At 42.8% G+C, this 53,232-nt stretch overlaps 6 protein-coding genes across 8 annotated transcripts in view; 3 read left to right on the top strand and 3 right to left on the bottom strand.

Annotated features, from left to right (window-relative positions):
* Positions 1–2,607, bottom strand: part of ptprq (protein tyrosine phosphatase receptor type Q) — a 95,241-nt gene extending 92,634 nt beyond the window's left edge. The window contains exons 1-4 of the mRNA XM_063197867.1: positions 2,436–2,607; positions 1,793–1,915; positions 1,305–1,476; positions 1–58 (exon numbers count right to left, since the gene is read on the bottom strand). The exon at positions 1–58 is cut by the window's left edge and continues 209 nt beyond it. Of these exons, the coding sequence (XP_063053937.1) occupies positions 1–58; positions 1,305–1,476; positions 1,793–1,915; positions 2,436–2,480 (398 nt within the window). The 5' untranslated portion in view covers positions 2,481–2,607. The remainder of the gene's footprint in view (positions 59–1,304; positions 1,477–1,792; positions 1,916–2,435) is intronic.
* Positions 2,608–6,062: 3,455 nt separating this feature from the next.
* LOC134446949 (DNA ligase 1-like) lies at positions 6,063–8,935 on the top strand. 2 transcript variants are annotated; one of them, XM_063196242.1, is made up of 2 exons: positions 6,063–8,274; positions 8,386–8,935. In XM_063196242.1, the coding sequence occupies exons 1-2, from the start codon at positions 7,286–7,288 to the stop codon at positions 8,453–8,455; spliced, it is 1,059 nt and encodes a 352-aa protein (XP_063052312.1). In that variant the 5' UTR covers positions 6,063–7,285; the 3' UTR covers positions 8,456–8,935. The 2 variants fall into 2 exon arrangements, with proteins under 2 accessions (XP_063052312.1, XP_063052314.1); XM_063196244.1 differs by having other exon boundaries at positions 6,063–8,270; positions 8,386–8,931.
* A 9,570-nt stretch (positions 8,936–18,505) lies between these two features.
* On the top strand, positions 18,506–32,842 carry asb13b (ankyrin repeat and SOCS box containing 13b). Its single transcript, XM_063197630.1, has 6 exons — positions 18,506–18,664; positions 20,902–21,101; positions 26,534–26,684; positions 28,165–28,299; positions 28,864–29,055; positions 31,019–32,842. Exons 1-6 carry the CDS (start codon positions 18,622–18,624, stop codon positions 31,189–31,191), a joined length of 894 nt encoding a protein of 297 aa, XP_063053700.1. The 5' UTR covers positions 18,506–18,621; the 3' UTR covers positions 31,192–32,842.
* Positions 32,843–33,497: 655 nt separating this feature from the next.
* Positions 33,498–41,862, bottom strand: chchd3b (coiled-coil-helix-coiled-coil-helix domain containing 3b). 2 transcript variants are annotated; one of them, XM_063197623.1, is made up of 9 exons: positions 41,658–41,862; positions 39,183–41,049; positions 38,712–38,805; positions 37,806–37,986; positions 36,941–36,955; positions 35,945–36,028; positions 35,587–35,657; positions 35,100–35,235; positions 33,498–34,754 (listed from the first exon to the last, which is right to left on the bottom strand). In XM_063197623.1, the coding sequence occupies exons 1-9, from the start codon at positions 41,727–41,729 to the stop codon at positions 34,728–34,730; spliced, it is 2,547 nt and encodes an 848-aa protein (XP_063053693.1). In that variant the 5' UTR covers positions 41,730–41,862; the 3' UTR covers positions 33,498–34,727. The 2 variants fall into 2 exon arrangements, with proteins under 2 accessions (XP_063053693.1, XP_063053694.1); XM_063197624.1 differs by lacking the exon at positions 36,941–36,955.
* Positions 41,863–42,756: 894 nt separating this feature from the next.
* Positions 42,757–47,373, bottom strand: slc35b4 (solute carrier family 35 member B4). Its single transcript, XM_063196241.1, has 10 exons — positions 47,179–47,373; positions 46,848–46,961; positions 46,630–46,732; positions 46,464–46,513; positions 46,270–46,351; positions 46,082–46,142; positions 45,388–45,497; positions 44,903–44,978; positions 44,721–44,796; positions 42,757–44,010 (listed from the first exon to the last, which is right to left on the bottom strand). The coding sequence occupies exons 1-10, from the start codon at positions 47,253–47,255 to the stop codon at positions 43,779–43,781; spliced, it is 981 nt and encodes a 326-aa protein (XP_063052311.1). The 5' UTR covers positions 47,256–47,373; the 3' UTR covers positions 42,757–43,778.
* A 420-nt stretch (positions 47,374–47,793) lies between these two features.
* golt1bb (golgi transport 1Bb) lies at positions 47,794–53,010 on the top strand. The gene is made up of 5 exons (XM_063197622.1): positions 47,794–47,943; positions 48,614–48,705; positions 48,983–49,161; positions 51,642–51,723; positions 52,339–53,010. The coding sequence occupies exons 1-5, from the start codon at positions 47,919–47,921 to the stop codon at positions 52,375–52,377; spliced, it is 417 nt and encodes a 138-aa protein (XP_063053692.1). The 5' UTR covers positions 47,794–47,918; the 3' UTR covers positions 52,378–53,010.
* The last annotated feature ends 222 nt before the right edge of the window (positions 53,011–53,232 follow it).

Here is a 53,232-nt window from a genome sequence, read left to right as displayed (position 1 = left end):
GTGAGGACAGCACCTGTGGACGAGGTGGATCCCTTCAACATGGAACTGTTTATGAGGCCTGTAGAAAAGAAGAGAAGAGAAGAGAAGAGAAGAGAAGAGAAGAGAAGAGAAGAGAAGAGAAGAGAAGAGAAGAGAGAAGAATAGAAAAGAGAGAAGAGAAGAGAAGAGAAGAGAAGAGAAGAGAAGAGAAGAGAGAAGAATAGAAAAGAGAGAAGAGAAGAGAAGAGAAGAGAAGAGAAGAGAAGAGAAGACGAGAAGAGAAGAGAAGAGAAGAGAAGAGAAGAGAAGAGAAGAGAAGAGAAGAGAAGAGAAGAGAAGAGAAGAGAAAAGAGAGACGAGAAGAGAAGAGAAGAGAAGAGAAGAGAAGAGAAGAGAAGAGAAGAGAACATGCTGATTCCACAATCAGACCATCAGGTAGACATTATTCCACAATCAGACCATCAGGTAGACATTATTCCACAGGTAACACATTCAGGTGGATATTCAACCATGATTGCACTGGACACCCGGCTAAAGATTGGCATACTCGCTCTCAAAGCTGCACAATTCCACAAGTAGACATGACATATGTAACGGAGGCTAACTAGCACAGAGTTGGCGTGGAACGTTGGTAAACCTCCCTCCGATAGCCTCATACAGTCTCGTGCCGTTGGGCCGAGAGACTAGTCTCTCGGCCCAGCGGTATCGTACTGTGTCTCCCATTGCCGGACCGTTGTAGTTGACGAGATCGCACGTTCGATCCCCGAGGGGGGTGAACAGGTGCAAGATTAGCTCCATCACACATAAGCAGTGACATCAAAGATGTTCAATACGGTAACTAAGATAAATTATACCACATGTCACCAATGCAACAGAGTGGCATCAAGTCCAGTCACGCTGCCATGGCTACCATAGGATTGCAGCTTAGAACCTTACGTCACATGGATGCTGGAAGAAAATCCTTTTTCAACCACCACTACCTTATCAATCGTCTCTGGTAACATATCAAAGCGTAGATATGGGGTGCATTTGTAAAATGGTGACTAGGGATTTACTCTGTAAAATAATTTAAATCTGCGGTGGGCACGATTTATTGCACTGTTTGTTAACTACAATACAATCGCACACAGTTACACAGACGGAGAACGGAACCTTCTGATGGTGAAGACCCTGACTTTTGACAAATCACGCATTCTATACAGATAGAGAAGGGAGCTGTTTACCGATGGTGAAGACCTTGTTTGTTGGTTTGTTTGTCTGTCTGTTTGTTTGTTTTGATGAATCACACATTATGACATAGATGAAGAAGGGATCTGTTTATTTACTGATGGAGAAGGCCGTGGTGGTGTGGAGCAGCTGCGTCTGAGTGAAGGCCTGGAGCTCCAGAGGGATGGGGGGCGGATGAGGAGGAGGAGCCACGGCCACCGCAGACTCCTGCATGGTCGTCCGCAGCACACACGCACGCACACAGGAGGACGCCTCAACACTGGCAAGCTCCTGACACAGCAGAGGGGAGGAAGGGAGAGAGAGGGATGACAGAGGAGAGGATGACAGGATGGATAGATGGATGGATGGATGGATGGATGGATGGATGGATGGATGGATGGATGGATGGATAGATGGATGGATGGAGGAAGAGGAGGGCGGTGGATGGTGGAGGGAGGGAGGAAAAAGAAACAAAGAGATGATGAGTAAAAGGTGAGTTAAAAAAAATGCTATTGGCATGCCAAGGCATGTAGGAGTACAGTGTGTGTGTGTGTGTGTGTGTGTGTGTGTGTGTGTGTGTGTGTGTGTGTGTGTGTTGGAGACTTACCATGCCTTCCCGTTTGAGTGTGTATCGGCTGGCTTTCGGGCTCAAGGGGAAAAGTCCGAACTCCACCTGCACCTGAACTGGAACAGAGAGAACTCCTGGTCTTCCACAGAGAACACTGGCAACCTGGGAGAGAGAGAGAGAGAGAGAGAGAGAGAGAGAGAGAGAGTGTAAAATATGGGATATGATGCAGAGAGGGGCAGAGAGCTAGAGGGATAGAGATCCAGTGTGATTCTGGTGGTGTGCCATGTATCTTTTTCATCATGAAAGATGCAGAGACTAAAGCAAAAAGTCCACATTCAACTGCCAAGATGTAGATTTTTTTTTCTATTTTATTTTCCATAATTCCAGTATTTTATATAAATTGGTGTAATCTCACTTGGCATATTGTATGATAACTTACGCTGTTTTCCTTTTTTCTCTTTCAGAATCAATATAGACTAGCTGGCACAAATGCACGTTCCTTATAATGGCATCGATATGCTCCACATCTTAAGAGTCTTTTCGAATTCCCATGGTAAATATAACGTAGCCTACAATAAACAGTTAAATTAATCTCTTGTCAAATGTATCAAACAGGTCAAAACTAAGACAAACAAACATGTAACTACCAGCATTAATTATTATAATTCAGCCTACTACTTACCGAGATAAGAAACGCAACGGAGAGTGTCCTGTCCATGAAGTCCATCGATGTAACTTCCTCCAGAGACGAGCTGCAAAAACATCACACACCCGCTGCATCCTCCACATAATAGGCCTCCACACCCCCGACACAGAAGCAGCCGACTGTTGGTGCTGAGCACGTGCGGCGCGCAATGTTGTGCTTTAACTTCTGAAGAGGCTGGAGATTCGCGAGGCCCGCCCTGCGCAAACTGTCAGACAGGAACATATTTGCGATCTACTGCCCACCACCGCACCTGCCCATAATGGCAAAACAATCACAATCCGATTCCACGCCAAATACACAGCCTAAACTGCAGATTACAGAACCGATTTGTTGGCGTGTTCTTTCCAGAGGAACGTTTCCAAACTTGCGCTTGATTTCTCGAAGATTCAAGAGTCTTTCATAACATCTCATATGACTGCTATATAAGAGAGATCACATATCTATTTTTATTGTTATGCCTCCAGATTTGCGGTGAAATCAGATTCTCACCCTCCCCATCTTTTGTTATCCGGGGAGATATAATTCCACGAGCCAAGCAGCGAGTGCACGCGTGGACAGTTTCCCAGGTTTACTGATGGCAAACGGGCAAGAGGACTGTAAGTGCGCCACATTAGTTAATAGACTGCTTGGTAGCCTAAACTGTTTATTCAGTTCATGATTCATTTTACGTCATGCTTCATAAGGTTGCTGACACAAGTGACGGGACTTTTTTTCTTGTAATGGCCCGTTTATGGTTTGTTCAGGGGGTTTGGTAGTGGTTATTGACTTGTGTATTGAGTATTATTCCCAACGCGGTATTGTTATTGACTTGAGTAGGCTATTGAGTATTATTCCCAACGCAGTAAACACGATTCTCATGTCGTCTTGAATGACGCTACCATGGTAGAATCTATGACATGGTAGACTAGCCAGTGGTTCTTAACCTTTTTTTTCTTAAAGCACCTCCTTACTTGTGCCCAAGACAAGCCGTGCACCCCCAACCCAAACTTCGTGTATAGGCCTACGCACTAAAAAATGATTTAAGTGATTAATTGCGATGATTGTTGCTCGAGACATTAATCAATACCTTAATGTCTTCAAAAGGACACCAAAGTATGTTTTAATTTGGCCCAATTGTAATGATCCCCAGCTAATTTTCAGTCACAACCTCAACACAAACAAAATTCTGTGCACCCCCTGGAATCTCTGGCGCACCCCCAGGGGGTGCCTGCACCCCAGGTTAAGAACCACTGGACTACGGTCTCTTGGTACTAGTGCCTATAAGAACTAAGGTGCCGTTTCCACGTAGCTGGATATTTTTATATGTGGATATTTTTTTCTCCTGCTTGTATTGGTTTTGCATTGGTTTTGGCCTTCCGTTTCCACGTAGCAGATATTTAAAAATCCAGGGGCAGGAGAAAAAAATAGCAGGAGAAAAAAATATCCTGTTTAGGGGTCTGAAACGCATTTGTTACAATGGAGGATTTTTTTTATCCACATGTTGCGTTTCCACCTAACAGGAGAAAAAATACCCTGCTAAAAAATATCCTGCTACGTGGAAACAGCACCTAAGAACATCTTTGGTAGAATCTTGGTTGCCTGTGATGATGTCACAAAGCAATGGAATGTCAATAGGTCTGTGTGTCAAACCATGCCACAAACCGCTGTTACCATGGCAGTATAATGACGCTAATATCAAATGCAAGACAGAGGGACATTTCTTATTGCAGATAAAACGCAGAGAAGACTACAGTATACGGGTGAGTAACGTATGGTCGTTGGTTTTAATAATTTGTTTCATGTAAAAAAAACAAATTGAGAAATGTATTAAAAAAAAAAAAAAAGCTTGACTTCATTATGTAAAATATAACCAGCTCTGGTCTCAGCAGGATTATAAAGACATATATATATATCAAATCCAATGAGGTAGCCCAATAATAATGTGTGCCCTAAAGATTTATTCAGTTTACTGAAACAGTTCAGAGCCTGGTCAGCCTGTCATGGCTTTATGGGTAGCCTATACTTGCATCATAACCACATTTCTGAATATTTAGACTTTCTTCAGGTGATGGACATGGATGAAACAGCCTCATCAACACCAATACAAGTTCTCAACAGTCAAAACAATCAAAATTGTTGACAGGCACCACGAGAGAGGAAGAACCAGGGGATTCAGAAAAAAAATCGGGGAAGGACAAAAGAATCTGCCTCATCACCTACAAACCAACATGGAACGCCTCGGCCTCACATACCCAGACACTAATGATGCGGACACCATTCAAATTACTTTGAGGACCCAGAGGACACACTCGGAAGAAACAGAAACAGTAGGCTAGATGCTCTGTTAAGGCAATTTGAAATAGAAAAGGTACTGGAAGAAGGACAGAAAATGCATGAAGAGTTGGTAAGATTTGATGAGCAAGAGAGAATGTTGACCACCATCGAGAAAAGACTTCTAGAAGAGGCCAGACTACTGAAAGATGTGCAGGAGCGCATGATGAAAGCAAATAAAAGAAACAAAGTCAGGAGGGTTGAAGAGGAGGTGACACAGACGGGCTATGAGCCCCCTGACAATGTTCTTCCCAGCGGCAGCTGTGCTGGAATGGATGGAGACACGGCGCTGCCAAAACTAGACGGTCAAAATTATGACATGAAGGGAAAAGGAAATGTGAATGATGAGATGACACTGCTGAAGAGTCAGCAGAAAAGATCAAATGAGAATGAGGGGAGCCACATGGACTCTTATAGTTGGAGGATTTCAGAAATGGATGCACAAAAGCAAATGGCCAAAGACATGGTGCTAAGACAGCGGGCGAAAACATTGAATAAGATGAAACGTAGTGCTGCAGAACGTACGACACTGAAGAGAACGATGAAGAAGGACAAAATAAATGAAGTGATGAGTGCGCTGAGGAAGTGGTCCGAGAACTCTGACAGCGACTCAGACAGCCAAACAGATACTGAGGATGCTTGGATGCAAAAGACTTCGGAAAAGAAAGCACAAAAGAAAAGGGCTGAAGCAATAAGACATCTGAGAGTGCAGGAGAGAACATTGAACAGAAGGAAACATAGAGCTGCAGAATATGTGACATCAAAGAAGACAACTACTGAAAAAATAACGAAAGAGAAAAAAATAGATAATTTAATAAGGACAACAGAGCAGCTAGTAAAGAAGTGGCCTCGGCCGTCATACAGTGACACTGAGAGTCAAACGGACTCTGATGACGCTTGTATGGAAAAGAAAACGGTTGACAAGATGACACTTTTCAGGCAGCAGGAGAGAAAACTGAATGAAAGGAAACGTAGAGCTGCAGAATATGTAATATCGAAGAAGGCAACTGAGGAAAACATAACAAAAGAGAAAAACATAGATGGACTTCTGAGGACAGCAAAGCAGCTGGTAAAGAAGTGGCCTGGGCCGTCATACAGTGACACTGACGGTCAAACAGACTCTGAGGATGACACCGTTCTGCAGAAGAGAACACTGAATGAGATGAACTATTGAGTTGCAGAATATGTGACATCGAAGAGGATGAATGCTGAAAAAATAATGAGAGAGAAAAACATAAATGGACTTAGGAGGACAGCAGAGCAGCTGGTAAAGAAGTGGCCTGGGCCGTCATACAGTGACACTGATGGTCAAACAGACTCTGAGGATGACACCGTTCTGCAGAAGAGAACACTGAATGAGATGAACAATGGAGTTGCAGAATATGTGACATCGAAGAGGACGAATGCTGAAAAAATAACGAGAGAGAAAAGCATAAATGGACTTATGAGGACAGCAGAGCAGCTGGTAAAGAAGTGGCCTGGGCCGTCATACAGTGACACTGAGAGTCAAACAGACTCTGGGGACAGGATGGACACAATTTTGCAAATAGTAAAAGCTGACAGGACAAGGCCAGAAGAGAGAGAACTGCTGAAAAAGCAGGCGAGATCACTGATGAAAAATAGAGCTGCAGAAGATGTGAACACAAAGAGGATGATGGAAGAGAAAATGAAGGAGAAGAAAATAGATGAGTTGATGAATACTGCTGGAAAGCTGGTGAAGAAGTGGCCTGGGCCCTCGTACAGTGACACAGACAGCCAATCAGATCCCGTGGACAATTGGATGGAAAATATGTTGGAAATGAAAGCACGGAGGAGAATGACAGATGAAATGGTGCTGCAGGAGAGAACACTGAATGAGATGAACTATAGAACTGCGGAATATGTGACATCGAAGAGGGCAACGGATGAAAAAATAATAAAGAAAGAGAAAAAAATAGATGGACTGATAAGGAGTGCAGAGCAGCTGGTGAAGAAGTGGACTGGGCCGTCATACAGTGACACAGACAGTCAAACGGACTCTGGTGACGACTGGAAGGAAAAGATTTCGGAAATGAATGCACAAAAGAAAATAATGAACTGGACAATGAAGGAGGGGAATGTGACAAAATACATAGATAAACTGATGAAGGATGCAGAGCATCTCATGCAAAAGTGGCCTGGGTCTTCAAACCCAGACATAGACAGACAAATGGATTCTGGTGACTCCTGGATGGATGACGTCCATGACAATACGCTACAGGACAAACCGGTATGTGAGACTGACAAACATGACAAAGATGACGAAACAATGGAGGACAAAGGCTCAAGAGACGGAACACTAAAGAAGCCAAAACGAGACCAAACAGACAATGATTGGATGGAGAAAGAGATCGTCTTAGAAACACAGAGGAGACACTTGAAGATTGAAGAAAGGCAAAACTATTGGAAAAGAGTGCTGGATGAAGACCAGATTTTGGAAACGAAAGAACAAAGTAAAATGGCGGAAGAGATGATACCACAGAGAGATCAGCACATCAATGGAGACAGACGAAGAGAATTCCATTGATGAAAAAGTAATGGCTCAGCCAAGAACATCAATGGAGGCAGAGGAAGAGAAGTCAAGAGTGAAGAGAACAGTTGATGAAAAAGTAATGGAACTGAAAGAGACAGATGATGTCATGAAGCTTCTAGAGCAGAAGAACAGGTACGGGTCTTCGCACAGCGACACCGACACCCAAACCGACTCTGATGATGCTCTGAGAGGCCAGGAGGTTATCGAGATAAACCAGGCAGCAGCACCAAGCCGACACTTCGAGAACAATGAGCGGCAAGAAGAGCAAGAACAGCAAAGAGTTGAAAAGGTGGGTGTGCTGAGAGAGAGAATGCAACACGCGGTGGAAGATGGACGTGTAGAAGAAACAAAACTGAACAGGAGCAAAACAGTGGAAGAAATGGCGGAATGGACAGACGACGATGTAATGAAGCTTGTGCAGGTATTGAAGAAGAAGTGGTTTGACACCGAAGACAGCAGCATAGACCACCAAGCAGACTCTGATGACACTCATGTGGATGAGGTGGAGAAGATTACTATACAGGAGAAGGAGGAGGAGAAAGAGGAGGCGAAAGAGGAGGAGAGGGAGGAGGAGGAGAAAGAGGAGGAGAGAGAGGAGGAGGAGAAAGAGGAGGAGAGGGAGGAGGAGGAGAAAGAGGAGGAGAGGGAGGAGGAGGAGAAAGAGGAGGAGAGAGAGGAGGAGGAGAAAGAGGAGGAGAGGGAGGAGGAGGAGAAAGAGGAGATGGTGCAGGCATCTAAGACAGGGCAGCAGAAGAATAAACTTGTCAGAGGCATTGCATGGATTAGGAAGCGCTTGGGATTCAAGCCATCAGCCAGGCAGAAAGAGGAGGAAAAAGAAGAAGAAAATAAAGAGAAGAAGAAGAAAAGCAAACGATTGAAACTCTTCAGATGGTTTACCAAGAGGAAATTAGACAAAAAAAACCATCCCCAAAGACAAAATAATGACACAAGTATGTACGTATGTAAAACCCCCACCGTCTGTGTGCATGTGTGTGTTTATGTGTGTTTGTTATTCTGTGTGTGATCAGTAAACTCATGCATGCCTTTGTTTATCTTCTCTGACAGTGCAGTGGCTATATACACCACCATCTCCAGTTTAGGCTGCAGACCACCACCAAGGCCAAGGCCTGGCTAATGCCACCTGTCTGTATTTGTGGAAGAGGCGAGGATGACAGATTTAACAGGTTGCCGGGATCAAGTCTTGCACACAAGGAATCTGACAGAGGTGGGAGGAGGACAAAGGGAGGGGTCAGTTGTCTCGGTCTCAGACAACAGGAATCCATACAATACTGCTGTTCCTCAAAAAGAATATAGGCCCGAAATAAAGGAAGGCAATGCATTGATTAACCCATTTTTTCCTAAGCCCTTTTTGGGAAAGTGTGCACTCTACCTATTAAATCCTAAATATCTCAGCCTCCGAAGCACATACAAACATGAAATGAGTTGCGTTGAAAAGCTAGGTTCCTCGTTTTGCCTTAGAATGTGTTCATCAAGCTCTAGCTTACCCACATTTTTAATAAAACAGCTCAAATCTCAAGAACCTGAATTCAGCGTATATGTGTGTCCAGGACACAATGGGTTAAGGACCGAGAAGGCAGAAAGAGGGATAAAATCACAGAGCCTTTGGTGAAAGAGGGGAAGAGCATTATTGCTATTATTAAAACGGCTGTAACTTTACAAAACAAGTGATTGAAGCGTTCATTTTCACAGCACAAATGAACGCAAACAAATTCCCTTCGATTGAGACTTTGGAGAAATTTGGACGTGGAGGGGGGGCTGCCCATTGAAAATGTATTAGTATTATGAGTATTTGAGTATTTAAATTACTCAAAGTCCTTAATGGCACAAACATTTTTTTTTGTCTGCACAATCCGGCACAAACGTAGCACAAACAATCTGCAGTGTTATTTCAGCATTTTGGGTCGGAAGGGGGGTCAGCTTCACACAGGTGAAAAAAACAGATGGGAATGCATGCTGATCTTTACACCAATCAAAGATTTTCATCATATATTTAGTTTCTCCGAATTAAAAAAAAAAAAAACATCGGAAAAAATACAGAGGTCATGACCTCGGTGTCCTCAATTCTAGTTACGGGCCTGCACACACACACACACACACACACACACACACACACACACACACACACACAAGGCAAGGCAAGGCAAGGCAAGGCAAGTTTATTTATATAGCGCATTTCATACACAGGTGCAACTCAATGTGCTTCACAAAGTTAACAAATGTAAATGAAAGGAAACAGGGAAGAAAGAAGGAAATGAATTAGAGTCAAAAAAAACATTTAAAACATTAAGATAAAACATAAGGTAAAAATAATAATAAAGTAAAATAAAACAAATTAAATAAACATAAAAATAAAAATAATAATAATAAAAAAAGAATGATATGTAATTTAAGCTAGGGGAAAGCATCTGAGAACAGCTTTGTCTTGAGTCTAGATTTAAAGCTATCAATAGTGGGTGCATGTTTTACGTCATCTGGAAGCTGGTTCCAAAGCTTTGAAGCATAGAAGCTAAAGGCTGCCTCTCCACACTTTGTTTTGACTTTTGGAATCACCAGCAAATTCTTCTCCGTTGACCTTAGTGACCTGGTCTGTGCATACAGCTGAAACATATCCAGTAGATATGTGGGTCCCATTCCATTTAATGATTTAAACACAAGTAGCATTGCCTTAAAATCAATTCTGTAGCTTACTGGGAGCCAATGCAGCAATCTTAAAATTGGAGTAATGTGGTCGAACTTCCTTGTCTTTGTAAGAACCCTTGCAGCTGCATTTTGTACAAGTTAAAGCTGTTTAATGATCTTATTTATACTGGGGAGGCCAGTAAAAAAGACAGTTACAGTAATCAACTTTACTAGAAATGAAGGCATGTATTAGCTTCTCCAGATCATGTTTAGACATCAGGCCCCTACATTTAGAGACGTTTTTTATGTGATAAAATGCAGACTTAGTAATAGCTTTCATGTGACTGTTGAAGTTTAGGTCACTGTCAATGAGGACCCCAAGATTTTTAACTGTTTCCCTTGCTTTCAGTCCCTTCGTTTCAAGGATAGTAGCAATCTTTTGTCTCTCCTCTCTTTTCCCAAATATAATTACTTCAGTTTTATCTGTGTTCAGCTGGAGGAAATTGTGAGACATCCATTTCAGATTCAGATTCAGATTCAGATTACTTTATTAGTCCCATGAAGGGCAATTCAGTTTGCGGTCCCAGTCTCCATCAGTCAATGAATAGATGAAATACAAAACCTAAAGGAAACAAAAAATAATAAATAGGAAACAAAAACATACACATTTTAACACATACATTCAAACACCCTGTCCTGTCAGTGATGAGCAGCCCTCAGTAAATGAAATGGTCAGTAATGAACTCTACCCCTACAACCTTGTTTAATAATCTAATGGTTGTAGGGATGAAAGATCCAGAGTAACGCTTTGTTTTTGTCCTGACAGAATAATAGCGCCTCCCAGAGGGCATTAATGAAAATTCACCACTTAAAACATGGTCAGGTTGACTAGTGATACTTTTAGCCTTTTGGACTGCCTGTTTGTTAAACAGAGCACTCAGACTATTTAGCTGTGTTCCAATAATCTTTGATGACGTGTTAACAATACTGCTGAGACTGTTCTTGTCTTTGACTGAAAGGCTATTGAACCAGCATAAAAAAGAGAAAGTTAAGAGACTCTCAATAAAAGACTGATAAAAGTTACGTAAAATGGTTTTAGAGACACTGAAGGAGTTAAGCTTCCTCAGCAAATGAATTCTCTGTTGTCCCTTTTTGACAATTGTCTCAGTGTTTATATGGAACTTGAGCTCACTGTCAAATATTGTACCTAAGTACTTATAGGAGTCAACGATTTCCACGTCTCCCCCATGTATGACACTTGCTATTTGTTCAAAGTTGCCATTTGTTAATTTGGTCCATGCAATGATAGAGTGATTCAAGGGGTGTGTAGTCATTGGGGGACATAGATAAGTAGAGCTGGGTATCATCCGCATAGCTATGGTAATTCGATAATGTGTCCCAGTGGCAACATATACAGATTCAAGGATTCAAGGATTCAAGGATATTTATTTGTCATGTACATAGAGACACTTTCGTGTCACTTGTAATGAAATGCATGGCCGTTGCAAAACAAGTGTGCAGAAGAAGGGTGAAGAAGAAATAAAATAAAAATAAAAATAAAAGGTGTGTGTGTGTGTGTGTGTGTGTGTTCAATCAAAGTAATTAGGAGGAATTCAGTAAGCAAATGGCATGAGGAAAAAAGCTCTTTCTCAGTCTCTCAGTTCTAGCTCTGTGACAGCACAGTCGCCTTCCAGATCTCAGTTTTTTAAATAGTCCATATCCTGGGTGTGACTGGTCTTTGAGAATGTTATGGGCCCTAGATAGCACTCTCTTTGTGTATATGTCTTTCACGGCAGGCAGAGGTTGACGAATACAGCGCTCAGCAGAGCGCACTATCCTTTGTAGTTCTTTCTGTTCACGCACTGTGGCGTTTCCGTACCAGGTGATGATGGACCCTGTTAAGATGCTCTCCACTGCTGAGGAGTAAAAGGCTTTTGGGATGGGTTTGGAAACTTTGAACTTTTTCAACAGGCGCAGAAAGTTCAGTCCCTGCCTGGATTTCTTAATGATATTGTGTGTGTTGTTTGTCCATGTTAAGTCATTTGTGATGTGAACACCAAGGTATTTAAAGCACTCTACCCTCTCAACTGGTTGTTTGCAGATGGAAAGTGGAGTGTAGTTTCCCCTCTTTTTCCGAAAGTCCACCACCATTTCCTTAGTCTTGCTTACGTTTAGTGCCAGGTTGTTGTGCTGGCACCATTGTGAGATGTTAGAAACTTCATTTATATATGCCTGTTCATCGTTATTATTGATCAGTCCCACCACTACAGTGTCATCAGCAAACTTGATGATGGAATTCTGACTGCTGCTGGCTCTGCAGTCATAGGAGGGAGCTTAACACACAACCTTGAGGTGAGCCAGTGCTGATGGTGAGGGTGTTAGATGTTGTGCCACCCACTCTAACAACCTGCGTGCGGCTTGTGAGAAAGTTTAACACCCAGTTGCATAGAGGTAAGTCTAGCCCCAGGGACTTCATCTTCTTGACAAGAGTGAGGGGAATTATGGTGTTGAATGCTGAACTATAATCAATGAACAGCATTTTCACATAATTACCCTTTCCTCTATCTAGATGTGATAGTGTGGTATGCAACAAATTTGAGATGGCATCGTCCCTTGACCTGTTCTCTCTATAGGCAAACTGGAGAGGGTCAAATGAGCTAGGCAGGGATGTACATATGAAGGACTTCACTAGCTTCTCAAAACACTTCATCACCATTGAACAGTAGTGGTCCCAGAATGGAGCCCTGGGGGACCCCACAATTCAGAGACATCGGTGATGAGGTATGTCTTCCAATGGCGACAAAAAACTTCTTTGTTGTAAGTACGATTTTAACCAGTTGATCACTATGCCTGTAAAGCCAACCCAGTGTTCCAGTCTATGTAGTAGTATAGAATGATTAACTGTATCGAAAGCTGCGCTTAAATCGAGTAGCACCAAGACGGATGATTTGCCAGCATCAGAATTCAATCTTATGTCATTCATAACTTTAATAAGAGCTGTTTCAGTGCTGAAACAGCTCAGCGCACACACACACACCTAACATTTCAGATCAGCATGAAAGGGGGTGCTATTAAGTCTTTAGTCTTTCATAGACGTTTTTAGCAGATAGTGGCTCTCCAGATTTTGTTCAAATGCAGGAAATTGCATATAATATATACACCATTTTTCTGGGGGAGGACCCCAGGACAATAGCTTTTCCTTGTGTCACTGCTTACCCTACCATACACCTCACCCCATGCCACTGTCTCACTCTAATGACAGATTGTGGGTGGTGTACAAAGTGACCTTTTCCAACTGACATTTTTTGGTACATTGGTCAAACCAGTAAAGCAATATTTTTATTACTTAGTGCATATCCATAAAACATTCAAATTGGTGAATGGGCGGCACAGTTTGAAAATTACCTTCTAAAATGACATACTCTATGAATGACTAAGGCCTGGGGCTTACCTGAAGATAGGCAAAGAGACTGGCATAACACTGCGAATGAGTGGATTATCTGGTGCGACTGAGTGGGGAGAATAGATCTTTTTTTTCTTCAGGTGGTCTGATCTTATCTGACTTCTGCCATCTGGTATTCTTCATAGGTAGCCTATAGGTCTGATCAGCTACTGGCCCTAAATCTCCATAACCCAAAACTTGACCACACTCACTGCAGTGAAGCATAAAATGCAATTTTGTTGTGTGCAGCAGTGTTCACTTGTGTGGCTGACCCAAAGTTTGCACGGATGAGGCATAAATGCAATTTCATTGGGTGCAGTGTGCAGTTGTGTGCTGTGTCACAATGGCAATGGGAGTTGCAGTTTCCCTGTGGGCTTTCAATGAGGTTCTGAGACGCTAGCATGGCATGTTCAAGTAGGACAACGGGCCTACTACAATTCCCAGAAGTCACAGCTAAGAACGCGTACAGTGTTTGTAATGTTTCTAATCTTAATGAAGAAACTTGGGTTCTTAACTAAACTTATTTATTAGCATAACGAGTCAGGAGGATACAGGTACACCGTCAGGTTCATGTTCATCAACTGATGACTTGCAATACACAGACACACATCCGGGGAGTACATCATATCTGCGTCCACCTAGTGGCAGGAGGTAAAACTGCAACACATTTTACTTATCATCACATCCCCCTTTTTCTAAAGATGAAAACATTACACATTAACTATTTTACCAGCAATCTCATCACTAGCAATTTTATCTAGCAATCTTTATACTTCTCATAAGCAGTTTGTATCTGTGTATTATTATTTTCTTTTAGCACTCATAAATGACTATGAACTCATTTTTTTTACTTGTTCTTTTCAACTTAACATTACTTAATAAACATAAATGTGAACTCATATTTCAATGAAAAGGATACGGGTCATAGTCCTTATAGATTCAGCCTGTCAGGTGCTTTGACAGTGCGTGATGATCTTCTCAACTCTGGCAAGTCAGTCTCTACAGCTCTCTGGTGATCATCCGGCGGTGGATCATCTGATGAGGTGGAGGCGGGATCTCGCGGCGGATCTTCATCAGTCTGTTCTTGCCAGGTGTCTTGTGTTTTGAGTAGACTCCGTCGATTTCTCCTGAGGACTTGGCCATCCTCGGTTTGGACGTTGTAAGATCTTGGACTCACTTCCTCAAGAACGGTTGCTTTCTTGCTCCAGGTGTTGGAATCATGTATTCTTACTGTGTCATGCCTAGCCAGTGGTACTAAGCTTTTTGTTGACTTGTCATAATTTGCTTTTTGTCTCTTTTGCAGATGTTTTTGTTTTTGTTTCACTTCCTTTTGTTTCTGTCCAGAGGTGTATGGAAGTGTGGTGCGTAGTCTGCGTCCCATAAGGATTTCTGCAGGGGACAGGCCATGCTCAAGAGGCGAAGCACGATAACTCAGCAGTGCTAAGTATGGATCTGACTGACTTTCTTGTGCTTTCTTGAGCAGCTGCTTGACTATGTGCACACCTTTCTCTGCCTTTCCGTTCGATTGAGCGTACAGGGGACTAGAAGTCACATGACGAAAGTCATATTCCTGTGCAAAATCCTGGAACTCTTTGCAGCTATAGGACGGGCCGTTGTCACTGTACAAAACTTGGGGTATCCCATGCCTCGCAAAGATTGATTTCATGTGCTTAATCACACAGGCCGCTGACATGCTGGGAAGCAGTGCGATCTCTGGGTAGTTGGACAGGTAGTCGATTACTAGCAGGTAATTCTTTCCATCCAAGTAGAACAAATCAGTCCCAACTTTTTGCCAGGGCTCGTCAGGTATCTCTGTGATTACCATGGGCTCTTTTGGCTGCCTTGCTTGATGTTTAAGACATATATTGCATTTTGACACCATTCTGTCTATGTCAGCATTTATGCCTGGCCAGTAAATTGAGGTTCTAGCCCTTCTCTTGCACTTTTCCATGCCTAGATGTCCTTCGTGCAATCTTTTCAGCATGTTTGATCTCAGAGACTGAGGAATGACCACTCTATTCTTTCTTAACAGCAGTCCATTAACAAAACTCAGCTCTCCTCTTACATCGTAGAATGGTTGACACTCACCTCGTGGCCAATCTTTCTTCATCAGCTGGATGACTTGCTGCAGGACGACATCCTTCTTGGTTTCCTCAGCGATCAGCCTGGATTTCATGTCGGAGACGGGCAGTGTCTCTGTGATCAGATTCACGTGAAGATTCACGTCACTTTCCGTGGAACACTCGGCCTGCTCCTCTCTCTGTGTGGTTGCTCTCGACAGAGCGTCTGCTACCACTATGTGTTTTCCAGGTGTGTAAATCAGGTCGAAATCATAGCGTTGTAGCTTCATCATGAGCCTTTGAATGCGTGGTGACATTTCACTGAGATTTTTCTTTATGATGGCTATAAGCGGTTTGTGGTCTGTCTCTGCTACAAACTTTGGCAGGCCATACACATAGCCATGGAACTTCTGGAACCCGTACACCAGCCCCAAACACTCTTTTTCAATTTGTGCGTAGCGGCACTCAGCACTCGTCATCGTTCTTGATGCGTAGGCGACGGGCTTCCAGTCTTCTCCACACGCCTGTAGCAGAACAGCTCCAATGCCATCCTTTGATGAGTCTGTGGATATCTTTATCCTTTTCGACGGATCGAAAAACGTCAGCACTGGCTCTGTTGTGAGAGTTGTTTTCAGACGGGACCATTCTGCCTCATGTTCAGATGTCCACTTGAACTCACACCTGTTACGCAGTAGCTCTCTTAAGTGCACAGTCTTGGAGGACAGATTTGGAATGAATTTTCCAATGAAATTGATCATGCCTAATGCACGCAGCACACCTTTTTTGTCTTCAGGTCTAGGCATTTCCAGAATTGCTTTGATCTTGCTTTTATCTGGCTCGACACCTGCTGGTGTCAACTTGTCACCCAGAAAGGTAATTTCATTCACTCCGAACTGACACTTAGATCTGTTCAGCTTCAGCTGGTACTTCTGGACTCTCTGAAGCACTTTGATGAGCCTTTCATTGTGTTGCTCAAGTGTGGATCCCCACAAAATCAAATCATCGACATACACACGTACACCTTCGATGCCCTCTATGATGTGCTCCATCGTTCTGTGGAATACTTCTGGAGCGGAGCATATGCCAAAAGGCATTCTCTGGAAGCAGTAGCGCCCATACGGTGTATTGAAAGTACAGTACTTTGTGCTGTCCTCATGCAGTTTCAACTGCCAGAAGCCTTGAGAGGCGTCCAATTTACTGAAGTATTTGGCACCGGCCATCTCGCTTGTTATCTCATCTCGGGTAGGTATTTGATAATGTTCTCTTTTTATGTTGTTATTCAGATCTTTTGGATCCATGCACACACGTAATTCTCCATTCGATTTTCTGACACACACCATCGAATTCACCCATTCAGTGGGCTCTTCCACTTTCTTTATGACACCCAGTGACATCATTCTATCCAGTTCTTGCTTCAGCTTTTCTCGTAGGGGAGCTGGAACACGCCTGGGAGCATGGACGACAGGCTCTGCATCATCCTTCAGTTGTATCTTGTAGGTGAATGGTAAAACTCCAAACCCCTTGAAGATGTCTGGGTACTGGTTCACTATTGACTCAACGCTGGTCTGGCTATTAACATTGTTAATGCAGTAAACCCTCTTCACTAAGCCTAAATTTTCACATGCAGCGTCACCTAGTAGTGAGTCATGTCCAGCCGGAACAACTACAAACATCAGGTGGTGCTCTTTTCCTTTAACTTGCACTTTCAGTTTGCATGTGCCTTTTGTGTCAATACTATGTCCATTGTAGTCTTTGAGCTTCACTGAGCTGGGGTGGATGCGTGGCTTCACCTTCATTGCTCTGATGTCACACTCACTGATTAAATTTGCCTTGGCCCCTGTGTCTAATTTCAGAGGAATGACTGCACCGTTTATTTCCAGTGGCACAATCCACTTGTCCTTTTTAGCACAGGTTGCATTTGTGCACTGTTCAATGTCTTTTGGCTGTGCTGCTACGCTATCTTCAGCTTGCTCTACCATCCAGACAAAGAACGAATCAGCTAGCTCCGTTTCCTCCACTGTGTGGACTCGATCACTTCCACTCTGTTTCCCTTTGGAAAAGCATTGCTTCGCGAAGTGGTTCTTCCCTTTACATTTGCTACACGTTTTTCCAAATGCAGGGCATTGTTTTGGTGCATGCTGATTGCCACATCTTTTGCATGAAAAAGTCTCCGTGACATTTTGTTGTTTAATCATTTTTTTCGATTTCTGCATTTGCTTTACTGCAGCTACGGGCACCGTTGCACTCTCCTGTTCCTTCTGCGCACTGAATGTTTTTGCATGCAGCTTAGCCAGCTCGCTAGCGTTGCCAATCTTAATAGCTTCCGCCAACTTTAATTCAGGCTCTCTCAGTAACCTCTCTCTCACTTTTTTGTCGTGCACTCCGAAGACAATTTGATCACGAATCATTGAGTCTTTCAGTTCTCCAAAGTTACATGTTCTGGCTTTCAATTTCAAGTCTGTCACAAATGCATCAAAACTTTCAGTCTGCGATTGCAGGCGGGACCGAAACACATACCGTTCGAAGGTCTCGTTCTTCTTTGGTGAACAGTGGTCATCAAACTTTTCCACGACTTTATCGAACTGATCCTTGTGATCCCGTTCAGCAAACACAAACGTATTAAATACCTCCACAGCCTGAGGTCCCGCGACGGTGAGAAGCAGTGCTATTTTCCGCGCGTCTGACTTATTGTCCAGTCCCAGTGCTTGCAGGTAAAGGTTGAATCGTTGCTTGAACGTTCGCCATTCACAATCGACATTTCCAGTCCAATTCAGAGGGTCAGGCGGCTTCACACTTTCCATGACTTCTGTTGGACCACTCCTGGTACCATGTAATGTTTCTAATCTTAATGAAGAAACTTGGGTTCTTAACTAAACTTATTTATTAGCATAACGAGTCAGGAGGATACAGGTACACCGTCAGGTTCATGTTCATCAACTGATGACTTGCAATACACAGACACACATCCGGGGAGTACATCATATCTGCGTCCACCTAGTGGCAGGAGGTAAAACTGCAACACATTTTACTTATCATCACAGTGTTGATACAGAAGCCACCGACTGAAGTCGAGCATATCTAAGTAAACATGCCGTAAACCAACTGATGTGTACAATCTTCGAAGCGATTTCCTCATGATATTAAGGTTCCCGTAAATTTATGGAGATTACACGCTCCAGGCCAACGCTTTTCAGCGACATTGGTAAGTTGTTATTGATGCTAGTTGACTAGTGACATTTAAAAAGGTGTGGATGGATCTACCTGCTATCGGCTTCGGCTGCAAGGTGTGAGAGCCTAGCTAGTTTGCAAGAACTTGGACACAATCACCGCGCTGTAAACCGTCCTTTGATGGTTTCTCTACTATGCAGTCTTGGTTGTGCCTTCTGATTTAAACCTTGCTCAGCAGTTGCTAGCAATAAAGCGATCTTAAATTGGGGATGATAGCCGTTTGACTGCGACGCTTTGGTGTCATGTTGGTTTGGACGTCAACATTCAAGCAAGAACAAGACGTTGTTCAGGTCCAACAACGTCTTGTTTCCATCTATGCATGTGCCATACGACGAACGTTGTGTTATACTACTTGTAAATAAGTGGTTTGTTAAAATAGGCTTCATCGGACGTGCAATGTTTAAACTGGTGATTTCCGAGGCCTGCTCAGATTATACCGTCCTGGCGCTATACGTTGGCTCGAGTAGCCTATGCTAGTTCTCTCTACACCTGTTGTTGGTAGCTGGTTAGCGTAGTGGTTAAATTCGGGGCAGCGTAGCCTACAGACTTTGAACGCCTGTCTGTTGTACCCGTGTTTTACCAGTCATATTGCGAACACATTGCATGAGCAGTTTTGGAGTTTTGTTAGTGATCCGCTTCTCGAACCACAGCATTCTATTGTATTATTTCTATGTTCTTGAACCAGCTGGCTAGCAATGTTTGAAGAAGCTGGCCACAGAAAACCAAAGTCCACTGAATTGAATGTTCATCATAGGGTAGGCCCATGTGTGTGCATCATATTCCCCCTAGAACTGGTACACGGAATTCATTGCGATTTCATCAGATAGGCAAGTTGTTGTACTGTCGGGGTATAATTACAAGGAAGTAATGACAGTGGACAGACAACTGACATAACACTACAGTTCTTACAAGGTTGCAGTAATTTACGATATTTTATAGTGGGCCTATGCTTTCTCTGTAGATGCTGCATTTAGATTCTTGAGATTTGAGGGTTTAATAAAAAACGGGTTTTTGCTGAATGAACGCACGTGTATTGATGAGTAGGCTCCCACAGGCAGTCACAGAAGTGTAGGGCTACATAGTGTAGTGCAGTACTAATGAGCAGACGAGCTGTAGCCTGATAAACCAGCCTAAATGTGAGACCGGAGTAATTTACTCGCAGCTGAAAATTTTCGGCGTCCCAGCGGGTGGCGCTGGTTTACCAGGCTAGGTGAGCTGACCATCCCAGGTTGGAATAGGGCCAACAGGTTTTTCTCACCCAGTACAACATGTAGTCAGAAAGTCTGGGTTTTCCAACCAGAAAAGGAAAAGCATAAAACACCTCTGTCACTGTAGACAGCCGCAACACACGGCCTGTATATAGCCAGTGGCTGCCACGCAGAGTACCACCCTGCCACCAGGAGCAACTTTGGGTTAAGGATCTTGCTCAAGGACACATCGACGATGGGGTCAGGCAGAGCAGGGCTTGAACCTGCAACCTTCTGGTTGCTGAATGGCTCATCTACCACCTGAGTCACCACCACCCCTAATAGGGCTACTATTAACAATACATTGTTTGGACCACACTACAAATGAAGAGAGGTGAAAGCCTACCTGGGAAACTCCAATTTCCATTGTCATTGTGACACAGCACACACTGCACACAACAATATTGCATTTATGCTTTGTGCAAGGGTGCAGCCCCCAATGGCGCCCCTAGGGAGCAGTGAAGCGGGATGGTACCTCAGTCATGGAGGAAGATGTGAGAGAGCACTGGTTAATTACTCCCCCCACCAACCTGACGGGTCGGTTATCAAACCGGCAACCTTTGGACTACCAGTCTGACGCCCTAACAGGTTGCCCATGACTGCCCACTCAAATAGGCTACAACTTGAAGGCTTTGCAAAAAAAAGAAAAAAGACAGCCATATTTGCCATAGGTAAAAAGACGCAGGCTTCTACAAGAGGGTTTTATTCATTTAAAAAAAAGGTTTTAGGGAGGAAATGTGGATATAGCCCAACTGGGAGGAAACAAGGATATATTCCAACATTATCCCGTTATTTTCTGAATGCCTAAACTATTGTATGTTTGTTGTGCAGCACATGGGCTGGGCTTCTGGACGGACGCTCGGTCATGCACTATACAAATGTATTCCAATATCATCCTGTTTTTTCTGTGTGTGTGTGTGTGTGTGTGCGTGTGCGTGTGCGTGCGTGCGTGTGTGTTGTGCAGCACATGGGCTGGGCTTCTGGACGGACCGCTCGGCGTTACACTATGCGGCGGCCCACGGTGACGTGCCGCAGCTGCAGAAGCTCCTGAAGGAAGGGGCGGCCGTCAACATGGTGGCCATGGACTCCATCACCCCGCTGCACGAGGCCTGCATACAGGGACACAGCCAGTGCGCTCGCCTGCTGCTCGACGCTGGAGCACACGTAAGAGAGATCACTAACTTAGCCAACACATAAGGGATATGCCTGCTATGACTATTTAGCCATTAGTTAGGCCGCTGTACGAGGTATGCATACAACGACACGGACATTTTGCTCGCCTGCTGCTTGATGCTGGGGCACACAAATGAGAGAGATACCCAGGGCTTATGGTTTTCAAGCACAGTGCCTGATTTCAGGCTTGCTATTTTGTTGGAAAATATACTATGGGTCCCTAGCTGCTAGTTAGGCCACTGCACGAGGCCTGCATACAGGGACACCGCCAGTGCGCTCGCCTGCTGCTCGACGCTGGAGCACACGTAAGAGAGAGCACTAACTTAGCCTACACATAAGGGTTACTGTATGCCTGCTGGAGCACACGTAAGAGAGAGCACTAGAGATACTCCATGCCTATGACTATTCAGCTGTTACTTAGGCCGCTGTACGAGGCCTGCATACAGGGATGACATTTTTCAGGAATTCCCGCCGGTCCTGTGGGATTCCCGTGGGATGGGAGTCCAAATTTTAAAGATGAACGGGAGCGGGCAGGAGCGGGTATTAAAGATGAATGGGAACCGGCAGGAGCGGGAATAAAAATGAACGTGAGCAGGAATGCCGCTTATTTTTTCTTTAAAAAACAAACAAAAAAAGCCTCGTTTTTTTGACGAAACGGGATTGGGGTTGATTTTGAGTGGGAGTGGGCAGGATTGGGAGACATTCTTTTCAGGAGTGGACGGGATGGGACGGGATGGGATTTTTTTTCTGGGACCGGGATGGGACGGGAGTGAAAATCCACTCCCGTGTCATGCTCTAATGGACACAGCCAGTGCGCTCGCCTGCTGCTTGACGTTGGAGCACACGTAAGACTATAGATATGCCAAAGATATTCATATGCCAGAAGTCTGATAGTCTGTAATACTATAGGTCATACTGTAAGAGATCATGTATGCTCAGGGCTGATAGTCTTCAGGTTCAGTCTCTAATTTCAGACTTGGTAGTTTGTTTGCAAGAATAAAATGGCTATGGCTCTCTACAGTACATTGACCATTTCGCCGTTAGTTGCATACCTGCCGACCATTACGCATTTTGTGTAGCAGATACGGATTTTGACATCAAACTACGGCGCTGTCACTTCAAAATACGCGAAAAACCAATAGCAAAGTGTGTTCATGGGCCCTTATAAATTGCTCTGTAGACTTGCAACCAGACAGAGCCGTAGACATGGCTCTGCTTGCAATTGTCTCGCGCTGGCCTTTCCATTGGCCAGCAACGTGTGGGGGGAATATTGACCAATCAGAGCGCTAGAACTAGTTTTGATGTCTTCATTTGTTATGCTGCGCTCCTCTCGAGTCGAGGCATCAGCTGCCGACAGAAAGTTTGCTTCGAAATCTAATCACACAAGCAGAGAGACTGGTTAATGTACTCCTATAATCTCTGAAACAAGTGTCCTCCTCCTGTCATCATGTATTATTGGTACTGTCGCTGTAGTTTTAGAAGTGAGCACCGTCAAAATCACCGTTTCAAAGGTAAATGGACTTTGAGAAAGGTAGCCTGTATGAGAATAGTGAATTGCGTCCAGTTGCGTGTCGATGACCGCGCTATAAATTAGCAGATTAGCAGCAAACTAGATTCGGTTTCCCTTAGCGCCGGATCATTTTAACTCGGGAAAATAAAGCGATAGTTCTAACGGTTGTGCTCGGAGTAGGTATACATCCGTAACCTACCATGACACCGTATAGGAATACTGTTCCCCCCTGAGTCATGGCCCATTCTGTGAACAGGTGTAACAGGTCGTGCGTCATACCAAATATGCATCACTCCACGACTACTATCCGTAATCACGTATGGCAATCTATTAATAAAATCAATTCTCCTATCATCATATATGTGCCGAACAGTGAACAATAGCCAACTCATGACAGCAGGTGAGGGTAGATAGGCCTACTATTATGCAGAGAAGTGAAAAAAAGAAGCGATGCCCCTCAAAAGTTACCGTGGAAGTTCCAAGAGCATTGGCCATTAGCCCCCGTCCCTCAGTAGAGCCACTACATGACGCATTTTGTACTGAATGAATGCTGAAAGTGTGATTTTGATGTTAGCCCCCAACGTAATAATATTAACCTGATATTATCCTAGCTTAGATAACACTTGTCTTTATCTTTTTCTCTACTGCTGATGCTTCTTCACAGTAGGTGACAACATCACCATTTATTAATATTGGGGGAGATGATGTAAGAATCATTACAATTCAACTTTTTGTTCATAAAAATCACTGAAATGCCTCGGTATTTTATAATCAAATTATACATTTTCCTACATGTACCTTCTACAGCCAAAAAATAATCAGCAAATGCTTCAATTTCATACTCAATTCCAGCTCCTTAACACCCCACAAGTGACCAAATGCTCTGTTTGGCTGGTACATAGGATAACTTAATAGCCAGACTGGTGGTATGTTTGACTAGTAAGATTAACAGCCATATTGGCTGGTGATCAGTAAAGTTAATTTAGAGGCCTCCAGCACACTATATCATAGCATTTTATTGGTGTTATGGTGTGAAACAAAAAAAAAAAATCTTTCATGAAAGTTTAATAAATTATGGTAGTTCAAAGTACTGTGAAAAGCAAGATAAACTATTTGCCAGATACACGGGATGTTAGGCTAAAATGCATTAAAATGCAGGAAATTGCATCTAAGAAAAGCATTTTTTTCTGGGGGAGGACCCCCTACCTGAATGAAGTGTCTCATATCTTCCCTGTTGACATTTGGCAACCCTAGGTGTAGGGCAGACTACGCAAAACAAAGTAGCCTCTCAGATGGGCCCGCCGGCGACCCCGTTTGTTTGCCATGCCAAGTTGTTGCGCCGTGAATTGCCGCGCCGCGATAAGTTGCTACTCAATTTTGTTTTTAAAGGTTGGCAGGTATGTAGTTGAGCCCAGGATATGCTTGCTCTTTGCCTTAAATCACGAATGCAACCTCGTGCGACCACGTGCACACTGCACATACTTTCTTCAGTACAACCGGAGCACTCTGCACAATAAAGGAGGTATGATCTACGGGGGTGGGTAACCGAACGGGCCTCTCATTAATATTTGCCACCATTGCTTGACTGTACCACGGCCTCAACATGCATATCCCGGGCCTTGGGCCACTGCACGGGGCTTGTCCACAGGGACACAGCCAGTGCTGCTGGATGCGGGAGCACACGTAGTCGGGCAGTCGTGGCCTAATGGTTAGGGAGGTGGTCTTAAGATCAGAGGGTTGCAGGTTCGAATCTCACTTGTACCTCTCCCTACACCTCCATCCATGGCTGAAGCGTCCTTGAGCAAGGCACCCAGCCCCTCCATGGACTGTAACCAATACCCTGTAAATAACTATGAGTTATGAGAACTTGTTTCACACACAACGATAATAACACTGGGGTCAGAGAGTGGGGCGAACACAGATCCTTCAGCAGGCTGCAGGGGGCGGCAGGGAGACGTCCCTGTTGTTGCTCCACCTCCCTGAGATGTTCTGGGGGATAATGGAGCGAAACATCAGATGATGGGTGGCCCCCCAGCTGACGACCCTGCAGCCTGCACAATGGCACCGTCGGAGGTGCGTCAGGCAGAAATGCCAAGCAGGTGCGACCACCTGTGCTTACATCTGAGTCACTTTGGATGAAAGCGTCAGCTAAGTGTAATGTAATGATAAGCCAAGGTAAAGCGTAGCATGTTTCTTCAGTGTAACAAAGTGGGATCGAGTTCGGTCTTCTTAAATAGGCCGCACTTTCCCATTGAACTCCTTTCATTCTCCCTGTCTCCTAAAGGGGCATGGTTGCCATAGGATGGCCTCTTATATCTCTCATCTTGGTTCCAGAGGAAACTCCTTATCCATCATCTCTGCAGTATATGCCTAGTTTAGCCTACGCCAGATTGTTTTCCCTGATCAATCCAGCCTGGCCTTCATCATCTGTACGCTTCTGCTCTATAGTCACTTCCCTCGTGCAAGGTTAAGATCAAGCTATGGTTAATCTGAAATCCCTGTTTCTTTCAAGCTCAAAATGCATACAAACCCACTGACACTACACCACTGTCTGTGTATTTCTGTCCTGTGTACATGAAGCCAATTTTAGACTTCTGTATCTAAGGTGACTGCAGTAGCATTTAAAACCTTTGGCAACACTCCCTTCTGTGGACCGTCCTGTATCTGTCTCTGTTGTGTCATTAAGTTGATACTGTCCCAATTTTGGAAGTAAGCTTATTTTACACCTCTCCTTGAGTTAAATAATAGGGTTTTACCGTTCTCCTCTTACTTTCAACCGTTTTCTGGGTATGGCAGTGCACATTTTACCTCCATGCTAGCAGTTAACATTGAGTCCTATGAGACCAGCTGGCGGCTAACTGGTCTCATAGGACTCAATGTTAACTGCTAGCTTGGAGGTAAAATTTGCACTGCCATAGGCCTACCCAGAGAACGGTTGAAAGTACAAGAGAACGGCAACCCTATTATTTAACTCAAGGGGAGGTGTAAAATAAGCTAATTTCCAAAAATGGGACAGTATCACTTTAAGTTGATTTATCTGTGATGCCCATTGCCTGTGTGTGTTGTGTGTTTAGGTGGATTAGTTTATTAGTTTAGTTTAGTTTATTGCTTATTTGACAGGGACCATGTACAAGACAGAACCTAGTACCAGAGTTAGCTAGAAGCTAGTGTACATCTGTGGTCCCTGGGCAGGGAGCTAAAAACACACATTAAAAACATAGACAATACATGCACTATTGTTGCCACTACAAGTCACAAATTGGAGCAGCAACAGAATCCTACTAAAACATACAAAAACATGTACAATCACATTATCACAACAAGGCAATACACACATGATGATGCACATGCCATATGGCAGTGCTTACTGTAACAAAGCACAAGATCAGTGGTCACATTTTTGATTAGTCTTAAGCCATCTTTTTAGTGATAAATTAAACTGGTTAAAGCTTACACTGTCCCTGATAAAAACTGGAATTGCACTAACAGAAAAGGCTGATAGACCAAAGGAAGTCTTCCTGTATCCCACAACAATCGCCTCTGACAGAGGACCTTGACACTCTTAATTTATCTCTGCAGCGTGATATGCAATTGCTTAAGAGGTGGTGGTGCAAGATCATGAGTAATTTTATACATTAAACACATATCAGCAAAATAGATAAAACTAGTATTAAAGGACAGTAAGTTGTACTTTGAAATAATGCTACAGAGATGATACTTTCTTGGCCTTTTGTCCAGAACCTTCAAAGCCATTTTGTAGAGAGAAACTAATGGTTGTATGGTGGTCACATGTGAGGTGATTGGATGGATGCCTGTTTGAAACCTACCGTACCATTACTGCATGTGTGCGTTATGTGTTTGTTTAAGTGGATGCCTGTGTGAGCTCTCTTGTATGTTTGCGTGTCGTGTTCAGGTGGATGCGAGGAACATAGACGGCAGCACTCCCCTGTGTGACGCGTGTGCCGCGGGGAGCCTGGAGTGTGTTCAGCTGCTGCTGGAGAGGGGCGCCATGGTCAACCCTCCCCTCTTCACCTTCTCCCCCCTGCACGAGGCCTGCATGGGAGGTAACACAAACAAACAAACAAACAAACAAACAAACAAACAAACAAACACATTGGATTTGTACATTGTACATCAGGGGTCGGCAATTAAGTTTGAGCCGGGGCCAAAACATTTTCGGACAATGGCATTACGGGCCATGGCTTTGTTTTTCTATTAGGGATAAAAAGTTGTTCTATTTTTCTCTGTTATATTAATGGCCTACCCTTGTTGTACATGTTTGTTAGCCTGGTGAACCAGCGCCACCCGCTGGACGGCAAAATGTTTTGCCTACGGGTGGGTCTGGCCTCGCATAATGATTCAATGAAGCCAGAATGCCATGAATCTGGCAAACCAATTACAACGCAAAGATGTGTTTTGAATCAAAGTGGGCAGGGTTTTGAGGGAAGGTTGTTCTCATCAACAATCTTCGGATGTATTATGCATCGAGGCCAGACTAAATTAGACATCCACATTTAGTCTGGTTTATCAGGCTACATGTTTGTGGGTCAATGACGATAAAGTAGTAGCCCACATCAGGGTGGTGCCACCACAGCTAATGCCACTATTGTATGGATTAAATGTTGTTGTTTTTGTTTGTTTGTTTTTTGGAAGAAGCATATTCATTGCAGTACATTAATTACCAGTTACTAATAAATGTATGGGTATTAGCTGTGGTTGTACCACCTGACGCCTGAGCCCAAAAAGCGTCATCGAACCAGACAGACAAACAGACAAAAACAAACAATAGCGGCATATCATTTTATATGACTTGAGATTGTTATTCATCCAGGTTATGTTATTCAAAAGGAGTTAAGATGTAAGAAACTGGACATACGTGTATTTTTGCATACTTGTACATGGCAATGATATCGCACCTTTGAAGTCGCCCAAAGGCCTTGATGTATGTAATATGCCACAATATGTTTTAATATAAACTCTGGAGCTATATTGTATTCATTTAAACACACAAGGCATGCTCAGAATTAAAGGTGCATTAAGTGATTTACATTCACTGGTCCTTGTGTTTAGTAGGGAGAAAACGCATCAGTCTAGGCAGTCTAGGGGCGTATTCCAAGAACCTGGCTCAGTACTAAAGCAGGTTAAGTTATCCTTGAAGTAGTGATATATCATCTAATAGAAGAGCCTGGAGTCCTCATTGTCTTAACTGATTGATACCAGTGGGCAGGTTTTCCAATTTGCAGGTTTGCCACTTCATGTGTATTAACTTAGCCAGGTTTTTCACTTAGCCAGGCTAATCACTTAGCCATGTACTTGAAATACCTAGGCTTGAGAACTTGGAACACACAGCTTCACAAAGACACACAAATACTGCCCTGTTACGGTATCTTGTTTCTTGGATGGATGAACTTTCAGTGCACACAAAGGCTTTTGCACAATAATATATTCTGAATGTTTATTTAATAATGTGCGTCCATGCCAAATAAACAGAAAAAAACAATAAAAGGTCATCAGTCATTGTGTGTGTGTGTGTCTCCCCACCAGGGAATTCGGAGTGTGTGAAGCTGATGATCTCAGAAGGGGCGTCTATGGAGGCCCATGATTGCCACTACGGGACGCCGCTACATGTAGCCTGTGCCAGGCAACACAAAGACTGCGCCAAAGTACTACTCAACGCAGGTTGGTTGCTTTTGTTTATTTATTTGTCATTTTACTCATTTATCTATTTTCGTTTTTGGAAGTTGCACTGTTAAAATGTTAAGTGCCCAGTCACAAATGTTACCTTTTTCATGAATACTTAACACCACCACCACCATCAAATTCTAAGTGTTCATTATGACTGGGAAAATTGCCAATTAAGGTTCAGGCTCAGGGTTGTCTTCTGCCATCAGTCCTGTATCTAGTAAAATATCGATGTCTTGTCTGCCGGGGCAGCCGTGGGCTAATGGTTAAGGAGATGGGTTTAAGATCAAAGGGCTGCGGGTTCAAATCCCAACCTTCCACTCCCTACCACACTCTACGTCTAAGGTGCCCTTGAGCAAGGCACCTAGCCCCACACTTCCTCCAGGGACTGTAACCAATACCCTGTAAATATCTTAAAGTTGCTATCGATAAAAGTATCCGCTAAGTGTAATGCTTAATGTGTCAGTGTTTCATCTTCCTGTGTGTCTGGTGGTCTACCCTATGTCTAATGTGGTGGTGTTCTTGTCTGCCTATGTGTCTCGCCTTCTTGTGGTTGTGAAGGTGCGAATGTGAACGCCGCTAAGCTACACGAGACGGCGCTGCATCACGCGGCCAAGGTGAACAACGTGGAGCTGATCGAGATGCTGATGGAGTTCGGTGGCAAGGTCTACGCCCGCGACAACATGGGCAAGAAGCCCATCCAGTACGCCAGGCCCGGCTCCTCCACCGCCCTCTGCCTCAGCTTTTACGAGAGTACGTGCCTGCCCACCTTCCTAGTCCTACATTCATTACGTAGTGACACAATTAATTAAATGCACGTTTTGTTAAAAATCTAAGTTCGGGAGAAGGGTAATGAAATTTGACCGGTCTAAATGAGCACCTGCACCTGCACTCTATTCCCTGCTCGTCTGTCATTCGTCTACTTTTTGCACGCCTACCTAACCACCTGATTCTCAATCTCCGCTCAGCCATCATTCAACGGATTCGTAAGTGCAATGACAGTTGGCACGCCCTTCAATTATCAACACCGCATTTATTCCCCTCTCACCTGCTCCAAGTCAGAAACTCGGTTTCTTGCTCCTACCCACCATCCGCCCCGATCACCCCCTATCTTCGTCATCTCGATCGTTTTATCCAGGATTCCGCCCTCGCGCCTCCTTGGTTCTTCGCTCTCCCAATAACCAGCATGGGGGTGTCCGCTCAGAACTCGCACATATTCGCGGGCGCGGGTATTGTCTGAGCTCTCAGATGGAGCCCCGTACTCCCGAGCCAAAGCCTCGTTTTTAAACAAAGCCAACATCGGGCTCGGCAGTAATTTCAGCACCATGGCCAGCGACCTTGCCCAATACACTATTTTCTCTATTTGCTTTTGACTTTAAGTTCCTGGAGTGAAGTGGTCCAGCGACCCTGTAAAACGCTTTCATGATTCCTCGAGTGCAGTGGTTCAGAGACCCCGTAAAGCACTCTCATGATCGGTTCTCCGCGCGGACATCGGTTCTCCTACGAGAAACCCACAATCACGAGAAGCCCGGTCTCCAGTGAGAACGAAGATGTATGCATACGTAGGCTACTGAATTCTAATTTCGGATAGCGCACTCATGAAACAAGACTGCTCTTTGCCTCAGCTACTGCGAGAGTATATTCCTTCCTACTTTTTTCAAACGGAACACAATACCTAGTTACACAATCTATACACAACCGCTCTCTGCCTCAGCTACTATGAGAGTACGTGCCACACCGTCCTCCCTAACTTAACACTGAACACATTATGTAGTTACACAAGCTGTACACAACCTTAAAGGGGCATTCCACCGGTGGAGACATGAATATGTTACTGAAAGTGGGTCATATTTATAGTAGAGTAGAGGACATCAGTAGTTTTTCTAGTAGTAATATTCGTGAAAAGATCAAATTTGGTAATGGGCAGCATAGTTGCTATGCCTATTCTGGCCGCAATCCTACATACTCTAACTTAAACATTCTATGAATACTGGAAACTTAGTCAGTATGCCAAATAAAAGCTCGTTATCCGTCCTCCTCTCTCAGCTTCTACGAGACATGCGCCCATCCACATTCCCATGCTCTGAATACATTACCTAGTTGCCACACGTGTGTAGGTCTTCTGCGCTAGTTCGGCACTCTGGCCTCGAACCAGCGACCTGCCCATCAACGCTCCAGTTTGGGCATAGGAGGCACAGCACGATAACGCTGAGCAGGGCTCTAAATTAACTTTTTTTCATCTGTAGCCAAAATGGCTAGTACATGTTCACCTAACTAGCCAAACACACTCACTAATGGGTTAAAGCGGCTAGTAAGTTGGTCTTTTCTACCAGCCAAACTGAAATTTCACCAGCATTCGGCCAGTTGGTTGGCTGGTGGTAATTAAGAGCACTGCCGCTTAGCTAAAAAGTTCAGACCGATGGCTGATTGCTACAGATACTGTTTGAGGCATTTGGACTTCTTATTTGAGTTGAAAATGCTTTGTGCCCTCAAATCAATCCAACGAGTATTATTCCTCTTGTCTTTCTGATGCGTGCGTGCATGCCTGCTCCAGGTAAACTCTGTCTTCAACAGCTGTATTCCTTGAAGTCTTCCTGACGTGTGTGTGTGTGTGTGTGTGTGTGTGTGTGTGTGTGTGTGTGTGTGTGTGTGTGTGTGTGTGTGTGTGTGTGTGTGTGTGTGTGTGTGTTTGTGTGCGTGTGTGTTCTCCATCCAGCTACTCCTTTGAGTCTGCAGCAGCTGTCCCGGATAACACTGCGTCTGCATCTGGGCCAGCGAGCGCTGGAGGCGGTGTCTCAGCTAGACCTGCCGCCCCGCATCATCAGCTTCCTCTGCTACGCACCGCAGTCCGCCCTCGACATCGACGATGGCGATGACGACGACAGCTGACACACGCCAAACCCCTCAAGCCTTCAACCCACAGCCAACACAGCACAGGGCTCAGTCCTGGGTTCTGAAAATCCAATCCATCAAATCCCTGCCATGAATTTGAGCCAATCAGCTCTGATTTCAGTTTATCGTAATGAGCTGCACTCAAGCTCTAATGACTCGATGAAGCTAATTGTGTTGGAAGGAAACTGTGGTGGGGATTTTACTTTCTGGATCCGGATTGGCCATCTGAATGCCACCCCTCGGCCGCCAGGGCTCAGGTGTGGGGGTCATGCACTGATGATCCATGTGTCAGGTCATCGTCTGTTATGTTCATTGAGTGTATGGCCATATTTTTTTTTTAGAAATATCTTTTTTTTTTCACAGCGTTTCTTGTGACGTGGTGAGAGGAGCAGTGTTTATGCATCTTTAAAAAACGCTAAAAGCTAATATATATGTAATATATAAGGGAGTAATTTAAGTTGACATGCACTGCTGTGCGCATGAATTGTGAGGCAAACTTAGTGGAAATGATGGAAGTGGGCATGTTTGTGTGAATGAAATGCTGAATGAGTTGTATTTTTATTTCTGGATTTCTGGAAGCCTTAGGTTATGTCCTGTAACCCTCGACCACGGAATGTGTTATGATACTAAATTTGGATTTTGTTTATTCTTTTGGAGGTCAAACATTCCCTGAAAAAGGCCAACCCAATCAAATATGTTACGGACTGATTTTGTGATTGGTCACAATTAAATTGTAATTGTTGAGGAACCAAGAAGAGCACTTGCTGCTAAATCAATGAAATGGTGACTGGATGGAGTGGAATGTGCTGATATGGATCATGTACATCCAGCGTTCACTCTACTAAATGAGAAAATGACTCCTTGTATTGCCAACCGTTGACCAGTGATCCTACACCATTGTTGACACTGTAATTGAGTCAGTTCTTCTGATGAAAAAACATACAGCTGCAACTATGCAACCCCTAATGCCGTTGGTTGAGATTTATAATGGGAATGGCCAGAAGAGGGTGCATATGAGCTGGTCTGCTCTAACACTTAAACCATACTGTATTTTGGTCCAGTAAGTTTACACACAATAACAATCCGTTTAAATGCATGTTATGACTAAAATACAAGCGGATATTGTCTGTATTACATGCAATGCTTTTATGAATAGAGGTCTGCACATCATCAATATTGTATCAATATATATGTAACATGGATTTCTTGCAACAAATATATTACTTTGTTTATTCAAGATTTTCTGGACTTTCTGCTTGTCTGGAATTGTGTCTGCAAAGCCTCAGGAGTACATCAGTACTAACAGCAGGATGGTTGTGGAATATGTACTGTGTGATGTATGCTCTGGTTTCAACAGGGCTTATGGATTCATGCACATGCAGCACTGATGGTCACATTTTGCCACTAGCTGCGTCACAACATGCAGATGATCACTTGTAGTACTACTAATGCCACTGGTTTTAGAAACGCGTGACTCTGATTCTCCAGAGTTTGACCGCTCAAATTGGTGACAATTTCTGGTAAGGATATTTCAATGCTTGCCAGTCAACTTCTGTTCATGTCTGCTGAAGAATCTGTGACCATTTCGTTGTAAATACGTAATACATGTAACACATTTGGCATTTCAAATAAAACAAATTCCTAAGGATTGTTTGAAATGTGGCTATTATTTGTAGTTTGTATATTATGACAATATGCTGTATATTCAAACACACTGGCTCTGTCTCCTTAAAGACCCTTGGGTGTTAAAAGTTAAATAATAATTGAAGAAAAGAATGCACTAAACAGAAAAACAACAAAAACAGCTTGCTGAGTGAGCTTTTGTGAGGTATTTTCACCAAGATACTGTATTCTGCCTTTGCATTACACTTACTGTAACTTTTTCACCACAATAGACCTGGTTGTGATCAGATCACAGAATGAAATGCAGAATAATAACTGATATTCAATTTGCTGTGGGCCCCTATACCAGACAACAGGGCTATGCATGCACTCACAACAGACTGGCGCAGATAGTTTAAATATATGTGTGGGGAGGCATGCACTAGGGGCAACAAGAAGGTTGTTCAAATAACTGAAATACAGCGGATGTCAAGTATTTGTTACTTTGTAGCTCACTTATATCCGTATTTTAAAACAAACACAAAAGGCAAGGCATTGGCGGCCATCATATGTACAAATACCCTTTTTCAACCTCATGAAACCTAGACATGGGGACACGAATGTTATTTATGAACAGACTACACTGTTGGAGCTGCAGCCAAACAGATAAGAGCTTAATAACGCAAGTTACACATTCACAGTATAGAATATTTCCTTTTTATTTGGTTGTACGTTCATAATCAAAATATTAAAGCGACATTTCAATAAGCAAAACATCCACCATGACCCCTAAATAGCCGTTCTATTGCAATTCTTACTTTGTGTGCTGTAGTGTACACTTACAACCATTAGGCTACAGGCATCCTCCACATGAGCAGAGTAGAGCAAGGGCAGCTTTTAAGATTGTTGGCGCTATATTAATGTGAACTAAAACCACAATGATTCTATCTTAGGCTTGCAAGTGAATCTCAAACACACTTCAAACAATTATAGATTTTTGTCAAAATCAGTGTTGCCGAGTACAGTGGAGGGTAATTATACCTCTTTAAAATCACCCAAATATTGCTTATTACTAAGTTATGCAACCTTTTTCAGCAAGGATATGTATAGCTACCTGGCCCCCCAGAGATGGAAAGTATTGCAATGACCCTGTCTGTGTGTTTGTTTGACTGCCCGTAGTGTATGTGTGTCATCTTCAGAGGGCGCCAAACACACACAGTCATCAACCTAGGCAAACATGCGATTGCGCACAAAATCACACAAGCATCTAGCGTTGACCAGGGGGCCAGGTTGCCATCTCTTGATTGCTCTTGTTTAGCCACTGTTTGTTTTTACCACTGATAATGACAGGCAGTGATGGAGTGCAGATGAATGATGAAGACCTGGAGGTGAGGAAGTAAACTGTCTGCCATTCATTTTACTGCTGATAATGAAATGACAGGCTGAATGAGAAAGACCTTGGAGTGCAGATGAATGATAAAGATCTTGATGAACAAGTAAACGGTGAAAGCCATTTATTCCATGATGGCTGCAAAAGTCCCTTGTGAATGTCCCTTATGGCTTCATCCCTGCTGAGAACATGTTCCCAACTCATTATCCAAACTCGGGTCCTCTCCTTTTGTTTGTGACCTCGTGATGCGAGGCAAGACCATGTTGATGTTATACATTTTATTCAAAATCTCACAAAAGCACCATTCAAAGGTTATTTTCTCATTTGCTTTTGTGGTGTTGAATGGGGGAAAAGTCAGCGAAGCCCAAGGCAGGACACAAGGTTAGATAATGAGTTGGAGTTAAAAGGTAAAAGGTTGGAGTTGGAGCCCATGTGTTGCTGTGTATGAATGCTGCAGTCACCCTCTGGTGAAGGCCGCCTTCTCTACTCAGAATGTGTTGAGCTGTGTGTGTGTGCTGCAGATTTTCTCAGGTGAACACTTTCATCCCCCGATGCTCTTCTTAGTCTCCTGAAGAGGGGAAGAATAAAGTGGTTTGCTACATATTCACACACACACGCAGTGTGTGTACACATGCATACATGTATATGCAAATTCTGTATGTACCCGTACAAGCACAAATACATTTTTACTACATCAGTGTCAATATAAAGATTATACGTTTAATAAACGTACTGTACAAAAGATACATTTCTTTCTATCAAAATGTCATCTGATAATGATGAGCAGCATGTGTGTGCATTCGATGAATATAGAAGTAGGCTTGAGTCAGCTTTTTAAATGTTCGACATTTTTATGAATTGTCAGCAAAAAAACTAAAGCCAAGTGTATGCTCTGCATGATATGCTGTCATACTTGTTTGGCTTTGTCGACACATTCGATGTAGAGAGAGGCGATGTTGGAGCAGGCTAGCGTCTGTCCTTTGTTGTTCAAGTAGCACTTCAGAATCTCATGTTGCAAGTCAGCGCAAGCTGGTTTTATCTGAACGCGCCTGCAGAACAGAGACATAACATCAATGCAGAAAACACCTGACAGTACAACAGTTATGGAACATTATTATGTACAGAAAAAAGTTAATAGATTTAAGAAATGCAATGAACTGTACAGTATTCATGAAAGTCCTTGTGCACAAGTCTTTGGTAACACAGGTGCATGTGTGAGGCAGGAAATCTTGATCAAGGATGAAAGTTCAGACAACACAGCACCTTGATTACTATTCTTTTCCTTTTCAATTTCTTGGAGTGAAAGGAAAAAATAACAATACTCTATGTACTGCGTTTTCGTTCATCCCTGGACTGTAGAGTATTGTTTATGACAGTTAATGGGGCATACTAAAACTTACTTGAAGCGATTGTGTGCATCCTCTTTGCCCTGGCGGAAGCTCTCGCTGGTTACTTTATAAAACTGTGCGCTCTGTAAATAGAAAGCAACATCAATCCACTTTCTGTAAATGCGATATCCTTCCCACTTAAATACAGCCCTCCAGTTACTGATTATATTTATGAACCACTGAAAAGAGAAAACAACCATAAGCTATTACATATATTACAGTAATTACCGCATTCAAAACTAGCTCAAAGATAGTAAGAATGATATCCAATCATCCAAATGATATCCAAATATGCCAGCAGGATGTGGCCTGACTTCTTTTTAAGTCTGTTTCGAACAGCACTTGTTATGACGGGGGGTGGGGGTGTTACCTTTTCTTCTAGTTTCTGTAGCTGTTCCCTGTAGAGTGCATCCTGTTTCTTCAGATCTCCATCTCTCTCCTCCAGCTTTTGAGCCTGAAATTCCAGAAAAAAAGTCTAGTTGTTACTTTTCTAATACTGTACAGTAATTCTTACTTTCTAATAATTCTCACTCCCCAACTATTCATAATTCTCGTCCTTTTTTCCGATTTTATTTATTTGACTTCATTTATGCAGGACTGGCCCTTTGAGATGCTGCATCGCATATTTCAGGGACTGCAGGTTCCACTAATACACTTACCTGTACTTTACTGTGACATTGTAAGAATTTTTAACCCCTATCATACTCTGTACACTGCCTACTTCTAGATACTATACTATATCATAGATGTATCCATCAACACTTGTTGTCTACCTTAACTGACAGAGTATGTTTTTCTGCATTGGTCTATCCCAACTCACAGAATGTCTTTTTGCACAATTACCTTTTCTACATTTATTATCTCTATTATTTTATTTTATTTTCCCCACCCTGATGAATACTCCTGTGTTTATTTTTGTCTTGAAATGTCCATGTGGGCTTTTGTGTATTTGTGTATTTATGTAAGCTACTGGATACCTGAATTTCCCCCTGGGGATCAATAAAGTTACTCTACTCTACTCTACTACTCTACTTGCTACTATGCATTTCTAATCAAGGAGTGATGAATGAGCTCATGTTTTCTGGTCATTCTGAGAGCACATTACACACCCAGAAACCAGATAATGTAATATAATTGCAATTATATAGAATTAAAGGTATACATTGTGTACAAAAAATCTGATGTACAAACGTATATACGTATGTAAAGTTTATGAGACTTTCTTGTATGGTAATCTATCTCAATCCATTCCCAAAAAACATGCTTTGGTCAATGTCTACACAACACACAACAACAGCACATTACACATGCAATCAAAAAGGAAACTGAAAAAAACATGCCAAACCACATTTTTTGCTTTTCTTACCTTCCGTTCCAACCACTGAGGCACAAAGAGAAGGAAAGAGAGAAAAGGTGAAGAGAGATCCAAGATAGAGCAGTATAGGCACCACAATGAGCAGAACAGGTTAGTCGTTAGTAAAGGTGATGGGAAAGAGTTGTTAGTTAAGTGTTAGGTACAAGCAGGCTTGTACGAAATTCCGAATTGAATTGAGAATGACCCCAAAATCTCAATTCAATTCTTGAATTTCAATATGAATTTAACTTTAAATTTCAAACAGGAAATTCTGAATTTTGCACAAGCCTGGGTACAAAAGCTACTAATTGTAACTGACATGGAAGTAAAAACAGTAGATTTTCTAACTTAGACAATATGTACAGTATAAAAGTGAACATGTTATTGTGCATTTTACAACTGGCCAGTCAAGAAAGGCCACATTCTGTACATTCCAAATGAAACATGCAATTGTAGGCTGAATATGCTCATTGATCAATGTCATGTTAACACCATGAGACAGTCCACAGCACATGGTCTGTTTCACAACACAACTTCACAACATTTTACATTGAAAGCAAACTGAACACTGATGACAAAAACGGTGTATAGACTTGACTGACAACAGACTTGTGATATTACCCTGCATTGATTAAGAATACCGTACATGCCTTCCTTTCTATGCTATTGAGATCAACAGCTTCCCTTGCAATAGCTCTTCCACACACATTTGGGTAACTTTGCATTATGCTGTCTACCAATGGGACAAAAAGCTCTAGTCAGATAGTTACTTTGTATTTTGTAAAAAAGTAAAAATCAGTATAATATAAATCTCCAAAGTACATTTAGAAATGGTAATCATGTTTTTGGTTTCCTTTCTTTTTTTAATATCTCTTACATAGTACTGTGCGATGAGTCTCTCGTCCTCTGTGTTCATGCGCTCCCTCATGATGGCCTCCGTGAGGGACTTCTGCTGGGCGGCCCTCTGGTCATCCAGCACCTTCTTCACGTGCTCCTGGACATGCACCTGGACCGCAGCCTGAGCCAGGGCACGAGCCTTCTGCTTCTCCTCCTCCAGTCTACATGGAAGAAGAGGAGAGGAGAGGAGAGAAGAGAAGAGAAGAGAAGAGAAGAGAAGAGGAGAGGAGAGGAGAGGAGAGGAGAGAAGAGAAGAGAAGAGAAGAGAAGAGAAGAGAAGAGAAGAGAAGAGAAGAGAAGAGAAGAGAAGAGAAGAGAAGAGACAGAATATGATAGAATAGAATAGAACAGAACAAAATAAAGTAGAGGAAAATAGAGTAGAATAGAAAGCCTTTATTGTCACTTTACACAGTACAGTAAGATTCAACATATATCACGCAGAGTGCAGTTAAAAGCACTTTTTTTACAGTGTATGTGTGCTTCTCTTCCTCTAGTCTACATAGAATAGAATAGAATAGAATGTCCCTTTTTCTCATACACAGCCTTATAAGAAGACAAACACACAGTAGAATTTTAGCCGCAATCTTTTTTTTTCTGCATACTCAGAGATGCTTAAGAATTCACAGAATTTACACATTAGAAATGTAATCCATAGATAGTAAAACACACTTAAATCTAAATCCAGAGCCGGCTTTACCATCAGCTAGACTTGGCAATTGCCTAGGGCCCACCAAAATCTTCCATCTGTAGGGCACCCCCAACACTCAACCCCAAACAACCCAGCAAAAATCAAGTCAATAAGGCCCCATATCCACATTTAGCGAAGAAGCTGCAAAAGAGTAGAATACTTTAAATCCCTAAGTAGAATAAAAGAAAGTGTCCTCACTGTTTTTGGATCTTCAGTTCTGCTTGGCTCATCTCCTGCTCCAGGAGTCTCTGCAGCTCACCCTTGATCTGCAGCCTTAGTTCATCTTCACTGACTTCACAGTGACAAAAACATATAGTATAATAATAACCTATAACGTTTACAATACAAAAATGCTCTCTCTTCATCTTTCACTTTCTTTTGTTGTCCAATAAGAACCACATTGACGGCCATATATTAATTGTGAACTTCATCATTCATATTTAAACCACTTGTGTATGTTTTGTTTCTTTGTGATTCTACTGATTGACAGTGAGAGAAACTCTGCAACAAATTATCAATTTAACACAGAACAATTCCACTTTTTGCTCTATAAAGGGTCTCTCAGGCAATTTTCACAATAATTTTGTTATCCAAGCAATGGCAACACTGATGTTATAAGTCGTCTAACGTTAGCTCCATGCACAGCAGCACACAGGGAGAGTCACTCACCTACAGGAGTCTGGGGAGGAGGAAGCTGAGGGGGAGGGCTCATGGTGTCTAGGAATGAGGGGATTGGGCGAGCATCCACGGGCTGCTGAGGAGTGACAGGCGGGCTGTCCAGTCCCGCGGGTAAGGCTAACAGCTCACTGGCTGGAGAGGGAGAGGGAGTGACAGGGAGCATATCTGCAGGTTCCTCCAGAGCGAGCAGGGGAACAGCAGTAGGCACTGAGGGTGGCGATGCCAATGGCACATCAATGGGAGCAACGTCATCTACAACTGGGACAGGTGGGACAGGAGGAGGAGGCACTGGAGATTCGGGGGTCGTCACGGCAACGGGTTCAGTCTCATCCACCACAGGTGGGACGGGGAGAGGCACTGCAGATGGCGAGGGCATAGGAATGGCTTCCTCTACGACAGGGGAAGAGGCTGGTGTGGCGTCTGGAGTGGGCGGGGTTACGACCACAACAGGTGGCGGTGTAAGCGCGGGTATCGCTTCAGCTTTGTCTGGACTAATGATTGGTACATCTTCAATTGCAACTGGAGAGGCACATACTGAAACGGAATCTGCAGGAACCATGGCTGCAGGAACAAAATCGATGGGAGAATCTTGACACGCGCACACAACGGCAGGCTCTAAGTCAATCTTAGGTGGCACGGGTAAAACGGGCTCTTCCAATTGAACAGGTGCACTCGCAACTTCAACGGGTGGCGTTGGTTCAACAGCGGGGAGAGATACAACAACAGCTTCAGATACAAGCGGCTCCACAGGAATGGATACAACTACAGTTTCAACAGCTACTGGTGGTACTGCAGGCTCACAAGGGGCAGGCACAACTACAGGCTCAATGGTGACAGAAGGAACGACATGTTCAGCACAGGGGGCAGATACAACAACAGTTTCAACAGTTAGCTGTGGAGCTGCAGGCTCCGGGGCAGGTACAACTACGGGTTCAACAGCAGGGGCAGATACAAGTACAGGTTCAACAGCAGGGGCAGATACAAGTACAGGTTCAACAGCAGGGGCAGATACAAGTACAGGTTCAACAGCAGGGGCAGATACAACTGTGGGCTCAACGGAGGGTGGAGCTACAAGTACAGGTTCAACAGCAGGGGCAGATACAACTGAGGGCTCAACAGTTACAGAGGAAACAACAGGCTCAACAGTTACAGAGGAAACAACAGGCTCAACATGAGGGGCAGATACAGCAACAGGCTCAACTGTCACTGACGGAGCTGCAGGTTCAGAGGGGGCAGGCGAGACTACAGGTTCAACCACAGCAGGGGCAAGGGGAGTTACAGGTTCAACAGATGGCTGTTGTCTGACTTCAGCATCGTGCTGAACAGGGAGAGGTTTTGGTTCCGAGACAGGCGGAGGTGATTGCAAGGCCAAGGTGGGTTCTGCAGGGACGACTTCCGGCGTTGCCTGAACAGCCAGGGGTAAAGGCTTTGTTAATAACGGGGGTGAGGCCACGACAGACGGTTCTGAAAGTGCAGGGGGAGCAGCCGTGGCTTCAGGTACTGACAGTGTAGTGGTAGACGTTTCTTCTGCTTGATGTGTCTGGATGTGGATTGTTGGCTGCGGTTCTTTGGGTGTCTCGGCAGCGTGGGGTTTCACCTCTTCAGGCGGAGGCTGAAGTGAAGGGAGAGGTCTGAGGAGGGGTTCGGCGGTGGGCACTGGCTCCATCAGAAGAGGAGGTGGAAGAAGGGTACTCGCAAACTGGGGGGCTTGAGGCAGCAATGGGGCGAGGCGTTCGGCAGCGGGCATGGGTGCAGGGAAGGGGCAAGAGGGTGGAGGGACGGGTTTTTGGCCTGGGCACACAGAGGCTTTACGTGGTGACTGAGACTCCCTCATGCGGTCAATGACTTTGTCAGACAGCTATCATCAAACAGTGGGAACAACAGACAGGAGCATGTCAGGTCATTGCAATTTTTGACCATAACCATTTACAATGTTTGAGAAGCCTGATCAAGTTGCAATCTTGCATATTCTTCATACCTAAATTCAAAATATAATCCTCCTCATCACTTTCCCTTTGGTCTTCTTCCTTTACCATAAACCCCCCAAAATGTCTAGTGGTCTTTCTCAACGTTGTATGGATAGCCTACAAATGTTTTTGGAGCCTTACCAATGTTTGCATTTTGGTAACTATGTTAAAAGAAATAAATGTTAACATCAAGGAATCGGATTTAGGCCTATTGTCATGAATTGCTAATAATAATGATAATAATAATAAAAACTACAACAAACTCAGACGAAAGCACACATGAGTGCGTTCTGTGGTTTTAGCTATTTGATTTCCAAAATGTTACAGACTACTGCCATTCCCTTATCACCACCACAAAGGACGGTTGTCAGCATAAAGTTAGACTTCAGGGTCATGTTTATGACAAGGGCGCATGTACTGTAATTAGTTGCTACATTGGAAGAACGCGCTGGCTGGCTGGCTGGGATACAAACTTTCCAACTCCAACTTGTGCACTCACCCGAATGCCCTTCACAAACGTAATGCCGTCGTTGTCGTCTTCAAACGAGACGTGACTGTTATTATTCCCCATTGTTGTAACGGGAAAAGACACAACTATTCTATGTTACTGTATCTTTTATATGTTTACGTCTTACGCTGTTTGTTATTCCGCATTTATTACTCGCAACTCAAGCCTAGCGTACATAAGCTGCATGTATACTGTGCCCTTCCCACTTCTGAGTAGCCTATGGTATGTCTAGAATGGCCGTTCCCATTGGATGATTTGGGGGACCTTGTGCAACACTGATTTCGATTGGCTGCTCGGTGTTACAAGATGGTGTATACATTGTATACATGAAATCAGAGAGGGTCTATGTAGAGTATGTAAAAGGACTATGATGAAATGTTAGGATCAAGAAAGATTTAAAATGACAGGTTTATACTATAATAGCCTATCATTACACATCATTTTGTCATAATACCCATTGACCAATAACAGCAAATAAAGAAAACCAAATAGTATTATTATTTATAACAATAATAATAATTATTATTATGATGACGAAGATGATGATGATGATGATGATGATGATGATAATAATAATAATGCACCATTCAAGACCATTCATGTTAGCCATATCATTTCAGTTGTCCAGTAGTGGAAAATGTATTGCAATGAATTTGTGGACTGTATGGATGTAATGCAGGGGTGGGGAACTTTTTTCATTGGAAGGGCCACTTCAAATTCATCCGAGGGCCGTAAAAGTCCTCCAAGGGCCGTATTATGAACACAAACCAGGATTTCCCCCTGCACTTTAGGCCTATATTGAAGGCAGCCACCTTTAAAACTGACCCAAACCTCTCTAGGTCCCCTGAATATAATGTTGTTTTGCAAATGTATTTTCTAAGATTCCTTTACAAAATATGTCGTATTTCATGTGAAGATGCATAACATTAAAATTATATAGGGGGCCTGATAAAACGGCCTCAAGGGCCGCAAACGGCCCTTAAGACATAGGTTCCCCACACCTGATGTAATGTCTACTACACTGCTCCATATTTAAATAGAAACCACATTTCCTACCACGGTTCATATACTTCAATAATCTTTCCATTGGTAAATACAAATAAACCACAATCATTTTATTCTTTAAAAACTCTATATTCAGGGGGGAAAAAAATAAATCACTCAATCATACATCCTTGACGAGTGAAAATTGAAAGTGTGGTTACATGAAATGTGGAGGTCATTTTCAGTGCAGATGTGATTTTAAAATATACAAAACACTTGGTCTGGTGTAGACATACAGTAAGATAGACATAAAGACTTTTCATTCGTTCTGTTACAGCTTGAAGTCATGGTGAATGAATGAAGACAATTGCACATGAAATAAAAAGATAAATTTTTTAAATAGTTCTCTATGCATATGCACAATCTGGCTTAAGTTATGGAGTGCTACAACAAGACGTCATTTTACCACCACTTTGTAAACTCGCATACCTAGCTTGCATCACACAATACTACATCAGACTGAAAACGTGTTGGTCACCGGTGTGTCATAAACGTACATAGACAGCATGTTCCACATATCACTGCTACAGTAGAATTGCACACTGGCTTCTAAGAGCGTCTGACAAAGGCAAGCAACTTCTCAAGGTGTTTCCCTAAAACATTGAGTTAAGCATTAAGCATGACAAATTAACATAGCTATGAACAATAAGACAAGAACAGTCCCAGAGTTAAAATATATTCAAGACCAGTCTCAAGTCACCTCGTAGCAGCACTGTCTTGAAAATGCCCAGCCACCCAAAAACGCCTTCCCGTGTAAAAACAAGCCACAACTGGTTGGATTACGCCTGTTCCTACACACTGTCAGCAAGTCAGTCAGTTCCTATTTCAAACCCTCACTTTACGTTCAAAGATAAATTCTTCCCCTGGCACAGTTTATGCTTAGTAAATCTAATGGCACAGGCCAAGACATTCCCTTTCAGATCAGAATGACTGAAAGGATGTAAAGAATGTCACTGTGCTATGCCATTGAGATGTTTTCGTTTGCCTGAGCGTATTTGAGCATTCACATCCAAATGGTCCAGGAAAGGAGTCGAGTCACGGTCTTCGCAGGAGTGCACGTTTGTTTACTTAGTCAGTCTTCTTTGGTTTCTCGGCCTTGAAGGACGTCCATACCTCAGTGTAGAGAAGCGTACCTAGGAACACCACGCCCGTGCCAAACCAGTGCCACGCGGTGAAGGGGTTCTGGAAGTACCAGATGGAGATGATGAGGCTGACGAACTTCCTGAGGGTGACGACCAGCGTCACGGTGAGAGAGGCACACTCTGTGGTCAGGATGAACACTCCCCGAATGCAAACATATCTGGGGCAGCTGAGTCAAGGCCCAAAGGTCAACTTACTGTTTACTAATCAGGAGTGTAAGAACATTTTTTTTTAAAATCACAGTTCTCATTATTGCACAATGCACTACTCATACCTCATTGCTTTCCCACAATGGTGGTTGATGCCAGAGGTGCATATTAAAACTCTGAGTCTTATAAGTTTTAAACCCTCTGAGGTTTGTGATTGGGTGGTTGACGTTTAAGGGCGTAACGCAAAAAAAAAAAAAAGTTTTTCAAATTCCTGAAAAAAATGATGGATAAAAATTGGAAAAAAATAGAAAAAAATAAAGCACTTGGTGGTCTGTGGAATTTCACCTTATTTTTGCCATTTTTGGGAAAATGTGTCCTGCATCAACACATAGCATAGGCATGTCACACCGCAGGAAAATGGAGTCACACCACAGGGAATTCACTGCATTATGGCCATTTTAATCCTTTTGTATACATGACTGACATCTGAGCTCATGCTAACTTGATAATGATATTGTTTAATCTTAATATGTGTTTTCATTAATAAAAAAAGTTTTTTTTCCTCCTATAAGAGCAGTCACACCACAGGACACCATAAAATGAACCTAAGCGTTGCGTGACAGAAAGATTGCAATATGAAGACTTTCAGGCTTAGCAGATAGTCCTCAAAGTCTCAGAGAGCCTACAATAGTTATATTTGATAGACATAGTTAAAGGATACTGGGTTATAACGTTCATCAGAAGATACAACCACATGACGGGGACAGCCTGTCCAACTACAGGGACCTCCACAGGAGCTGGAAGAGAAATGAAGATTAGTATGCTGCAAACAAAAGGGTTTTATAAAAAAACTGAAATTTGGAACAGTTTTAAAGACTGTGCATACTAAAATAAATAACGCACCACTTTTGTTGAAGAGTAGACAGTGGTTGTAGATGTCAGTTGATAACAGTAGAAATCCTGGCAATGGGAGGCAATGCTAAAAGAGAACCAAATAACATATATATTGTAATCAACACCCTCTGCAGCATATTAATACTCAGTAGACAACACCTGGTCCTGTTCATCAGCTATGACACAGCTTATTACAATTTAATTATACACTAGTTCATCTCACCATCCTTGTTCACGCCTTGTTAACGTGTGTAAATGGCACCAGTTATAAATTAGCTGTAACCAGAGTGGTGTGCTATGGTATTTTAAAGTTTTTTTCAGTGAATATTACAACGTTCCAGTGGTGGAAGGGCATGTGTTAAGTTAAGGGGCAACGTATTCCAGATAGTTGGCATAACCGTATGAGGTAGCCTTTGCTCTCTGTGAGACAATCATAATTGTACTGATTCTCAATAGAATTCGAGCAGAAGAGAATGATTCTGAATTAGACTTACATTGTAGAAAAGTGCTTCCTTGGAGTGCTTTCCATACTGCTTGTACAGGGTCTCCTGGAAGATTCCCATCCGCGCAGACATGAGCAGGGCAAAGGTCAACATAGCAATGCCTATGGAGTGAGAAGACTACTAGTCAACATAGCAATGGCTATGGAGTAAACACACGACTGGTCAACATAGCAATGCCTATGGAGTAAAAATATGACTGGTCAACAATATAGCAGTACCTACGGAATAAACATGACTAGTCAACAATATAGCAATGCCTTTGGAATAAAAATTGGGGTTGTATGGATACTTCATTGTTCCCAAAGGAAATTGGGGATATAAAAAAGCACAGTCAATGTGATTTTGCACAACTTGAACTGACTTCCAAACACCATGAAGTGATATGCATCCATGCATTGTAATTTGGTACGTCACTGCTAAGAGTGGAAAATTCAGAAGACACCACACACTGCTTACGTTTCTTTTTCTTACTTTATTTTTCGGAGCAAACTTCCCTCCGAAAAATAAATGAAGAAAAAGAACAGTAAGCAGTGTCTTCTGAATTTTGTTCATTGTTCACCTTCTCCTGCCTCACATCTGCACCTGCATTGCCGAGGGCTTGTGCACAAGGACTCTCTTGAACTTTCAAAATATACTATGGTCAATCATTGATGTAGATGTATAGGCTTCGCCAGTGTACACCTACCCAGCAGCCAGCGCATGAAGGCATACACACTCTCATCCTCTGTTGCTCCTGGCTCTACATTCTGTGGAGGAAACAAAGAAGTCAGTCAACATTGATACGAGATGACTCATGTAGAACCGAACCCACATGTAATCAGTCAATTACAATGAACAAGAAGAGAAAAACATACAAGAGGAGAGAAACCCTACCACTTGTTTAGCGGACATGATTGTGCAGATGAAGATTCCAGCAGACACCAAAACTATGGATAGGTATTTACTTGCTGTATACCTGCAATAGATAAACATGTGTGCAGTAATCAGCCTATGAACTACAGACCACTAGAGAGGAGAATTACTCTATGAGTGACAGAAGAAAATTGTTGTTGTTAATATGGGCCTACCTTTTCTTCAAAATAATGATACCAAGAATCATGTTGGCTATCAAAGATCCCTGTTAAAGCAGACACATCAGAGTTTATAGTGTTGCACAATGCAGTTTCATTTGCAATTTCAAATCTGACAACATAATAGGCTGCATAAGTGACTCTACTCTCTACTACTACTCACAGATCTGAAGATCATGTGCAAGGGCATGGCAATGTTGAAGTTGAGGGCGTAGTTATTAATCACGCTGACGGTGAAGAACATGGTCACCATGATCACATAATTGCTGAAATGGAGGGAAAGAAAAGCATGATTGATTTATTGCCGTTTTGTGTTGTTTAACAGAAATGCACTGATTCGACTGACCGTTGTACAGCTACCAGAATCTGTGACCAACCAACCTCATAGGTATTGCAGGCTTCTTTCTTCCAAAGTTGGTTTCAAATATGAAGCCTTCCAGAGCAATAAAGGCAAACTGTGCGAACGTGACAATGTTTCCACATCCTGGGAAGTCCCTGTACAAAATTCACACACATACATGTCCATGATTTCCACTTTAGCCACAAAACAGCTCGATCAACAACACTGCCACACGTCACACAGTTACTTCTGGCAGCGGCACATGCATGTCCTAAACTTGAACATGCTATTCGGTTTAAAAGGCAATGTTATCTTTAGCGCAGCCAGCAGCGTACACGTAGAACTTGAGCCACAAAGTTGCAAACCACTCACCTTACTAAAAGTTCCAAAAATACGACGTTACTGCAACACCCACCGAAAACCAAAAGGACCGCAAAAGTTGGACTCATGGTTATCGTTTGAGCATTACCGTATGACTACTGTCACCCAAACAAACCAGAATTCAACGACTGTACCTCCAAGAGCAGCTCGCTTCCTTGACAGACAGACAACAAAAAATCAATGAAATGTGTATGCTACGTCCACTGATCTCTTTCTTCCGGGTCGAAGTTGAAGCATTATGGGAGACGTAGTTAAGTTCAGATAATCTATCTACGGCTCTGGTTGGTGTTGAATTCTGAATAGTGATATACCAGTAAGAGACATTTCTCACAGCTATGTGTGCACTACTTTTGAAGGGAGTTTTCCAAATATTTCACACAATGACTACAGTAATAAATGTGCTTGTACAGGTAAATGTGCAAGAACAGGTATCTTAGAGATATGTTTTAGCTTTAACTGTGCATGTTATATACAATTTAGTTGACGACTCTGGTATCATTAATATACGATAGACAGCGCCTGCACCGACACTTCTTCTCATGATGACAACTTCATTGGAACGACTGGAGCCACAGCCCTCCACATCTCGAGCAGCATCCCAGCATCCAACAGCATCCAGAGTGCTCATCACCGCACGCAGGCGCTGTGGACATTCCACCCGGGTTTCCCAGAAGACGTGGCGGTAGACTTGTAAAGCAGGGCTTGATCCGAAGACCAGCTGAATTTTGAAAATGATTTCGTTAACAGATTCACAGAGTAAGAACACAATCCTGCTTTATGTCATATTGCTGGTAACGGTGTGAGGTTATGCTGTCTTGAATGTTGCTCGAGTTCCTTTTACAGTAAATGGGTTACCTAAAAAGTAATTAGCAAGCTAGTTCAATGAATGGAAGAAAGGCCTGGTTGTGGCGTTAATGACCTTTACAACTGGCAGAGTGATGTTAACAGTTATTAGTGGAAATTCAACTAACGATTCTAGCAAAGAATTACATTTCCCTTCGAAAAGAATATCAAAGAAGCAGGTAAACAACGGGCCGCTAGCCTGAATTCTGCAGCATCCTTTGGTTGGCTACTAGACTGTGTCCTATCATGTACTAGGCTGACATGCAGGTGTCTTTCAGGTCTGAAATATGTCTGTGTACCTCTAGTAGCGTAGCGTGTTTATTGAATGGGCTGGCAGCTCAGCTTTCGCGTACACACGTTATGAATTCCAATACCAATCTGCGAAGACTGGTGCTTCGTGGTAGACCTACTGTAGCTAATGTTGACACATTCTGTTGGTCTTTTCCGCGTAAATGCACGGATTTCTCGTGGCCTTAAGGTATTGTTCCCAAAGTTAGGGAACCTAATATTGCCTAGCACTAACTTACATGATTATTGCTGTATCTTGGTTCATGCAAGTTTTTTGTTGTTGTTGTTGTTTCAGAAATTGGAATGGGCCTGACAGGGTTCGGAGTGTTTTTCCTCTTCTTTGGAATGATCCTGTTCTTTGATACAGCCCTCCTTGCCATAGGGAATGTAAGTCTGCCTTGTGATACCATTACATTGTATTAGCACACACTTTTATCCAACGTGACTTACAAAGAGAGGACATGCACAGAGTGTGGGGGGGATCCAGAGTACAGCAGTATACCCTGTAGGCATAGCTAATTGTACATCAGAAAAAAAAAACTAAACTAGAAAACTAAACTAGAAAAATGCCTCTTAAAGTGCTGCCAGTGACCAAGGCGTGTGTGTGTGTGTGTGTGCTGTATGTGTGGCTGTGTTTATGGCTGAATGGTGTGCTTGTGCATAGATATTGTTTGTGACAGGTTTGTCCTTCGTCATCGGCCTGGAGCGCACGTTCAGGTTCTTCTTCCAGAGGCATAAAGCCAAGGCCACCAGCTTCTTCCTGGGCGGCGTGTGTGTGGTCCTCATTGGCTGGCCCATCGTCGGGGTGGTGCTGGAGACGTATGGCTTCTTCCTCCTATTCAGGTGAGATTCAGACATCTTTTTGGTAATGTTAAATGAAAGGGCCTACTGATTTTTTTTCTGCAATGTTTACAAGGCATCATGGGATGGGCCATATTCCATTACATTTCATATCAGAATGTGCAGCTGGCCATTAAAAACTGGACTTTGATTATATCAGTCAGTGTAAGTCACAAAAAGATGTCTGTGGTGTTATTTGAAAGCTCTTTTCTGGTTCTACAAATGACACAAATAGCATGGAATGCAACAACCCTCAGAATATGAATTATCATAAATTGAAACATTAAAAATTGAATATCAAAAAAACTTATATTTTAAAATGGCCAGTTCCTTGTCTAAACATAGCCTGCAATATCATGAACAACACCTGAAATGCTGGTGTTTGGTTCTTTATTCATTTCAGAGATAATGAGACTCAAAAATATGGTATCCTACAAATCACCTAGTAATAATATGGTAATACCGTAGTAATATCACATAACAGCATGTCTATCGAAGTATGTGAAGGATGGAGATGGTCCATGAGGATGCAGGAAGTTCAGTTTCACCTCTCCAGTGCTCAGCATACATTCCTCAACACATGCTAGCCACTAATTGCCATCATATACTGTACAGCTACAACATACCCTTTGATGCTTGAACATTTAGAAAATTCCTTTACTGAGCTTATTCTTTCAACCCTGCCTTCTCTGAATGCTGAAAAGGGTCTAGCTTCCACTGTGTCCATTGACAATGGGCACAAGCTGTGTAGTTTTTGAGTACCTGGAATAGGGACCGACGAGGGGGCAGGGCCCACCGGGAAAATGCCCGTTATACCAGATGGCCAGTCCAGTCATGTACCTGACACTACTCTATTACTACTTCATTACCACTCATTTCAACCTTTATGTCCCATTATCTCTGAAATGAATAAAGAACCAAACACCCCATTTTCAGATGTTGTTAATGACATTACAGGCCATGTTTAGACAAGAAACCGGTCATTTTAAAATATAAGTTTTTTTGATATTCAATTTTTATTTTTTCAATGTATCATAACTCCTATTCTGAAGGTTGTTGTATTCCATGCTTTGTGTTTAATTTGGAGAGCCAGAAAAGAGCTTTCAAACAACACCTCAGACATCTTTTTGTGACCTACACTGACTGATATGATCAAGGCTGAATGTATAGTGTCGTACCCTCATATGTAAACCTTTGCTAGTCTGTTTCTCCCTTAACATTGGGGTCAGATTCACACAAATGCAGTTCTGGGGTGCTACCTTACTACTAAACAGGCACAAGAAGTATGATTGAAATCTGTGTCGGTCGGGTCCCAAAGTGTCTGATTTCAAATGAAATGACCCATTTAGAGGAAACTCTGGCATTGGTTAAAAGTGATATGCCATCTGCTCTGCCTGATTTTTCAATTGCCCATCAGGCATATTTATTGCTCACGACGTGTTCACGACACCTTCTTCTTCTACCTGAAGAAGGATAGATGTAATGGATGGTGTGCAGGATATTTCTTTACTACTTTGAACCATTGGTTACAGGGGTTGGACAATGCAAGTAAAATGCCTGGTTTAAGACAGGTTTTGCTATAGCAGCCTGTCTGTGTATATTGACCCTGTGGAGCTCCCAACGGACAGTTCTGGTGGAAACAGGAGACTTAAGGTGCACATATAATTCTGCCGTGATTTTGGCCGCTGTGGTTTTGTGTTTTTTTGGATGCTGCCAGCCAGGCTTAGCACCCCAACATCCCTTTCAGACAGTTTCCTCTTGCGTCCAGAGTTAATCCTGTTGGATGTGGTTAGTCCTTTTTGGTGGTATGCTGACATTACCTTGGATACCATAGCTCTTGATACATCACAAAGATTTGCTTTCTTGGTCAACATTTTAAAGGTGCACTGTGTAGGATGGTGGCCAGAGTTGATACTGCAACTATGCTGCTCACTGACACTGTGCTGTCTACTGCCAAATTTGATCTTTTCATGAAAAAATGAAATTTCAAAATAATTAAATAATATTTACTAGTATGAACAAAGTACAGCAAGTTTTGCAGCTAAAAATGTCAAATGACAAAATGCACTTTTTCCAGTCGTAATGAATACTTAGAATTGTATGGCCGTGGTAAGTATTCATGTAAAAGGTAACATTTGTGAATGGGCAGCATGAACTCTGGGAATAAACTACTAAAATTATTACACAGTGCACCTTTAATAGTAACCATCCTTGTTCTGTTCCCTTCAAAGTGTGCCTTTACTAAGAATGAACAGCCAGATAAACTCCATCCGGCATCAAACCCGGGTCGCCGGTGTAGTAACCCAGTGCCCTACCGTAAGGCCGCGGCAGGGCCAGCGTTACTGATATTTTAATCATAATTCATAAGGGGCCAATAATGCATCTGGCTTCTCACAACAGAAATGTTGCTTCCAGCTGTCGTCAAAACAAATCGTACACGATATCTCCAACCTAAAAGTCTTCTTCTCCCTTGTCTTTCACAGAGGATTTTTCCCAGTTGCTGTTGGTTTCATCAGAAGGATACCCGTTCTGGGGTCTCTGCTAAACCTTCCAGGAATCAGTGGGGTAAGGCTGTCTGCGTCATTATCTTTATAAACTAAGATCTTTAAAGGTACACTGTAGAAGATTTTTAGTTGCTTATTTCCAGAATTCATGCTGCCCATTCACTAATGTTACCTTTTTCATGAATACTTACCACCAGCAGCAAATTCTAAGTATTCATTATGACTGGAAAAATTGCACTTTTCATACATGAAAGGGGGATCTTCTCCATGGTCCGCCATTTTGAATTTCCAAAAATAGCCATTTTTAGCTGCAAAAATGACTGTACTTAGACCATACTAGAAAATATTTGTTTATTACTTAGTAAACTTTCATGTAAAGATCAAATTTGGCAATAGGCAGCCCAGTTTCAATGAGCAGCATAGTTGCAGTATTTTTTTGACCATTTTCTGCACAGTGTACCTTTTTAAGGATTTGTATTGTATGCTTTCAATTGTAAGGATATACTAACATACATCCTTACATACAATGTGTTAGGGGTCATTTATCTTAAAATTGACCTTGCATAAAAACACACCTTTTAGTAAACTTAAAAACAGATTTTTTAAGAAAAAGAAATTTCTCTTTCACCCGTCAACAATAATGAATTTTACATGTGCTGTTTTTTTTCTTTTCCAGTTGGTGGACAAAGTTGGGGAGAGCAACACCATGGTATAACACTAATCATCGGTCAATATGGACATGTGCTTCATCATTCCCTAACATTATTTATATTTCGAAAGATTTTGCTTTTTAATCGTTACTTTCCTGCCTACTGCCAACACTTCATGAAGTGGACTTGGGCAAACAATTCCAACCTTTTTTCGACCTGGGGGAGAAAAAAAAAAAACATTTGTTTTCCCCTCATCACCTGGCTACTGAAGTTACTGAACTGGACAGAACCTTTTTTTTTATGAAGAGACGATGTGCTGCATGAAGTGTGTTGCTATGGTGACTGAAAAGGTGGTGAAGATTGGGGGATGACTTGGTCCTTCTTATCCAGTAGAGGGCCTGTGGTCCACATCCACACTATACTGTGCCTCTGTGTTGGGGTCAACCGGGACTTTCAAACCTTGAGCACTCTGAAACGGCACTGATGGATTTGTAACCCCCAACTGTGGTGTGTGTGTGTGTGTGTGTGTGTCTGTGTGTGTGTCTGTGTGTGTGCGATGATGTGTAAGGAGTACATTTTTGACAAAAACCTAGAGTCAAGTCAAATGCAGGAGTGGATGGGTCATTTTTGTACAGTGCACTGTTGATATGATTCAAAGAGTCATGTTGGTGCAATAAACGTTTACTGGAGTTTGTAAACTTGTTTTCAGTTTTCATGGTTGCTTGCACACCACCAAATGTTTCAACCAATTGTCCCTTAAAAGATTATTAATGGGATTTTTCCTGGTTAGTAAAGGGTTCCTGATTTGCCCACCTAAAATGCACCTATCAAGCCACTGTCATCATAGGAAAGTAACACACAATGTGCTCTGCATGTTCTACATGTCTGTGAAGACTCTGTCGTTCAGAACATCTGTTTAG

The sequence above is a fragment of the Engraulis encrasicolus genome, chromosome 4, assembly GCF_034702125.1.
Source record: "Engraulis encrasicolus isolate BLACKSEA-1 chromosome 4, IST_EnEncr_1.0, whole genome shotgun sequence".
Lineage (NCBI taxonomy): Eukaryota > Metazoa > Chordata > Actinopteri > Clupeiformes > Engraulidae > Engraulis > Engraulis encrasicolus.
This window is presented reverse-complemented; position numbering and strand designations above follow the sequence as displayed.

What these genes read in the sequence shown, in the direction of transcription:
- chchd3b (XM_063197623.1), bottom strand. Translation starts at nt 41,729, where the DNA reads ATGGGGAATAATAACAGTCACGTCTCGTTTGAAGACGACAACGACGGC. An exon ending in CGTTTGTGAAGGGCATTCGG is followed by an intron (nt 41,050 to 41,657) that starts GTGAGTGCACAA and finishes GTTTGATGATAG; the next exon opens with CTGTCTGACAAAGTCATTGA. An exon ending in GATGCACACAATCGCTTCAA is followed by an intron (nt 35,236 to 35,586) that starts GTAAGTTTTAGT and finishes TCTGTTCTGCAG; the next exon opens with GCGCGTTCAGATAAAACCAG.
- slc35b4 (XM_063196241.1), bottom strand. Translation starts at nt 47,255, where the DNA reads ATGAGTCCAACTTTTGCGGTCCTTTTGGTTTTCGGTGGGTGTTGCAGT. An exon ending in ATCATTATTTTGAAGAAAAG is followed by an intron (nt 46,352 to 46,463) that starts GTAGGCCCATAT and finishes TATCTATTGCAG; the next exon opens with GTATACAGCAAGTAAATACC. An exon ending in TCTACTCTTCAACAAAAGTG is followed by an intron (nt 44,797 to 44,902) that starts GTGCGTTATTTA and finishes TTTCTCTTCCAG; the next exon opens with CTCCTGTGGAGGTCCCTGTA.
- LOC134446949 (XM_063196242.1), top strand. Translation starts at nt 7,286, where the DNA reads ATGGAGACAGACGAAGAGAATTCCATTGATGAAAAAGTAATGGCTCAG. An exon ending in CAAAATAATGACACAAGTAT is followed by an intron (nt 8,275 to 8,385) that starts GTACGTATGTAA and finishes CTTCTCTGACAG; the next exon opens with TGCAGTGGCTATATACACCA.
- golt1bb (XM_063197622.1), top strand. Translation starts at nt 47,919, where the DNA reads ATGATTTCGTTAACAGATTCACAGA. An exon ending in TTCGTTAACAGATTCACAGA is followed by an intron (nt 47,944 to 48,613) that starts GTAAGAACACAA and finishes TTGTTGTTTCAG; the next exon opens with AAATTGGAATGGGCCTGACA. An exon ending in GGCTTCTTCCTCCTATTCAG is followed by an intron (nt 49,162 to 51,641) that starts GTGAGATTCAGA and finishes TGTCTTTCACAG; the next exon opens with AGGATTTTTCCCAGTTGCTG.
- asb13b (XM_063197630.1), top strand. Translation starts at nt 18,622, where the DNA reads ATGGAGATTACACGCTCCAGGCCAACGCTTTTCAGCGACATTG. An exon ending in AACGCTTTTCAGCGACATTG is followed by an intron (nt 18,665 to 20,901) that starts GTAAGTTGTTAT and finishes TGTGTTGTGCAG; the next exon opens with CACATGGGCTGGGCTTCTGG. An exon ending in CTGCCTCAGCTTTTACGAGA is followed by an intron (nt 29,056 to 31,018) that starts GTACGTGCCTGC and finishes TTCTCCATCCAG; the next exon opens with CTACTCCTTTGAGTCTGCAG.